This window comes from Meriones unguiculatus, chromosome 1 (assembly GCF_030254825.1).
Source record: "Meriones unguiculatus strain TT.TT164.6M chromosome 1, Bangor_MerUng_6.1, whole genome shotgun sequence".
In the NCBI taxonomy this organism is placed as follows: Eukaryota; Metazoa; Chordata; class Mammalia; order Rodentia; family Muridae; genus Meriones; species Meriones unguiculatus.
Genome location: NC_083349.1, coordinates 19392446 through 19463172, shown reverse-complemented (window position 1 = coordinate 19463172; position 70727 = coordinate 19392446). Strand labels below are relative to the sequence as shown.

At 49.7% G+C, this 70727-nt stretch overlaps 2 protein-coding genes across 2 annotated transcripts; both read left to right on the top strand.

The window, feature by feature from the left end:
* Positions 1-35537: 35537 nt before the first annotated feature.
* Ctsd (cathepsin D) lies at positions 35538-47085 on the top strand. Its single transcript, XM_021633448.2, has 9 exons — positions 35538-35708; positions 37786-37945; positions 39712-39835; positions 40497-40615; positions 42244-42467; positions 45500-45622; positions 45842-45986; positions 46078-46176; positions 46266-47085. The coding sequence occupies exons 1-9, from the start codon at positions 35641-35643 to the stop codon at positions 46431-46433; spliced, it is 1230 nt and encodes a 409-aa protein (XP_021489123.1). The 5' UTR covers positions 35538-35640; the 3' UTR covers positions 46434-47085.
* A 3177-nt stretch (positions 47086-50262) lies between these two features.
* Ifitm10 (interferon induced transmembrane protein 10) lies at positions 50263-64688 on the top strand. Its single transcript, XM_021634686.2, has 3 exons — positions 50263-50818; positions 51677-52129; positions 64084-64688. Exons 2-3 carry the CDS (start codon positions 51887-51889, stop codon positions 64231-64233), a joined length of 393 nt encoding a protein of 130 aa, XP_021490361.1. The 5' UTR covers positions 50263-50818; positions 51677-51886; the 3' UTR covers positions 64234-64688.
* Positions 64689-70727: the final 6039 nt, after the last annotated feature.

Below are 70727 nucleotides of genomic sequence, written 5' to 3'. Positions count from 1 at the left end.
CCCCAGAGCTCCCTGTGCAGCATGTAGACAGTTCCACTGAAGAGTTTCCAGCAGTTGTCACTGTTTACAGAATCTCGGGAGGGACCTTCCGAGCCTTACGTTTCACGGTCTTCCAGAACCTTGGAAATTGCCTTTACTTTTTGGATCTTAAGGAAACTCTCATGGAGAAAATGTTTTAATTAGGACAAAACAGCACAAATGGAGCCTTGAGGGTTAGAGCCATGTTAGGGTTGCCAGCAGCTAGCTTTGCTTTGCTTCCTGGTTGGCAAACCAGGAAGAGGTGAACAAAGAGGTGAAAAAGTTGTACACCCCACTGCCACGATCACACACCCACTTCCTCCACCGTGATAGACTGAACACCGTGGTCTCTGAGTCAAAATAACCCAGCCATGGTCAAGTTGCTCATTTTTTGGTATTTGGTCACAGCAACAAAAAAGCAGCTGTTAAAATGTCTCTGTGTCTGTACTGTCCATGTTGCTAGTGTCTCTGCCTGTACTGTCTGTGCTGGCAGTGTCTCTGGATGTACTGTCCATAGTGGTGTCTCTGCCTGTTCTGTCCATGCTGCTGGTAAACTTACTTAAATCTACTGTATGATGTTTTGGGATCTTTGCTTCTTTCTTAAATTTCGAAAGTCCACAACCTCTTCTTGTCAGAAATCCATCACTCTGTAAGTGACTTGCATCTATTTCCTCGAAACAGTTGGATTGTCTGTTGCTACTTCTTTTCTTTTTTTTTATTAAAAGGAAATTTTAATTTTAAGTTTCATCATTTATCTTGTAGCGGTCTGGACCCCTGCAGTGGTACACATGTGTCAGAGGACAGCTTGGAGGAGTGAGTTTTCTCCTTCCACATGTGAACTCAGATGGTCAAGCTTAGTGGCAGATACCTTTACCTGCTGAGTCATCTCTCTGGTGCAAAACGATATTTTGTTTACAGTACACAGTCACCTAATGTGAATTGTCTTTAGAAATATAATGCAAAAACAAACAGAAGGAATAATAAAACAAATATATTTTAGAAAAAAATAATGGCTTGCTCAAGACTTTGTTTTAAAAGGGGAAATTTGGAGGTGTGGCAAGCATTTTAAAACAAAATATATTTATATTTTTTTTTAACATGTTGAAAGAAGAATAACACACTCCCTGTGTGAATCAGTGTCATTAAGTGAGCAACCTGGGCCCCGGCCACACAGAGCACACTGACAAATACTGATGTAAGCCACTCCCCGACAGCTCCTCTTCAGCACACTGTTGGATGTTTTCAGTGTATCCTCCGTGTTCTCTCTTGTTCCTCCTCCCCCTTCTTCTTAATCTTCCTTCTCTTCTCATTCCCCTTTCCACCGTGTCCAGCATGGCTTGGTCCTAGAAACCTGACTAGGACAGCAAGGACATGGAAAAAAAAAAAAAAAAAAAAGACAGACACACACACACACATGCACACAGAGAGAAAAGCTGGGATCGGGCAGGCCGTCCTTACCCTGATGGAGCAGCATCAACCTGGAAACTCAGCAGGTTTATTTTACACACCAGGAGAAAAGATCAGCCAGTCTCATAGGGGAGCTGTCTCAGGTTGCAGTTATCTGGGAGGAGGAGGAAGCCGCAGTTGCTAGTTATGCATACATTGGTCAATCCTTGCACACTGGTCAGTCCTCTGAAAGCACTGGAACTTGGACCAGAGGAAGGCTTTGATGATTCTGAGCCTGGCCTGTATAAGAAAGGCTTTGTTATGCCTCTGAGCCTCAACTGGAGGAAGGCATGGGTTTTGGGGTCTTGGGGTCCTGGTCAATATTACAATTGCTCAGGACTTCATCCACTTCTTATTCACCCATTCAAGGCTTCCTCAGCTCCACATGCCACCACGACCACCTCCTCTTCTCCTCCCTTCCACTTCCTTTTTGTCTTCTTCCCCTCCTCTTCTTCTTCCTCCTCCTCCTCTCTTCAAGGCCAAGCATGGGAGACTGGGTCCAGGATATGCTAGGCAAGTGCTCTATTGAGCAGCACACTCACACAGCTTTCCATCTTTTCTTGACAGTTAGAGCAAACATTTTCAAAGTCAAAGTAAAATGCGCAACATTCTCATCTTCCACTTGCATTCTCAATGGCCTAGGACCTGTCTTAAGTCTAAAAAGAGACTGAACTTTTAAACTGTACTGAAACTGCACTTGTGGAATCTGTTCCGGACTTTCTATTACTGTTGACTGGCCTTCACTGATGGCATAGGGAGTTGAGTGCCACAGCTTTCTACTAGATATGCTTCATTTGAAAAGCAGGTGGCAGGACCCCATCGAAACATCTTGGCTCCTTTAGATTCCACACATGTTTTGGAATCCTGCTGGCATCTTGCTGGGCATCTTGTATTAAATAAACTTCTAGAGGAATTCAAAGATGGTTGGTAGTAGAACAGCTCTGAGTATCCCAACAGCTGAGCCCAGAGGCCAGGCTCTGCTCATTAAGTATCTTTGTTCTCTTCATTGACTCTCCCTCTTCGTCCATGGGGACCAAAGCTCTGTTGCTCAAGACCAGGAACATGTCCCAGTGAAGACCCCAGTGTAGTCCTAAGCCTTTCTCAGGGTGAGCTTTTAAACCCCCAAGCCATATCCCAGGTTGACATATTTCAGTTAACAAAACAGTTAGTCAGAAGCAGAACTACAAAAGCCACAAAAGCAAGGTTAGTACATTTAGAGACTTTCCCAGAACTATAAACTTCAATGGATTAAGTCTTCATTTTAATTTTGGCAGGTGCTGTCTAATATGCTGAGTTTTATGGTCTGAATCATATTTCCATCATGGAGTCAGTTGCACTAAGGTCTGGGGGCCTGTTACACACATATGTATATATAGTTCATATTTGCAAAAGGCCAGGGGAAAGGCATCAAATCCCCTGGAGCTAGAGTTGTAGATGATTGTGTGCTGTCAGACATGGGTACTGGGAACCAAACCCAGTAAGAAATGATCTTAACCACCGAGCCATCTCTCCAGCCTTTCTTTTAATTTTCATTTCATTTATATATTTTATATATGGGATCAGGCATGCAATGGGCACGTGGAGGTCAGAGAACAACTTACAGAACATGGTTCTTCCTTTTCCCACATGGGTCTTGGGGCTTGAACTAAGGTTGTCAGGCTTGGCTGCAGGCTCCTTTACCTGCTGAGTCATCTCAGTGCCTGACCAAGCACTTTTTCCCTGATCCTAGTTGCTCCACAAGCACAACAAGGCAGAAAGCATGGGGTAGGGTCGGGGGTCATGCATTCCACTGCTTCCTCTGCTGGCTTCAGGTAGGCTCAGATAAGCCGAAAAGAAGCCTAGTTTTATGGAGCCTGGGAATCCCTCAAAAGAACTGAAGCTCCTCCCCACCCCCAAAGCAGTTGGAAATCCTCAGCTCAGGAGCTGAATTGGATACAGAGTATGAGTTGGGGAGGAGAAAAATGAAATTACATTGTGAGGCTTAAAAGATAAGCGTTAACAGGGCCCATGCTACATCTTCTGGGCCGTTGGAGATAAGGATATTGCGGTGTTCACAGCAGAATTTCATCTTCTGCTTTTCAGCAGCAGCCAGAAGGTCAGAGCGATTGTTCTGCACCTACTGCTGCTCAAACTTCTTTGCTTACATGGTCAGTGTACCAGAGCGGAGCCAGGGACAGGGCAGACAGAGATGTCAGACCAATGAGGCATGGCCTGTTCCCAGTGGACAGGCCACTGTGTTTCCTTCCTTTCTTCCTTCCTTCCTTCCTTCCTTCCTTCCTTCCTTCCTTCCTTCCTTCCTTCCTTTGTTCTTTCTGTCCTTCCTTCCTTCTTTTCTTCCTTCCTTCTTCCTTTCTTTGTTTTGTTGAGGCAGGGGTTTATGTAGCCCATGAGGGACTAGAATTTGCTGTACAGCTGAGGATGATTTTGAACTCCCAATCCTTCTGACTCCACCTCCTGAGTGCTCAGGACTGCATGTGTGTACCACTATGCCTAGCCATTTTTCTTTTTTTGGGGGGGGGCATAGGGGTGGTTGGAGGGATAGGATTTCAAGTCTTCCAGGGTAACCTTGAATTATTTTTTAAACTTAATTTTATTATTATTGTATGTGCGTACATGCATTTGAATGTGTATGTGGAGGTCAGAGGACAGATCTCTGGAGTGAGTGTTCTCTTTCCAGCCTCACGTGGGTTCTAGGGATAGAACTCAGGATGCCACTCAAGGCAGGCACTTTGACCCACTGAGCGATCTTGCCTGATCCCTGGCCTTGAACTCTTGATCCTCCTGTCTCTGTCTCGTAAGTGCTGGGGCTGCATGAATGTTTCCCCATGCCCTACTTACTGCTTTCTAATTTCAGATAGCATAGTACGGAAGGCACAAAGCTTTTGAGTGTTTGTTATGTTAACACACCTTCATCTGCCTTGTTGTCAGGCTGACATGGGTTTCACAGCTAAGCAGTGCAGTGTGCTCCTAACTGGGAGAGAGTATGAACAATCCCTTCTTCCAAGAAAGGTTGTAGAAGCTTCCAGAGGAAACATAGGGGCTTGGGGGATTTCATATTTAGAACTTTAAAAAAATGGTTTCTTTTATTAATTTTGTGTACATATGTGTAGGTCTGTGTGTGGATGTTTGCATGAGAGTACAAGGGCCCACAGAGGCCAGAAGAGGGCACTGGAACCCCCTGGAGGCAGAATGACAGGCTACAGTTGTACACCTGACATGGCTAGGAACCAAACTTGAGCCATCTCTTCAACTTCTTTAGTAGCCTTTTGATTATAGATTCAACTTCTTTAATGGGCACAGGGACATCCAGAGTTGCCTCTGTGCTCCTGCTCAGATTCGGACTGTAGTCTCCCCTCCTAAGCAAAGGTCCTCTGGGGCCCTGGGCATACCACAGTGCTGGGCCAACTCCTTTGTGGGGTTCAGACTCAACATGCTCTTTGATGTCAGAGGCTGGGAGTACGGCTTAGTTGGATATGTTGATCTATGATTCCAGTCCTTAGAAATCTGAAGAAGGAGAATCTGGAAATTGAGGCCAGTCTGTGTTACACAAATTCCATTGACATAGAAAGAACATGGCTCAATAGAGGCAGGGAATGTGGGGAGGGGCATTTGACGGATAGTATAGACACCTCTAAATTTTCCTAGAGGAAAATCTCTAAAATATATGAAATCGATCCTAATGAGGAATTGTAATAATGGGAGTGGTGGGAGTCTCAACAGGCCATCTCGTGTCACCAAAGGAATCTTCCAGTTCTAGGTTGCATTCAATTGAGCTGTTTGCTAAGGGGATTCCATGGAAATCCCCAAAAAACCCAGGCTGATGCCATGACATGGATTGCTCTTTGCAAACTGACTGCAGGGCCCTATTGCAGAAGGTAACATCCACACAACTCATAAAACATGGAAAAATAGAGCTGGTGCCCACATAGAGCCTTCACCCCTACATTCTAGTGTCTTTGGTGCAGGAAGGTACTCTTCAGGCTACCAAAAAAGAAATGTAAACACCAATCTAGCTACAAACCCCTTGATCTACAATCTATCCTGCCTACAAGATATGCTAGGGCAATGGTGGTGTAGAATTTGTGGGAAGTCCACTCCGTGAGACAGAATCCATACCTGAACAGTTTGGGTGATCGAGAACCAGAGATTAGATGGCCTCAGAATAAAACCAAATACTACTTGTCTAAAAGATAAGATAACAATAATGATGATGATGATGATGATGATGATAACAATAATACCAAAATGACTTCTAATGATGTTCTCCTATACTCACAGATGGGTGCCTTAATCAGCCATTATCAGAGAGGTTTGCTCTTGCAGCAGATGGGAACAAATATAGAGACCCAAAGCCAGACATTATGCAGAGATAGGCCTTGGAGCTTTAAATCAGATATGTCCATCAAATCTCTCTCCTCAGAGCTCAGGGAATCCCTTGGAAGAACAGGCAGAAAGAGTGTTAGAGCTGGAGGGGATGGAGGACATGAGGAGAACAAGACCTTTTAAATTAACTGAGCAAGGCCCTTCTAAACTCACAGAGACTGGAAGGTTTGCACCACGTCCTCTGTGTATATATTACAGCTTCCAGCTTAGTCTTTTTATCGAACTCCTAAGTGTGTGAATGAGTGGGTCTCTGGTTTTTTGGCCTACTCTTCTTTCTTATTTTTCTCTTATACAGTGCAACCTAACTGCAGTTTTCCCTTCCTCCGTTCACCTCAGTCCACCCACCACCACCTCCCTTTTCCCCACATCCACTCTTCACAAAAGAGCAGCCCTCCCAGGGCTATCAACCAAACACAGAGTAACAGGATACAGGAAGACTAGGCACAAACCCTAGTATCAATCAAGGCAGGGTGAGGCAACCCAATAAGAGGAAAAGGATTCCAAGAGCAGGTGAAAGAGTCAGAGAACCCCCATTCTCATTGTTAGGAGTCCCACCAAGCTAACCACCATAATGTGTTTGCAGAGAAAGGACCCATGCGGGCTCCATGATTGCTGCTTCAGTCTCTGTGAGCCCCTGCTTAGTTAATTCTGTGGGCCGTGTTCTCCCAGTGTCATCTGAGTCCCCACAGTTCTTCCTCCCCTCCTTCTGTGGTGTTTTCCTGGGCTCTAAGGGGAGGAATCTGATGGAGATCTCTAATTTGGACTTCCTCTCTGCCTAATGTTTATTTTCGGTGTGGGTCTCTGCATCTGCTCCCATCAGCTGTCTGAAGAAACCTCTCTGATGTCTTGTTCCTGCTCTTGAGGCCCTTTTCCTTCTGTTGGGTTGCCTGGTCCAACTTTGATGTGATGGTTTTTGCATTATCTTATTATGATTTATTTTGTCATAGTTGGTTGTTATCTCCTAGAAGATTTTTTTTGATGAAAAATGGAAAGGGAGTGGACCTGGGGGAGATGAGATAGGGAGGGACTGGGAGGAATAGAGGGAGGGGGAAATGAACTCAAGATATATTGTATGAGAAAATAGTCTATTTTCAACAAACAAAAAATAAAATAATGACTTAAATAATTATATTCCTATTCAACTTTTGCAGTGTTCCAGGACACCTCCTAGTCTTCACTCCTGGACAAGCCTTGCTTAGAGGCAGAATTTGGCACTTGGAACATATTGTGTTCAGATTTAGAACTTCTCGCCCTCAGCTCCCTCATACTTGTGATAGCCTCATCCCACACCTCTCTCCCAGGACACTTGAGTCATGTAAGCAGAGCCCTCCACCAAGAGGGCTCCTGCCTGGATTCCTCTGTTCCCGTTCCCTTAAAGAGTTTAATTTTTTTTCCAAGCTGTGGCATTGTGGTATGCATTTGTGTGAGCAGTATTGAGGAGACTGAGGCAGGAGGACCGCTGTGGATTTGAAGCCAACCTGGGCTGCAGGGTACTCTCTTAAAACAAAACATATCATCAGATATGTCCCTAAAGCATCCCCTCCAGAATCTTCACTGAGCTCCCTGTGAGTCTGTTCTGTGAAAGCTGTTTGCAGTGTCTGGAACCGGAGCTGGTCAGGCATCCTGATGCAGCCCCCGGCCCCGCCCTTGTACAGCCAGCTCTTCCCTGTGTCGCCTTGCACCCAGACTGCAAGCAAGGCTGCAAAGTAAGTATCACAAGAACACACACACTCACAGCTGTCACCTCAGAGGAAGTAAGAGACAGTTTCGTTTCAAAACAAATATGAATGACCATGGCCAGGGAACACAGATGTGGGTGGCTACAAACACCAACTCGGTAATGGTTTGATGATGTTTTAATAGTAACAGAACAAAGAAAGTCACCACTGAACACATTTTCAAATCCCTTGGTTGAAACATCGGGTAGGCGGGGTACAGAAGAGGGGGGAGGTCTCTCCTATAGGCCTTAGATGCTATCTGTTGGCACGTTTCATCTTTGGGTCAGCAGAAGCTAGGGGTCCTTTAAGTCAGTGCAGTCCAAAATAATAGTCACAAGGATGTTAGGTCACACACAAGATGGGTGATAAATGACTTTTTACCGGCCCAAGTTATTAAGTTAATTTGCCTCTGGACCTGCAACATTCCAGCTCCCCACAGTCACAGAGGCTCTTATCAGTCAATCAGCTTGTAGAATCTTTAACAAAGGTGTGGCTCTTTCCCCTGGGAACTTCCGTTCATACAGGTCTCCTGAACCCCTATTTGTTTGTGTCATACAGGTCTCAATCTGAGAAGAATGCTCAGTGTTAGAAAACAAAAAAAAAAAAAAAAAAAAAAGAAAAAGAAAAAGAAAAGAAAAGAAAAGAAAAAGTACCCAAAGACGTAAAGCAAAGGCATTCCATATTATCAGAGGTCATGGACTAAGTCATCTTAGAAATGAGATGCAATTCAAAATGAAGCAATAGTAAAAACAGAAAATACATCACATTTCCTGAGTTCTTCAGAGTTTAAGAAATGCATCTGATAAAACTGTACTTAGAGGAAAGCCAGCCACCGTCATGAGGAAGGAGGAGAGGATAAAAGTAGTACATAGTCACCCGTTCCTGGAATTCAAATGTATTTAAAAAAAAAATAACACAGGGTGGGCTAGAGACGTGGCTTAGCCAGTAAAGTGCCTGGTGTACAAGCATGAGGATCTGAGGTCAGGTTCTTAGAACCCTCATGAAGGCTTCTGCTTGTAAGCCCAGCACTGGGCAGCAGTGAAGACAAGGGATCCCTGAAGCTCATTGGCTAGGCATTTTAACCAAATCAGCGAGCTTCATATTACTGACAGACTCTGTCTCAAAAAATGAAGGTTGGAGGGAGTTGAAGATGGCTCAAAGGTTAGACGGGCATACCGCTTTGCAGAGGACCCGAGTTGGGTTCCCAATACCCTCATCAGTGGCTCACAGCCACTTTAAGTCCAGCTCCAAGAATCCAACTCTGTGACACCTGTACACACACGCACACACACACACACACACACACACACACGTTCTTGTTTCTTTTCCTGTGTCTCTGTGGTAGGGCTAGAACCCAAGGCCTTGTGCATGGTCAGGCAAGGCCTCTACCACTGAGACACACTCCAGCGCCACGACAAACGTTAATGAAATCCAAAGGTTTATTAGAATGCTCACAGACATAAAAACAAGTTCCGTGGGAAGACCAAGAATGACAAATTGTGAAAAGACAGAGCAGGGCATTTTGGCAGCAACCCACGTCGCCCTCAGAAACAAGGGCTTCTGAGCCAACAAACATGAGAAGGTGGCAAATTGCTCCCCAGCAAATACGCTGCGACTGTCTTGGAAACGAATGGCTCTCAGGGAAGTTAACGCCCCATCTGACTCAGGCAGCCAAAGAAAACCTGACTGCTCTTGTAGCCAGGACACCCAGTGACTTCTCACAAAAAGCCAAGGGACAGAAGTCTCAACCAGGACGTGGATTTGAATTGTCCACATCATTGTAGGAGATCACCATCAGTATTCGTGATGGTTAATATTGGTGTCAACCCAGGAGACAAGCTTCTGGGCTTGTCTATAAGGGAGTTTCTAGACTGGGTTAACTGATAGACTTTGAATGGGGGTGGCACTATCTTATGGGTCAGGGGGTCTCAGACTGACCAAGAAGAAGAAGAAGAAGAAGAAGAAGAAGAAGAAGAAGAAGAAGAAGAAGAAGAAGAAGAAGAAAGCAAGCTGAATATCAGCATCCATCTCTTTCTGCTCCTTGACTGGGAGCAATGTGACAAGCCGCCTCCTGCTCCTACCATGCCACCCAAATGCCATGGACCGTGCCCTCAAACTGTAAGCCAAATAAACCCTTTCTTTCTCAAGTTTGTTTGCTTAGGTTCTTTATTATAGCAAGGAGACAAATGGTTAATAGAGATGGAACCATCCAATATAGAAGAGGCTCACACTCTCCAAACCGATCTATAACCGCATCTAATTATAATCCTAATCAGGGCAGGATTTCTAACACTTACATCAAAGAGTAGTGTGGTCAAGAATGACCTCAGGCTTAGTGAACCTTCTATGTTCCTGCTACACATGGAGTCAGGCAAGGGACAAAGATGGAAGACAGGACACATAAAGAGGGATTTGTCCCACCAGGAAGTAAGTGTGGCTGGGAAACAATTCACCCGTTGCTGGGTTTTGTCTTCATGCAGAACACATACCACACCTGGATGATGTCTCAATACCCACCTGTCTGTCCACTTTTAGTTATCTCCTCAGTCAACAGAGGCTCATCGGATTGTTCATGGGAGTCCCAGGAGCTGGAAGGTGCTCACCCCAATCTAATCTAGAACAAGGCTCCACCCTAAGCCCACCCACATCCCTGACCTCACCTTAGCACTCAAGGGACAGCAATGCTGAGTGATTCTTCTGCTTATGGGCCAAACCCTAGTTAGTCAGGAAATTTTGTTAGATTTCATAATGGGACTAGTTGGCATATTTGTAAGAGTCTGCTTTCAAAGTGAGATTTCTTTCTCATGTGTTTTGACTCTGGTTTGGAGAGCATAGCAGACAATTTTCTTATCTCTGGGACAAAATGCCTGATCAAAGCAACTTAAAGGAGGAAGGTTTTCTTTGGCTTACAGTTTGAGGACTCACAGTCCATCATGGTGGGAAGGCATGGTGGCGGGAGCATGAGGCAGCTGGTCCCATTGAATCCACAGTCAGGAAGTGGAGAGATAGATGTTGGTACTCAGCTCCCTGTCCCTGTTTTATTCAGCTCCAGACTGAAGTCCACATTCAAGGTCGGTTTCCCCACGTTAATTAACCTAACCTAGAAACCCCCTCACAGACAGGCCTATAGTTTTCCTTCCATGGTGATTTTCAATCCAGCAGTGTTGAAAATTAAGATTAGCTGTCACATCCACAAATATGAACTTCCCCTTGTGTGTAGGCCCCTGCATGATTCCTCAGTTTCCCTCCACTTCTTTTCCGCATCCTGACCAAACGTTCAGCTGCCTGACCACCCTGAAATCTGGCCTGCCAGTTTGTCTCAATGGATTTGAGCCTAAGAGGGGCCTGATACAGGCCTTGTGACTTCCTCTCAACAGTGACACAGCAACTGGCATGTAGACACATCCTTTCTCTCACTGCCCCCTAAGAAAACACAGTGACTACTCTTCAGTGTTCACTCTGGACCTAATCATGTCTTCCTTCTCAGTGCCAGGAAGGCCTGAGGCCTTCCCTGGTAGCAGCAACCATGGCTGCCAGGGTGGTTCTGCTACAGGTCTGGAAGACAAAGCAAGGTTTTTGAGTCTGTCCACTCTATTGTTTTTAATTTTCTTCACCAATGCCACAGACTGTACTTCAAAATTATTTACAGAATTTTTTTATTACCAGTGTTACTGGTAATGTATTTGTTTTGAGACCAGGTCTCATTTTGTATGCTCACTTGGAACTCACAGAAACCCTCCTGCCTCCTTTTGGAGACTGGAAATGTAGATACGAGCCACCATACCAAGCTGACATTTGTTTTAAAGATTAATTTTGATGTTTTTGTGTATATGTGCATGTGTGTGCATGTGTGTTTGTATACATGTATATATGAAAGCAATGCCCACAGATGCCAATAGAGGGCAACAGATCCTTCTGGAGTGTTGTGAGTCAACTTATAAGGGTCTGGGAACTGAACTCAGGTCCTCTGGAAGAGCAGTTCATACCATTAAATGATGATATCTCTCCAGCCCCAAAGCCAACACAGTTTTAAAGAGTTGTCCTCACATGCAGCAATGTCATCTGATTTGCTCTTGTGTTGTTATGTGCTATCTTTTGCCCAGGGCCCTCGTTAGGTCCTCTTTGTAATTTTTTCCTTGTAGATTCTTGGGATTTCAGGGTAAACAGTCCTATCACCTGACAATAAAAAGACTTTCCCCCACTTATTTTATATCCTCACACATTTTCTTTCTTTCTTCCTTACGATGTATTGGCTTTTTATTTTTTTACGCTGCTCCCAGACTAGCTGCTGTTCTACTAGTACTAAAAAGGAGAATACTGACAGTGGGAATTCTTGTCCTGGCTTCCTTCCTTCTTTCTTCCTTTCTTCCTTCCTTTCTTTCTTTCTTTCTTTCTTTCTTTCTTTCTTTCTTTCCTTCCTTCCTTCCTTCCTTCTTTCCTTCTCTTTCATTTTTTTTTTATTTTTTAAGACACAGTCTTACAGCCAGGTGGTGGTGGTGCACGCCTTTAATCCCAGCACTAGGGAGGCAGAAGCATCTGGATCTCTGTGGGTTTGAGACCAGCCTGGTCTACAGAGTGAATTTCAGGACATCCAGGGCTACACAGTGAAGCCCTGTCTCAAAAAAAAACAACAACAACAACAACAAAGCAAAACAAAACAAAACAAGACACAGTCTTACACCATAGTGTAAGCTGACCTGGAACTCAACAATGAATATTTAATGCCACTGGTTGTCTCAACAACAAAAAAATAAAAATAAATAAATAAATAAAATTAAACAAATTTATTTATTTATTTATGGCACACTTGTGCCTCAGCTTGTGTGTGGATGGAGGTCAGAGGCCAGATAACCACCAGGAGTCTGTTCTCTCCTCCCACCATGTGGGTTCCTGGTATCCCACTCAGGTAGTCAGGCTGGCAGCCAGTGCCTTTAGCTGTTGAGCCATCTCTCTTGCCACCCAATAGACTTTGAGGCAGTTAATTGCTATCAAATTAAGACAGCTTCCTTCATGTGGCTGGATAGACGGCTCAGCAGTTAAGAGTACTGGCTGCTCTTCCAGAGGACCTGATTTCAGTTCCCAGCACCACATAGTGCTTCACAACAGACTGCAGCTCCAACCCCATGTGGAGATGAGGGATTTAAACACATGATCCTGTAGGGGACTTTTTACACTAAAGCAGTAAGTCTGTGGGAAGATTTTCATCTGATGCATTTGAACATGTGGTGCCCAGCTCGTGACTGTTTCAGAAGGTTGTGGCTGGCCATGGGCTCTATGGCAGGCTTGTGGGGTAGCCTAGTCTCGGTTCCAGTTCCAGGCGGAGCCTCTGCTTCTCATCTGTCTCCCACATGTGATCAGCCACAGCTTTCACGCCAAAGCTCTAGCTGCAGCCCATGCCCAACTCTTTGATGAGACTGTGAACGACAGTACATACATCCTTCTCTAAGCTGCCTCTGCCAGCTTGGCGAGAACAGCAGTTAATAAGCTATGGCTGTCATGGAGCCATCCACCCCCATCCTCCCACCATACGACAAACCCTTCTGAAACTGTGAGCCACACACAAAATCCCTTCCTCCCTTGAGTTGATTCTTTCAAGTATTTTATCAAATGCGTATTTTGGCTTGGTTTTGTGACAGGGTCTCCCTGTGTAGCCAAGGCATACTCCCCTTGCTTCTGCCTCTGCCTCCTGAGGGCTGGAATTAAAGGCATACTCCACCACTCATGGTCATTTGTTTTATTATTTTCTCTCATTTCAGAAGAGTATAAGGTGTGTGTTGGGGGGGGGGTGTCCCCCAGTCAGTGAAGGATATCCTGCAAATGTGAGGATCTCAGTCTGCTCTCCAGAGCCCAGGTGTAGAGAGGGAGGCCTGAGCATGGTGGATGTACTTGTGACCCCAGTGTGAGAACATGGAAACATGAGGACCTTGCCAGCTTACCCTGCTTGCTGAGCTCCAGGTGAGGAGCTCAAAACAAAAGGTGGACAGTGTCTCAGGAATAACACCTGAGGCTGACACATGGCCTACACATACACTCATTCACATACACACACACACACACACACACACACACACACACACTTGCATGTAAAATCCCACAAGCACACAACATGTACACACGACCCACACAGCCCAAGGAGCATGGAAATGTCTTCCTCTGTCAGGGGCTGGTTGTTTTCTTTGCTTTGTATTAGCACCATCATTGCTGGTAGTGGTTAATATTTTCTTTGCAATTATTTACCGGAAGCCTCCATCTATTAGGGGAATTGTCTTTCTGGGCTACTTATGTATTCCATTTTGGTCAATGATTAACTAGACCTCTTACATAGAAAGGTCCTCTACATACCAAGATGGTGACATGACAATAATGTAAGACAATACTGTCATCAAGCTGACGCCTGGTGACTCATGCACAGCAGGCCGTTGTACGTGCTGAGCACGCAGCCCCTTGTTCAGTCTTCAAGGTCACTGTGTGGTTCACACGTGCCCTACAGAAAGGTGTTCGGGGCATGGGCTCTGCTGCCATACCCCTGCAGCATTCCTTCCAGTCTGTCATTATTAAGTACCACCTTGTGGCTACGTCAATCTTTCCCCTGGATTCAGAGGCCACCATCCTGCCTCTTCTTGAGGCATCCTCTGTCCCCAAGGAATGGGTTTACCCCACGGCTTTGGATGCCCCAACTGCCAAAGGTTCAAGTGTAACCTAGACTTCTTTACCCAGTTCAGCTCAGGATTGTCATGCGGCTGAAACAGTTACAAAACTGGCGATGATCACCAGCAGATAAACAGTACTTTCATCAAGACCCTGTGCTTTTATCTGCTTGCCTGTCGACTGAGCTCAGACCCGGGGTAAACACTTGACCCTTTCCCTCAAACCTCAGGAATGGTCAATCAGCATATTCTGGTAGTTCTTATTCAAAACTAGAGTAGAGGGTCAGCAAGATGGCTCTGTGAATAAAGGCGCTTGCCATCACAACTGATGACCTGAGTTTAATTCCTGGAACCCACATGATGGGAGGAGAAAGCTTCTTTCCACAGGTTGTCCTTTGACCTCTACACATGTTCTCCCCCTCCCTCACTCCCCCCCCCCCATATACTCAGGCACAACAAAAGTGACTTTTTTCTTTGGGAAACTGGAGACTATGGAGCTGGAGAGATGGCTCAGCTAGTAAAGCACTTGTTTTGCAACTTGAAGGTCCCAGTTCAACCCACAGAACTCACATCAGAAAGTCATGTGTGAGGCCACAAACCTGTAACCCAAGTTTTGGGGAGTCAGAGATAGGCAGATCCCTAGGGCTCAGTGGCCAGTCACTCCAGCCTTGATGGTGAGCTCCATCTTCAGTGTGAGACCTTGTCTCAAAACTACACTGTGGTTGGCTTCTGAGAAACAGTACCCAAGGCTGTCCTCTGGTCCTCTTCACACGTGTACCCGAGTGAACACACATGCCCACCTACGACCTCTCCAGCCAAAGCTATCACTTCTCTGGCTTCCTTCCAGAGCTGCAGACTCCAGCACTGCAATCAAGGCAGATGAGTCTGTGCTTGTGCCCTTTCTCAAGGAACTGCCCATCTATAGCAAGGCTGCAAAGATAGGATCTCTGACACAGACTGTGTTTGCTCTGTGTCCCAGTGCAATTAGGGCCTCAAGCCCAGTCACGTTGCTGCTGGAAACAGTGGCCCTCAGCTTGCTCCTGTTCTGGGATTCTCCCTCTGATTCACAAGGACTGCCCAAGGTTTGGCATGTGTGTCTCCCTTATTCATCTTCTCTGAGGTCAAGTGTCCTGGGGTGGACCCTGGAGAAGTGAGCTCAGATCTGGGTAGTCTGTGCTCACACATGGAGTGGGTCCTTTGCATATAAAATCTTTCTTGAACACCTAGGGAGGAGTGGGTAAACTCTGCTCACACTCCAGAAGCATGTTTACCGGCTAGAACCATTGTTTTTCCTGTTTAACCCACTAAAATTGAATTCCCTGTCCTTAATTCTCAAAGATTCAGAGACTGAAGCAACCAAAGCCCGAGTTTCCCTAGTCATTCCTTCTTTTCAAAAATCTTAATTTTTTTTTTTTCTGTATATGGGTGTTTTGCCTGCTTGTATGTCTGTTCACCATGTGTATGCTTGATATCTGCAAAGGCCTGAAAAGTTACAGATGTGAGCCATCTGATATGGGTGCTGGGCATTGAACTCTAACCTCTGTAAGAGCAACAAGTGCTTTTAACCATGGAGCAGCTTCTTTAGCTCCAACATAACAAAGCTTCCATGAGAGCTACAAAGAGAAACATCATCACTCTAAGGCTAAACAGATAGTTCATGCTCCTGGATAGAAAGCTAATATTCTGAATATTTCTATTCTTCTCACTTTGATCTGTAGATTTAATGTTATCCCAATTAATAACAATCTCAGCAGGGAAGTCAGGAATGGTGATGGACACCAGCAACCTCATCTGAGCATCTGAGAGGCTGAAGACGGTAAATTCAAGTCTAGTCCAGGCTGCACAGCAAGACCCCTTCCAAAAAGCAAAGACAATTAAAAACAAATAAACAAACAAAAACTCAGCAAGGTATTGCCAGACTAAAGACAAATAGAGTGTAAAAGGTATGTGAAAAAGGCAAAAGACCCCCAAACAGCCAGCACTGTATGGAAGAGAAACACACTCCACTGACTGACACTACCTGTCCTTAAGATTCAGGAACTGGAGAGGTGGCTCAGTGACCAACAGCATTTGCTTAGACCTGAGTTTGGTTCTCAGTACCTACACTGGGGTGCTGACAACCTTCTGTAACATCCGCTTCAGAGGACTTGACACTCTCTTCTGGCCACTCTAGGCACTGCACACACATGGCATAAAACACACACAGACATATACAAGTGTGTGTGCCCACACACACATAAATAAAAATACAATAAAACAAAAACACTACAAAGCTATTGTGTGGTACAGGCAAAAGGATAGACAAACATCCCAAGAGACTTTCTGTAACCCAGGGGGAGGCTCACATGATAGAATCCACTGGACTCTGATGAGGGAAGAAAAGGTAGTAGATTTGTCACAAATGGTGCCGAACACCTGGACTTCCACAGGCAAAGCACAATAAGGAAAGAAGAATTCTAGGCACTGACTTAAAAACTCACTTCAAAGTGTATCCCAGGGCTGGGCTGCGGCTCAGTGGGAGAGTACAGGCAATGTCCTGAGTTTGATATCAGCACCACAATAAACAGAAAGGCAGATAAACAGATAATAGATAGATGAACAAATAAATGAATCACCCATGTCCAACAAACCCACAAAATCCCCCAAGATAACCAGCTCAGAAGAACCGGTTAGCTGACCTTGGCTTTGGCAATGACCTACACAAGATGCCAAAGATACTGACTATGAAGGAAGGGTTGAAAAGCTGGGCTTCAGTAAAATTTAAAACTTCAAGAGGCTGGAGATGGCTCAGCAGTTAAGAGAACTGGCTGCTCTTACAGAGGACCCAGGTTCCATTACTACCACCCATATCACAACTGTCTGTAAATCCAGTTCTAGGGGATCTGATGTGCATCTGGCCTTGGTAGATGTGGTGCATACACATACATGCAGGCAAACACTCGCACACATATACAATAAGTAATTCTTTAAAGAAATGTTTTACGTTTCCTGGCAGAAAGCTTTTGTAAAGCATTTATGTGATAATGTACTTGACTCCTAAAGTACATAAACAACCCTTAAAATCTGCAAAGGGAGGGTGGCTTTGTGAGTAGAGGCACTTGCTGCTGAGTCTGATGACATGAGTTTGATCTCAAGACCCACACGATGGAAGGAGAAAACAGAATCTCCAAAATTATCCTTTGGCCTCCACACTCATGCTGTGGTTCTCTCTGCCTCTCTCCCTCCCTTTAATAAATAAATGTAATATTTTTTTTCAAATTACAAATTGGTGAGGCTTAGCACATAACCCAGCCAAGAGGGATTGCCCAGTACGTACAAACACTAACACAGCATAAAGATGTCTTATAATATAGGCAAATATATAGAAGGATGTCTCACCAACAAAGATATGCAGATGGCAAATAGGTATATGAAATGATGCTCACTGTCATATGACAACTAAAGCAACGATGGGACACCACTGCATACCTATTAGAATAGCTAATGTTCAAACAGTGACATCACCAAGGGCTGACAAGAATGTCATACAGCAGAAAGCATCCTTCACCACTGATGAGCATGTAGTATGGTAAGGCCACTTTAGAAGACAGTTTAGCAGTTTCCTCTAAATCTTAACCTCCATAACCACCATAGGATCCATCTAGCAACTTCACAGATGTCCACAAAAAAGCCTGCACACACATAGTGAAAGCACCTGTACTGGTTAATTTCAACTTGAGAGAACCTGGAATCTCCTGGGAAGAGTCTTATCTGAGCAATTGCCTAGACCAGATTGGCCTGTAGACTTGTCTGTGGTAGATTGACTTGATTGCTAATTGATGTGGGAAGATCCAGCCTACTGTGGGCAGCACCATTTCTTAGGCAGGGATCCTAAACTAGGAGTGAGCGCATGCAAGCAGACATGCATGCGTGCATGCACTCCTCTCTGCTTCTGACTGTGGATATGATGCTACCAGCTGTCTCAAGCTCATGAGGCTGTAACTTCTCTGCTTTGTTGGACTGCAACTTGGAACTGTGAACTAAAATAAATCCTTTTCCCCCACTAAGTTGCTTTTGAGGGGGGTGTTTTGTCACAGCAGTGGAAATGAGATAGCCACTTTATTCATTATTATCATATTTTCAAAGCAAGCAGAACGTCTTTTATTAGGTGAATAGATAAATAGCCTATGATGAAACCATATGATAGAAATAAGGTGTCAAGTCATAAAAGGAAAGGATGGAAATGCATGTGGTTGAATGAAAGAAGACAGTCTAACATGATTCCATGTTAGCTCCCAGACGTGTGCGTAAGGCAAAAGTTAAGGAGGTAACACCATCAGTGGGTGGAATGGGGTGATGGAATAGGATGGAGGTGAACAGGGGGATCCTGGAATGTCTGAGGTGAGAGAACTCTTCAGCTCTGTCTCTCGATGGCAGGAGTACACAGCAGTGCATCAGAAAGGATTAACACTCCATCACTCCATCACCCTGGGCAAGGCACAGTACCACAGATTCTCCTAGTGGTCCCCACCCTCAAGAACAGAATTTACTTCATCATTCTCATAATCATTAATTTGGGGCTCTGGGGAATTCTGGGACCTCATGCATGTTAGTCAAGCACTGTACATTATGAACCAGCCCAAGGCAAGCAGGAGTCCGGATGGGAGAGGCATCTGGGGTCTGGCCCAATCTCACAAGCTTTTTCTAAGTGCAGTTTCTGCACACAGAATATCCTGTAGCCCTGGCTGACCTTGACCTTGAACAAATGACTCTCCTTTCACTGCTTCCCAGTGCTGGGATGACACCATACCCAGCTTTCCTTTTTATGAAAAGATTCTTATCTGTGTGTGGGTATTCATGTTTGTGCTCAGAGCAGAGCTTCCGGGGTCCTCTATCACTCCCACCTACCTCTCTAAGGCAGGGTCTCTCCATGAGCCCGAGGTTTTCTCAGCTATTGTGGAGGCTAACAGGCTCAGCACTCTTCCTGTCTCCACCCTCCTTAGAACTGCGGTGCACAAGATGTTGGCTTGTCGAATGCTGGGACCTGGATGGTATTCTTTCTGATTGCCTGGAAAGTACTGGTAATTGCTGAGCCACCCTCCCCCTTTTTCTTGGAGATCTATTACAATACCAGTCTTGCAACCACAAGGGCTTGAGTTCTACAAACAAACAGGACCTTGGAAGTAGACCCCATGATCCAGGCATGAGCACAGGCAGCTGAGGCCCTGACTCCACAGTCCAGCCTGGTCTTCTGACCACTGTGTAGCAACAAGTGGGTGGCTTGGCACTTTGATGTCTGGTTGCATTTGTTACACAGCAACGGGACACTGATGTAACACAGAGATTAGCAGACAGGAGCCAGAGACCTCCAGCAGGAAGTCAGGAAGTGTTCTGAACTCAAAGCAAATAAAACTACAACATGAGAAGCTTCCCTTAACTGAGCACATGTTGGAGAAGAAGAAAGGCCTCGAGTAGCCAGATACCTTCTTTAATGGGACCCAGGAATTTAAATGTGCTTAAAAGAAAGGGTCTCGTGTAGTCCAGGTTGGCGTCAAATCCTCTTTGTAGCTGCGAATGCCCTTGGACTCCTGATCCTTCTGGTCTCTACTTCCCATGGGCTGGGATTACAAGGGCGCTCCCTCACACTGGCCTGTGTGGTCCTAGAGATGGAACCCAGGACTTTGTGCATTTTAGGTGAGCCCTCTACCAAACTCAGGTCCTCACGTTTGCGGGTTCACACACCAACACGTCTCCCCAGTCCTGAAGGAAGATTCATAAGATCAGTGTCAACTTTCTTCATAGACATAAAGCTGCTGCAGTATCTGTCCTCAGTGGCTTGGATGGTTTATCTGTTATCTTAGTCAGGAGCATGGAGTGAGTGGTTCCTTGTAGTCCTTTTCTGTTCTTTAGCTATAATTGAAGGGACACTAGCCCACTGGAGCATGTGGCTCTGGCAGGTCTTGCCCTTCTCCCCATTTCCCTCTGCCTTGCTAAAAACAACTCTTAAATTACATTTCTAAAGCTAGCCAACAAGGTCTATTTCCTTATTTGGCTACTTCCTCCTCCTAAGCTGACTACCAAGGTCCAACTATCAAAGTATTGAAGTTCAGCAACCAAAAGCCCCCTTTGTCTCACCTGTCATGCCCAATTAAACACCTTATCCAACATTTGTACCTTTATAAACTGTCATTTGCCTATAGGCCACATCTGTCTTCTCTCTATCCAGAGGCAGTCCTTTGTGCCCCCTGTGGGACAATTACTCCTCCTCCCATTCCCTTGTTTCCTTCCTCTCTTCTTCACCCTCTAGTTCCTGTCTCTTATTCCCTACCTTCTTTCCCTCTGGGGAAAATTTCATCTCCTTTGTGCTGAGAGCTTGGTCCTGGGGTTCCTGGGGCGACAGTTCTCCTAACAATTATAAAGAACAGAATCATGTTCATCCAAAATAAAAAAATAAAAATAAACCCAGAACCCATGTAAAAACAACAGATTTAATGGTGTGTGTTTGTAATCACCCCTGCCTGCGAGGTGGAGACAGGTGGATCCCCAGGACACTGTAGCCAGCCAGCCTACCCTCCTTGAGCAGTTACAGGCCAAATGAGAGTTCCTCTCTCAAAGGAGGTGGATGACTCTGAGAAATGACACCTAAGGATGCTCTCTAGTCTCCTCATATACCACGAACATGCACACATAGACTATTCCTGCAAGGAAAACCCCAGATGGCTCTGCAGGTACACTCCCCCCTCCCCAATATCTGAAACATGGCAGCAACTGCCAAGGAATTGTTCCTCACAAAGTGAGAAGGAGGGTCTTCCCATCTTTTTCAGAAGGTGGCACTGCCCTGACTCCACAGCCAGGCAGAGACTCTGTATACCATTGTTATAGTCTGAGGCATAAGTGCAAATCTCTCCAGTCCGGTCAGCAGGTCAAGCAAAGCCCAGAGCACAGGTGGGGTGACACTCACCTGTACTTTATCTCCAGACCCCCTACCTCAGGAATGGTACTGTGCACAGTGATCTGGGTCTTCCCGTGTCAATTAACCAAAACAATCCTTCACAGACACGTGGAGGACCACCCAATATTGATAGTCCCCCACTGATACTGCCTTTCCTGTTAACTCAGGGTCCTGTCAAGCTCACAGTTAAAACTAACCATGTTAATTACCTTGAATTTGGGGGGGGGAGCCTTTACAGAACAAAATGGAACTGAAGAAAAGTAAATTTAGAAAATTATTTTTAGAATAAAAAAAAACTGGGGTTGGACACTCACACCTCTGATGCTAGCACTCAAGAAGCTGAGGCAGTAGTATTCCCATGAGTGCAAGGCCAGCCTTGGGTACATAGTGAGTTCCAAGCTAGCCTGGGTTACAGAGGGGGAAAAAACAATAACAATAACAACAACCATCTTCTTTGAAACACACAATCAGAAGAATGAAAAGAAAAGCCACAGGCTAGAAGATACATATAAAATATTAGATTTGAGAAAGGGCTTAGATCTTTCCCTTCTATAGTAAGACAAACAATCCAACAAATGAATAAGGGAACATTCAAATAAACACGTCCCGTGACTTGGTAGCCCATTAGGGAAATTAGAGCCTGAGGGATGCACCACATCGGTCACACACACTGGTCAGAACAGCTAGACCTGAACTTGTCAGATTAATGGTAGGGAGGATGAGGAAGGTGGTGTAGAATATTTTTAAAAAGTGACCCAAGCTTTTACCCTGTGCCCCTTCATCCCCACTCCTCCTTGTGCAAAGGTAAAACCATAAACCCCAGAGGAGACTTGAATATGAAAATTCCTGCAGCTTCCCTTGTAACAGCTCCAACCTGGAATGCAACAAAGGAGCTCAGACAGTTAAATGAGTAAACCAACTGTGGCCTATGCATGTCGAAAAACCATTGGTAGTTAGAACTAATGAGGGATTGAAGGTGGCGGACAGAAGAGTGGCCCCCAAGGAGGTTCATGCCCCAGCCTCCGGGAACCTGTGTGTGTTTAACTCCCCCACAGCCAGGAATTAGAGCTGTACCAGGAATTCAGGTCGCTAAGCAGCCGACCTCACCATGGGAGATTATCAAGGATAACAGAATGAGGAATGTAATCACGAGGGTCATGCAAAAGCTGAAGTCCAGGCCTGGGAGGTGTATCTGACCCTGTGACATCAGTGCTCCAATGGCCGATGCCCGCTCTGCAGGTGGACTGGGCCCAGAGCCAAAGGATGCAGAGGTCTGGGAGGCAGACGAAAAGAGCTGGGAGTTTCCTCCTGTAATCCGGTTGACACCAGATCTGGGTTCAGTGACCCCTTAGGAATTCTGACCTCCACAATGCATCCTTATTGCTTTAATCCATTAAGTCACAGCAAGTTGTTACTGCAGCTGTGGAAAACAAGCACAGTGAACTACCAGGCAGTGTGGATCCATCGTCTCAAAATAATCATGCTGAGTGCAGGAAGCCAGACAAGGACAGACACATGATGTCTGGCTCCATCTATATAAAACTTAAACTCATCTGCAGGGACTAGCTAATCAGAGTCTGCTGGGGAACTTTGGGGGTGGGGAGGAAGCAGCGTGAAGCATGGGGGATCATGCAAGGGGACACGGTCCAGGTGCCTACCCTCCCAACGTGTTCAGCTTACTGCATACAATTAGACTTCAAAAAGAGATGGTGACAAATACTCGATATACACAGGGGACGGGAACAAAAGATGTCTGATATCTTGATGAGAGTGTGAGAGAGTTGGTTGGGGGACACTGCTGTATCCTCAGACAGCAAGATGGGCAGAGAGATATGCACCTTCCAGGTAGGTCCCTGGGGGAGCTACCGCCCTGTAATCAAGGCAGGCTAGGGCTGTGTTGGCTTTGGGACTCTTCTCTTGTTTCCAGGAGCCCTGGAAGTTTCCAGAAGTCCCATAGAGAGGAGGCTGCATAAACTAGACACCACAATCACTGCGCTGCAGTGACTGGATCTGTTTGTGGGAATCAAGACAGAGCTCAAACCATGAAGTGAGAGAGCTGAGTTCGATGCCCATTGCAGACTCCTTAACCTCTGGCTCCGGGGATCATGTGAGCATCTTTAGGGCCGATTCCAGCCCAGGACAAGCCAGAAAACTGAGAAGGAGGAGGGGCAGAGATAGAAGGTGTGGGTGAACACCCATATGGGTGAGTAGCAGGGGGGCTGTGAAGGTCTCCGTGGGCCTCAGGGCATGGGCGTTTCCTCCTGGCCCAACACTGGAATGTGGCTTAGCATTGTCTGTGAGCTAGAGTCTCTCAGGTTCGGGATCTATGGGGTCTTCCTCCCCAGGCATAGCAAGGGGAGCAATGGTAGGGCCTAAGAGCTCTACTCTAGTGTCCACAGGAGTAAGGCAGTGTGTTGTGGGTGCTGGCTAGAACCCTTTGCCCATCAGGGATTCTGACACCTGACTCGTAGATACAGCATCTAAAGGGGAGAGCCCAGCCATACTCTGATGGGGACAAGGACTTCCTCAAAATTGCATAGGTGGCAAAAAAAAGTCCAGGCAAAAAGATGCTATGCCCTTGAGCAACTTCCTCCTGTGGGTGGCCTGAGTGTCCTCATCTGGGGCACAGGGACAAGGCCCTGCCTGGCCCTTGGGCCAGGGTAGAGAGGCTGAGACTGGATGGTCTGGTGGCCATGGTGTGGTCTATGGATGTGAAAAGCAGCCACCATGTATAGGTGACTCTTGCCCCTCATTTGAACTCACCTTGGTGTCTCCTCTGGGATCAGCAATGTCACCTCCCATCCTAGGCTTCTTGCATCCTACTCAAGTCCACATATGAAATTGGCAGGCCAGACCCCGTAACTGTTACTTTGCATGTTGCTGTGACAAAACATCTGACAATTTGTTTGTTTGTTTGGTTTGGTTTTGGTTTCTCTTTAAGGCAGCTTTCACTATGTAGCCCAGGCTGGCCTGAAACTTACAGGGATGTGCCTGCCTCTGCCTCCCAAGAGCGAAGATTAATGTGTCGCTACCCGCAGCCCTGGCTCACTGTTTGAGGGTACAATTTACCATAGTGGGGAAGGCATGTCGGCAGGAGCCTGAGGCAGCTGATCACATGTAAACCTATGGACAGGAAACAAAGCAAGATAAGCACCGTGGCTCAGTTTGTTTTCTTCTTTTTATCCAGTCTGGGACCCTAGACCATGGGATGGTGCCACTCATATTTGTAGAGGGACTTCCCATCCCAATTACCTAATCAGAAAACCCCTCATGGACATTTGCAGAAGTGTGACATCTGTGTGATTCTAGATTCTGTCACATCAACAAGTCAATATCAATGATCACAGACACATAGCCAAAGGGGCCGGCATGACTGTACCTCTCTGCACTTCCTGGACTATCCTAGTTTTAGTTGAAAGTGGATATCCATGGTGGTCTCTTCAGGGGAAGGACCTGACAAGCCAGGCCGCTAAGGCAGGAAGAGCCTGGGCCAAAGGCCAGAGAGCAGAGCATATGGGCAGGAATCACTTCTGAAAAGGCTCTTGACAGTGGAGAAATTCAGTGCTGTGCATGTGGGGTGGTCATCTGTGGGGAAGAGAAGGAAGAGGCTGCCTTCCTAAGGATCAGGGTTGGGGTCGAGGAGGAAAGCCAGCATCACACGACTGTCTCAATGTAAGGGCAGCAAGATTAGCTTCCAGAAAGGGAAGGAAGTTACTGGCTGGCATGCAATCTGCAGGAAGGGCCCTGGTCTTGTGCTCAGAGGTCAGCACCCTGGGACAACAGTCACATGGTGATGGACACTCAGGGAGGAAGTGGCCTTTCTTTGTCCCCAGGCATGCTGGGAGCCTAGAGCCAGGGGCTCATCACTATCCCTACTAAGCTCTGTCTCAGCCAGGTCTCCCACAGCACATCCTCCCCTGTGCAGCTACAGAGGTAGCCATCTGTCTGCTGTGCTCAGTCTGTACAAAGCCCTGTAGACACAAGAGTGGAGCTGTCAGATGCCTGCCTATTCCTCTTCTTGCTGTCCCTTGGCCTTGTGCTCAAGAGCCTGGCTTTCTTTCTGTGTCCAAGAGCCTGCTTGGATAACCACACAGCAGAGCACTGGAATGAGGGAATAACCAAGGAGAGGCCCCAGCTCTGTTGCAGACACTCCATCCTGGGAAGGGGTAGGCACTGACTGCAGCTATACTGGTACAGGCTGCCTCCCGCTGGACTCCAGGTCATCCGAAGAACAGCCTTGATGTGATGGGGCCATGGAGGACTCCATCGTCCTCTTTCCGCTCAGTGACTCTTGCAGCTGAAGCTGTCTCACAGACAGGTCCCACACCTGCAAGTCAGATGCAGAAGCATGAGGGATAGAGGGATACAGTGTCTAGTCTGGGACCACCAGGGGACCCTGTTTCCAGCACTACCCACAACCTGCCCAGACTGGAAACAGAGCCAATCCCTTCTCTGAAGCACCTACAGCTTAACTTGCCATTGGGACTCAGAACATGGTGCCTCCCAGGATGATATTTTGGTATTCTCGAGTATTATGAACTCAGGGAGTTTGGGGACCTCTTGTGACCTCTGCCTTCTTGCCTCCCACCTTCTCTCTCTTAGACGCAGGGCATAGAAAGCAGAGGCCCTGCTCAGGCCCAGGCATGAAACCTAGCTATTGCCCAAGCTTTACACCCTTCTTGTGACAACTAACCACAGAGTTCTTATCCTGAGACCTTGATTCCAGAATGTTTTGTCCCAGATGCCCCTGGAGGGAAGGTGTCACTAGCCAAGGCTTCTAACTCCCTAGGTAGACAAGGATGACCTTGAATTTCTGATCCTACTGTCTATACTTCCGGAGTGCTGGGATTATAGGTGTGTACCACACCCAGCTTAAGTGGTATTAGGGACGTGCCCAGGGCTTTGTACATACTAGGCAAGTAGCAATGGAGCTACATTTCCAGCCTTTGGGCTCTTGATTTCTGAAGACTCTGGGCTAAGTCTAGCTAAAGTTGAATAAATGTCTGAGAGCTGTGGTATCACTGTGACAGAAGCGACATGTTCAACTACAGGCCCTTTACTGTGCCGTGATTGTGTTCCTTGGTCTTAGCTGTGTATGGAGCTCACCCGCTGAGCTCTAATCCCTGAGCACTCATTCTTCCTGGCACTCAGGCAAAGCCAGAGTACTGGCTCTGATCCTGCCTCTGCAGCCCAACCTGATCTTACATTTCTCCCATGCTCTGCCTATCCTCTCTGGCCCTGGGTGACAAAGTCCCTCAGCTTTGTGCACACAATCACACTGGGACAGATGGGGTAGGTCAACCACCCTGCACTCATCAGAGCCACAGAACCGACAGAGCATCACACATGTAGAGATGGAGGGTCTGAAGAGGTGATGGGTCCACCCACATGGGTAATCTCTCATCTGTGTTACTAATGATGCAGGGACTTGCAAGGGACATTCTTGTGTCATTGCCAGCTTTGTTCTCCACAGTGAGACTTGGAGGCTCTCAAGTTTATCTCTGAGGCAGACTGGCTCATCTTTCCAGCCACCTTCACCAAGGCCATCTGGGCTGGAAGAGCTGGGATGCTGTTCAAGAATTGAAGGGACACATGTCCCACCCACCACTCCCTTTCCTCCTGAGTCATTGCTCCAAGGGAAGGAGTGTTGTAACCCCAGACCCGTTTGTCCAGCTGCCCGGGAGGGGCAGGAGCCACAGGAAGCTGCTTCCCAAAGTCAGAAAGGTACTGACCGCCACCACCAGCCTACCTTGAGAAACAGGCCTTGTGGCTGTGGGTGGAGGGCAGACGTTAAAGTCTTTTCCCGAAGCCTCTGCAAAACAGGTTCCTGGGGTAGGACTGAAGGATGAACCCCTGCTCTGGCCTCCAGGAGCCAACTCTCCTCTCCCATGTCCACCATGACATAGTCATCCTAGGGTTAGTGTGGCCCTACCACAGGTGGACCACTGGACCACAGACAGGGGCCGTAAAGGAGGGAGGATGGGCCACCTCCATCCTGTCATTCTGCAGCAGGGACACACCGGCCTGGGTCTTTTCAGTATGTGGAAGTCAGGATCTCCTAAGAAGGTCTGACCCAGTACAGCTGCTGATGGTGGCCATTTCGGCAGTGATGTTGTTGGTGACCATATCGACAATGATGTTGATGTTGGGGGTTGAGAACTTGGGGCAGAAAACATCTCTTAACGGTGAGAAAAACCATACCTTTGTCCTGAAAGCAAAGATGGCAGCTCTAGAGCTCTTAGGTAATGCTCCAAGATACCTGATACACTCAACGTGGCCCGGAACTGAACACAGGAAAGCCCTGCTAAATCACCATGATTATCATTAGGGCTATTCTGAATACACAATGCAGAATATCACCAGCCCACCCCAAGAACCTGTCTCTTCTGTTCCTCCTGTTGGCTCATATCACCTAACTCAGCCCCTAATGGCCCATGATACCTAACCTCACATCAGCTTCCCCACTGGCCCTCTTCCCATCTTATCATCAGGGTTCAGGCCTTCAAGTCTTCCTCTTCTTCCAACCCCCTTTTTAAACCAATCATATCCTCATCCAAACTTCACCAGTCTTTCCCCAACCTCACTTGCTGGTTCTGGGGACTCCAGTGGCAAATCCAACTCCCAGATACCACATGCTCTTCACTCCAAACTCAGCCTTCTCCATTTCCACAAACCATAGTGTGGTAAATAGACTAGGACCCCATTCTGAAATGTCCATTTTTGGACCCCTGGCATCTGGGAAGAAAGATAGGGCTTCAGAGTGCAAAAGATGGGTCCTCCCAGAGAAAGCAAGATGGCCACAAGGGATGTGATGGGAAAGTGGGGAATAGACTGGTCTTTGGAGTGCAGAGTGGGGGTCTTGGCCTAGGATTTGAGGAACAGACTCCTCAAGAGCCACCCTGGAACCATCCCAGCGTGCTCGTGAGACACCATGTAATGCAAAGCCATTGAGTTTGGACTTCTGGACTCTGGAGTTGCAAGAGAATAAGCATATATTGTTTTAACTCCCACAGTTTTGTAGTCCCTTACGACAGTGGCCAAACACAGGCAGGAAGCAGGGTGACATCTCTGTGTCCCAGCGTCTACTGCCTTTGTCTCATTCCTCCTCCTCACTGTTTCTCATCCTGCCTACTTTCTTTCCCCACCTCTTACAGTCCTGGGGATGGAACCCAGGGTTTCCTGCACTCCAGGCATGCGCTCCTCTGTGGTTACACCCAAGCCTCTCCTCCTCTTCTTGATGTTGCAGTTTAGTTCAAGCCTGTTCTCTTCCACCTCAAGATTAGCCCTGTAGCTTCTGGGCCTTTCAGCCACCTGATTCTGGCCGTGTCCTACTTCCCTTCCCACCATGGGACTGTGTGGCGCTACTACATGGCTTTCAACTGTGCAGATACTCCTAGGACTCCTTTCTCAAGCCTGTCCTGATCATAGTCCTCTAGAAGCCAAACTCAGGGGATAAGAGGAGGAAAAGAGGCTTATATTAAACAACTGGCTGTAGCTGAGGAGCAGTTGCAGCTCCAAGAAGGGGGCAGGACTCCTTCCTGCTGGGGAAGCATTTTTCTCTAAGGTTCTTATCTGATTAGACATGGCCCGCCCACAGCGGGTGTTTTTCTCATAAACTGCTGAGGAAGATGTTAATCCCTTTAGAAAAAACCTTCACAGGACCATCTAGATGGCTGTCTTCAAGCATCTAGGTACACACACACACACACACACACACACACAAAATTGCCATCATAGCCAGAGTGGACAAGAAGACACTGAGCACATGCAAGTGCTCCGTCTACCCACAGGTGATGGGCTTGTCCAGGCAGCAAGAAGAGCAGAGTAAATTTGCATCCCGACTTCCCCAGCCCAGTTTCATGCTCACTTGTACCATTCATGACCTATAGCTGGCCCTGCCATCTTTAGGTTCTTCTCAAGCCTTCCCCCATCTGGCAGGCTCCCAGACACTTCTGCTCTTCAGGGTCTGTGTCTGCTGTCTGCCCATCTTGACTTCCATCCCCTCTCTTGGGCAGATTCTTCTTTTTTCTTGTTTTTTTCCTGACCTCATTCCAAGGTGGTCCATTTGGAGACAGAAGTCACCTATCTAGCCATTTTGCAGTGGCCTATAAGGCATGTGTGTCTGTGGGCTCCTGGGGTACCTCTATGACCAACAGATGCCCAGCTCTCCCAAACAGTGAAGATGGAGGAAGGCCATAGTCCAGGGCTTGACCCTTGGGATCCATAGGACTTATGGGCTACTAGGACCCTGGACTTCCCTTCTCCAATTCCCCTCCTATGTCTGCTCTCACCTTCCTACCCTGCCATTATTGAGTCCTAAGCCACAGGCCCAACTCTAGATTGCCAACATGTCAAAGAAAGAGCAACAGCAGTAAGAAGGGATTTTTAATTTCCAAAGCCATGTCGGAAAGATGGGAGGCCCACTGTCAGGCACTGGTGAGAGCTTTGGGCTTAAACAGGAGGAAATGGGCAGGGTGGGAGGTGGGCTGAGTGAGTGTTTCTGGTCCAACTGTGGACTTGCTGACCAGTATCTCACTTCTGGTTCTGTAAGGTGATTTGAAGATGACTCCTCTTGTTGGGGATGGGGGTGATCTCCTTGTGGGGTGACTTGCCTACAGGGCTCTGCTGCTCCTGGAAACCGAGGTGGCCCCATGTTTAGGACAATCACTAGAGACCCTCAGGATCCTTGGGAGTCTTGAACAGAACATTATGAAGGCAGATTCTCAGTTACTTTTCTTTGTATTAAGGGCAGCTCCCTGAATGACCTATGCCAGCTGCCCTAACCCTGCCCTTCCCACCACCAGCTAAGGTTCCTCCTTTCAGCTGACCCGTGGCTCATTCTCTCAGATGGCCTTAGACAGCCCCTGAAAAACTTGTAGGGAAAAATTGCTGGGTGCCGGAAAACCACACCCCCTTCCTCCTAGGGCCCTAGGGTAGCTGGGCCTTGAGGTCTCAGATCAGTGACTCAGCCAGGAGGAGGAGGGACAAAGAGGATGACTCAGCACCTCATCATAAGGTTGGAGGTTGAGGTGAAACCATTTCCCACTTAGCATTGGGGCCAACCGCAACTTTCTAGCTCCATCCTTGCCTTCCGTCCCCTCTCCTGCACAGTCCCCTTCCCCTGTACTAAGAGAGCTTATGGGCATTTCAGTGCTCTTTGGGGTCAAGGAGGTCTGGGCATGGCTTCCTTCCTGTGTTATTTAATGACAGCTAATGGAACAGGGGTCTCAGAGCCTACAAACAAGGATGGCAAGGCCTGGAGGCTGACTCCAAGGAAGACTTTTACACACACACACACACACACACATGGATGCACACACGAGTCTCTTCTTATCCTGATGCCACCAGTTTATACCCAGTCTTCTGTTGCGAGTGGAATGGAGGCTGCACAGGAGCCAGGGCCCGGGAGCCAGAGAGAGAAGGGGAGGGGAAGCTGGAGCTAGGGAGTCTGGGGGTCACCTTGAAGAGGGAGCATGTAGAAGGAAAGCTGAGAGCTGACCCAAGCCCAGCCAAAGCTCAGCTCTGCCTGACCCTGAATCATGGCGGCAAGGACCAGAGGTTCTGCCACAGAACTTGGGCCAGATGACATGAGACAGAAGCAGAGGCAAACTCCGGCAGGCCTGTAAGTCCAGGGACCCTCCAACCAGAGGCCTTCACAGACATTTCCAGCCTGATGGAGTTGGGGAAATGAGAAAATGGGGCCTGGGAGCTGACAGAGAGGAACCACCGACGACAGCGGCTCAGACAGCACAGGAGCCCTCCTCTACTCCTATTTACCTGTATCTAAGAACTCAAGCTCCAGAAGCCCAAAGGCATGTCGCACTTCCATCCCCAATGTTAGCAGTGTCACTGCCACAAAAGAGCTTGGATATGTGTTTGCCTCCCTCTCACTCTTCTCCTGGCTCACTAATTACCTCTTTTGCCTTTGCAGTGAGTGGTGTGCATCGCTGGGTCCTTACGTCATGACTCCACAGCTTGATTCTTGTCAAGTCCTATCCTACTTTGCAGACATATACCACACACTTTTATCAAACAGCTCCCTGAAAGACATCTGGGTTCCCTCAGGTTGGGGCGGTGGTGAATAAAGTCCCCAGCTTGCAGCATGCGTGAATTTTTGCACAAACTTAAGTCTTACTTCTGTTCTGTTTCTTGAGACAGGGTCTAGTGGCCAAGGCTGGTCTCCAACTCCTCTTCACAACTCCTCTTCTGCCTCCTCACAGTCACAGCTTTCATGCCTCACGTTAATCTTGAACTTTTTTTTTTCTGAGTAACTACCCAGGAGAACAATTGCTGAATTGTATGATAAGGGAAGCTTTGGTTTTGAAAGAGAATACCACACTGCTTTCCAAAGCAGCTACAGCCTTCTGCACCCTCACCACAATGAGTGGGACTGCCCACTACCTCCCCGCCCTGCCCTAAACCAATGTCGTCACCCTTTAGGATTTGGGCTACCTAGTAGGTGTGCAGCGGTGTCTCATTGTTGTTTCAATCTGTAATTCCCTGGTGACGGCAGGTGCCAGGCATCTGTTTTGAATAATTCCCTTTGAGATTCTATCTTTGGTCATGTGATTGTTCAGACCATTTTGGCCATTTATGTTTGTTGTTTTTTATTTGTTTGTTTGTTTGTTTAAAGAAAGTGTCTCACACTATAGCTCAGACTAACCTGGAACTCACAGCAGTCCTCTTCCTACACCTTGCTGTTTAAACAAATCTACCGATTCCCAAGCCACGAAGAAAGCCGTCTTTGTGTTTCTTTCCCACTAAGTCCCCAGTGTCTCTGGGATTTGTTGGTTGTTCTGATGTGAGAGCAGGATCATTAACAGTTTATTCAAGATTACCTTTTCTCCACTGCCCTTCCTATCACCTGGACAGATAAAGGTGACACTCTTCCTTCGCTTCCACCCACTCCTCTGTCAACATCATCCTGTCTTGATTACTGAACACAGTACGCACCCCCTCTTCACTGAAATGACTGCTGTCCAGGCCAGATTGCTAAAGCCAGTGTCTTAAGGTGGCTCCTGCCTTCCACCCCCTGCATAAACCGAGGTGCCTAGCCTCATGGCCACGCCTCTCATAAGACACTTTCTTCAGGGCTCCCAGGCACTCCTCTCTCTTGGTCTGTCTCCAGATGGCCACTGTTTGGTTTCCTTTGTTGCGTCCCCCTCATGTTGTCCCCATAATGTTGGGAAGCCTCGGGGCTCAATCTCTAGCCTGTTTGTGTGCATAGGCTTTGCACACCTGGCCCTTTGTTTCACCCAATCTTGTTGGGGGGAAAAACCCTGACTGAGGATGATGTGCTACTTCTATGGCAGGTGGCCCTGTCTCCTGGATTCACAACTCCAACAGGACTTTAGGCATACCGTGCAGGCACACACTGGACTTGACCATGCAAAGCTGAGCCTCCGTCTTCCTGCTTAGGCCCCTTCCTCCCACGGGGCACCTCTTGCCCCATCAGATACCACGAATCCAGCTGTTTCAGATCGCCCCCTGCAATGTCACTGCTGAGCTCCACTTCAATACTGCCTTGCGGAGCCAACAAAGAAACCCTCCTGCAAAGCAGAGGATGCCTTCCTCTCCCCGCCTCACAGGCCAGGCCTCACTGCTTCCTTTCCCCTGGACAACCGCTGCATCTTCCAGGTGCCCTCCTCCCTCTCCTGAGCACTCCATCTCCCTGTCCACTCCTCTGCCTGTCTCCCCTCCTCCCCCCAATAGGCCAAGACTTGAGCTGCCTTCTGGCATCTTAATTGTCCAGTGTCCCTGGCTCTTGTCCACCTTCTTAGAGACGCTCACATGAGGCCTCTGTGATAGCATCCCCCCCCCCCATGACTTCCTGCATCCCATTTTGCACCAGTTTTTGAGGTCTGCATGAACTGCCTGGTTCCTGTTTTGTCTGACCTCACCTGAAGTATAGACTTCAGGAAAGCAGGACTTTCTGCATTGTTCCTGTTTGACACCCAGAGAAGAACCTGCCATGAAGTTGGTATTTAGTAGTCATGGGAACCCAAAATGAATGCATCAATACTGGGAAGGCAAGAGGAGCCTGGCCCATGAGGCATTGTGTGGCCCCTGGGAGACTCTAAAGTGGAAGTACAGCAGGATGGCTTCCAATAACCTGGGCCTGGGCTATCTCACCTCAGGGCCAAGGCTGGGGATGGTCTCTAAGCAAAGAATGTCTCCATGAGGAGGAAGTGCTACATAGAGGGTGCTAAGGGTGCTGGACAAGCCTGCTCCTGTCCTTCTCTCATTACTGAACTCGTCAAATGGACAGGAGAGTCTTGGAGTAGGGAGATCTCCAATCTGAGGGACTAGCCATTAGGGAGGACCCAGGTCTGATCTTCTTTCTGGAGGCAACTCCATGTGCTGTAGGAGCACAGCCTAGATATCCAGGCTGGGTTCTCCCTCATTCCCCTCAGGCAATGCACCAGATAAGGCCTACGTCCTTACTCAGTTCAGCTGCTCTGGCCTCGAGCACTGGGAACCCCAAGGAACCTCTCCGATCTGTTGTAAATCAAAGGGTCCCTCTAAATCCACCAGAGTCAACGTTTAGCACAGGTGGCAAGAGCTGAAAAGCGGGCCCCGCTAAATGCATCCCAGGACCAAAGATGGATGACTGACAACACAACAGCAGAGCCTGAACACATTGACCCCTTTCCTGCCTTGAGAGTACCGAAGGCAAGCCTGGTGCAAACAGGGCTTCAGTCGGTCTAGCAGGTGCACAGGGCCCGGGGGCCTGGGACAGGCAGAGGGGGAGGGTGTACTCCAGGATGGTGGGAGAACTCAGGCTCATCCCTGAGCTCTGTCAGTTGAGAAAAGATGAGAAGACACACACCTCACCCTCCACCTCTGAGCCTCCCAGGGCCTATGGGATAGCAACTGTAGGACTGTGTGCATCTAGGTACGCACCCACACAGACTGTAGGACTCCTACCATGTACCAGGTATGGGGAAACCCAGGGACAGAGACAGCTAGTGTTTCTTGCAGAGAATGAACTATGGGTGTCTCTGGGTGGTCCCTGTCAACCTTTTACCCTGTGGCTTGCACCAGCCACACACATGCACAGCTGGATTCTATGTCCTGCATCTAGTCATGCTGACACACACTGTCCATTCCCTTCAGTAGCTGGGTCATCTCATAGATGTCTGTATTGGTACCTAAGTTCCCTGCAAGCGTTATTTGTGACGGGGCTGGAAGATCCAGCATTGTGTCCCAGAGGACCAATTTTACCTTGCCCACCCATGGTCCAGTAGTAATCTCCAGCTAGCAGCCCTAGGAAGCGAATGACAACTCCAAGGCCAGGCCAGGGCAACTCTAGCTCTCCCATCGGAGGTTACGTAATTGTGTGGTGCTAACTGGAGGCAATGCCCAGGCTGTGGTTACCCACTTGTGGCCATGACACTAGTCCTGAGCGAAGGGCCTTGGAAGAGGTCAAGTGTCCAACTTGGTGATGCAACAGGTGAGAATTGCAGTTCCAAACCTTGGAACTAGGGCAGCGCATGTGTTCACCTGTAGAGTGGACCTAGAGGTGTCTACCTCCTCAGTTCAAGACCGAGAACGCACAAAAGAGCTTCCTGGATCGGATCCTTGCAAGGGTTGGAATTGTTCCTGTCCTTGTTTGGACATTACCTCTCAGAGAGCATATTCCCCTTAAATCCCTCTACAGGTTGTGAGTGCCCCATGATGTAGAGATGGACCCTGCCTCTCTCCAACAGCACCTAATTCAGTTGCTGACACTAAGCAGGACATTAGGAAGCGAACTAGTAAAGACTCGGGGTAATCGCAACTCTGTCCTCTTCTCATTGTGCACCTCTTTCCCCCACCTTCTCTGCAAGCTCACAGAGACCCTGGTTCCTTATATCGTTAGATGCATGGTCCCTGGACCAGGCCTGCAATAAACACTGCTACAGTACGGATCTGCATGCTAGGTGTTCCAGCCTGAGAAAAAAAGGGCATCGCTTTGGGGAGGTGAGTAGGCAGTAGACCTTTGAAGAGGATGGAGTATACGGGTCCAAGGGTCCAGAGCGGCTCCTGGGAAACTCTCAAGGAGGAACAGAGCTGAGAGGGGAAAGTCTTAGGGATTAAGCTGGTACTCAGGACTCAGGAGAGGGTCAAGGCCCAGACAGCGATCACACCCTGGTAGTGGGAACCCCAGTTCTGTTGGCGCTAAAGGCGAGGTTCGCCCCAGCGGATGCTTCAAGGCCTGGAACTCAGCGCTCTTCCTTCCCCACGTGACCCGCATCCACATCCAGGCATTCTCTGATCCGGGGAAAGTCAGCCGGGCGCGTTCCCGAGCGCCGTGCGCAAGCCTGGAGCAACGCACGCCTGCGCCTGGGCAGTGTTGGAGGCGGTCCCGGGTCGCCCCGCCCAGCTCCCGCTTCCCACGTGACCCATTGGGGTGCAAACAAGCCGGTCAGCTGACTGCTTGGGACTGCGGCGTCATCCAGGCTATAAGCGCGCGACCTCTGACATTAAGCTTCGCTCCCGCCGGGCCGCCGCAACCATGCAGACCCCCGGCATCTTGCTGCTCGCCCTCGGCCTCCTGGCCGCATCCACCTCCGCGGTTATCAGGTGAGGACCCGGTCTGGGTCCGGTGATGCGGGTGCGTCTCTGGGAGTCCCGCATACTCCGGCGGGTACTGGAATGCACCTGCACTCAGTGCGGCCTTCCTCAGGGTCTTGCGGACTATGGGACGAGAAACTCAAAACGTAGGAGTCTTCTGGGTCCCTCTCCATTCCTGTGTTCGGACGGGAGGGTAGAGTGGCTACAGGTGAGGCTGACTTCAGCCTCCCCAGAGAGGGGGTCTTCTGAGGAGCATTGCTACTCCATGGGTGGAATGTTGTTGGCTACCATTTCAGCTGTGGAAGTCGGAAGACCCACTAGGTCTGTGTCCCTCAGAACCTGGCCAGGCCTTTCCTTTTAAGGGACCCTGTTTGACAGCTGTTTATTGGTGCAGTCTCAGAAGTTTACTCAAAAGATGTTTCCTCTGTGGGTGTTGAATTGCTCCATTCTCCCTCCTGAGTCGCACAAGCCCCAGAGATAGGCGGTATGGAGTGACCCAATTCAGAATCAACCTTGGGGCTGATGTCTACCTTACTGGGGACCGGGCCCTTCTCAGGCCTGTAGACTCAGCCTTTGTGCTAGATGGGGCCTTTGTGGTGGCCTGTGCCTCTTCCCACTCTGTGCTGGTGTTCTATTTGTGGCCGGTGGATGAAGCCATTAGGGTGCTGGAGCAGAGCTGGCTCTGCCGGCCGGGCACCAGGCCTGGGTGGGAAGGAGTACAGCCTGTAGGCTGCAAGCCGGGGGTGGCTAGCCTCAGTGGAGCCATTGTAGGGAGTGGCCTAGGCTTGAGCCTGCCCTGGTCTTGCCCGCCCTACCCTGAGGCTTCCCTTCTCTGAGGAGAGGTGGTGTTGCAGTGGTGAAGGAAACTCTATGGTCCCTGGGACTAGGCACCAGAACCAAAGCCACTCTCTTAAGATCCTTGATACCTTGAGCTGTTGGCATGTTTCCTGACCTTTGCAGGGTGTGCACTCCCCCTCCCCACCCCCCAAAGCCAGAAGCCTGGCTCTTCAGTCCACCACTCTTAGGCAAGAATCCTATCTTTCCGGAGCGCACACAGAAAGGTCATATGGGAAAGGTCGGCTGTGACCTTGGAGACAAATCCCTGGGCACAGAAGTTTCATCAAGTGATTACAGACTCAGGCCAGCTTTCCTGGGGAGTGGAGAGGTGACCTGGAGGACTGGGCAGAAACTCCTCCCCTCTGCTAACTAATGGTAGAATCCCTGTTTAGTGTCCTGCATGAGGGCTGCAAGAAGCACGTGTGGGCCTTGAGTCTGTGGTAGTAGGTGTTCCTGGGTGAAAGTGCTGGGTCTTGTGAAGGGTGTCAGGGCTGGCTAGGGAGAGCCTGGGGAGTTGGTGTTGAAGGCTCCTAGATGACTAGGGGAAGAACCTCCAGGGAGGTCAGGATCATGCTATCACTGCAAGCTTTGTGGGGAGGGGACCACCTCTTCGTAGAGTCCAGGTGGGAACCGATGTATCTAAGAGCCAGGTTCAGTGGAGGTTCAGAGCCCCGGAGTCCCTTGTTTGGATGCACCTTGCTTTAGATGCACCTGTGCCTCCTCCTCCTCCTCCTCCTCCTGGGTTCCCCAGGGCACTGGGAACAATTGCCTGGCCACACCCTAAACAGAACCCACTAGCTGGTAACCTGGTAACCCGGAAAAGACTGGAGCAGGCTGACAGAGAGAGCTGGGAACCAGTCTGTGTGCTGTTTGCTTTGCCTCTGGAATGACTGTGAGCCGCCTGATTGGAGTGTGGTTGGGGAGGGAAAAGGGTGGGCACACTAACCCATACTTGGCCATGAGGAACAAGGCAGGCTGGAGCCCTCTGTGACTGAACTGAGGAGCCTGTGGTAGTGATAGGCCTGTGGCTTTGGAGGCGGGAATTTTTTATGTCATGGCCAGTTTGAGATACATGGGTTCATCTACAGGGACATACTTTGCCAGAGGCGCTGAGGTACATGCTGGCTGGCACTCATTCTGTACTGAGAGGGCTCCCCTGGCCTGGCCTGGAATGTCCTGGGGTAGGAGGTGGGGTGGGAGAACAGTAGGCAAAGCTGTGCGCTAACATAACTGTATCCCATCCTGACAGAATCCCCCTGCACAAGTTCACGTCCATCCGTCGGACCATGACGGAGATGGGCGGCTCTGTGGAAGACCTAATCCTGAAGGGTCCCATAACCAAGTACTCCATGCAGCCGTCTACTGAGACCAAGGGGCCAGTGTCGGAGATACTAAAAAACTACCTGGATGTGAGTGGGATTGTGCTTTGGGGGCTTCGTTTGAGAGGTGAATGTGAGAGGAGCTAGCTCCCTGGGATCAGTAGCCAGTTTTTCCTGGGGTGCCTTTTCAGTGGGGGTGGGCTTCCAGGTTCAGCCACCGCATTCCCTTCTTGGTAGCTTCTCATTCCTGCCATCCTAGAATCCTTGTTCCTCGTGCCTTGATGGGCCTGCTCAGGCTAACGGTTGTAGGTGTTGGATTGGGGGTCCTTGCTTGGTCCATGCAGAAGGCTCTTCCTGGGTCTTGAGGTTCTTCCTTTGTTTTATTTGTGGTACTAGGACTGAGCCTAGGATCTCTTGTAGAATGGGCAAGTTCTTGGTCGTTGAGCTCCATCCCCGGTCACACCCTCCCCAACGCCACGTTAAGTGTTGGACGCAGACTTCTCAGTTCATCTGCTGCTGGTGATGATTCTCATCCTTAGGACTGTCCCATGGTGTGTAGAGAGGCCTGGAATCAAACTCAAAGTCTGGTCGGAGCTTGCCCCAGGGCTGAGTTGTGGGAGCCTGGGGGAGCAGTAACTGTACCTATGTGGGCATAACTCTGTGTACATTTTCTAGGAGAGGCCTAGGATGATCCCCTGCCCACCACTACCTTGCCATCTTACCCAAGATCAGCCAGCCATCCTCCTTGCTTTTTTAGCACCACTGCCTCCCCTCCTTTTCTGGAGATTGAACTGATTAGTGCCTTGTGTATTTTAGGTACTTGCTCTACCACTGTGCTTTGTACCCATCCCCCCTCCTTTTTTTTTTTTTTTTTTTTACTTTTTATTTTGAGATAATCGCCCTAGCTGGCTTTGAACTTGCAGTCCTCCTGATCTCTGCCTTCTGAGTGGTTGGGATTAGAGGTCTACTCAGCGGCCCACTGTCCTTGAAGGGGAAACAGTCCCTGAGGAAGAACATTCTCGAAGCCACATAATGACCTGGTCCCAGCTCTGTGGAAGGTTCTGGGCTGGAGCCTGACATCTGTTAGGTCCCTTCCCCCCAAGTCTTATAAACCCAGGATGACTGTGCAGCCCTGGGCTAAATTGGCAGTCCCTTATGTCTTGTCTGACCCAAGCTATGGCAGTGACAGGAAGCATGAGACCCAGGCTTGTGACTGGCTGAGGAAGGTGAAAAGTCTGCCTATCTGGGGCCAGCTGGTTAGTTCCTACATGCATGCACGTGCACACAAGCATGCACAGTACAGTTTGCTGAGTCATAATGCCCTTTCCTCTCCCCAGTTACTTCTCTTGGGTTTTCTGATGCTCTCCAGAGTAAGTGGGATTGGACCCTGGGTCTTGTATCCACCAGTGGCACAGGCTCCTTTCTGGGCAGACCAGAGTATGGGTGACTCACAGCCACTAGTTAACAACTGGGCTTCCAGTTTGGAAACCCCTGTGCCTGCCTAGCCACTGGAGTTGGTGGTCCCAGCTGTCTGTGTGAATAAATGGGCAACCAAGGCCAGGCTTCTCTGCTGTGCAGCAGTGACCAAGTTGGGGCAAGTGCCATTGCCTCTCTCTCTCATTTGTTCCACAGGATGGTCTCCAGACTAAGGCCTGTGGAGCAGGTACAGGCAGGAGTTAAGATCTTCAGAGTCAGGTGTGACACTCTCAAACAGCAGAGGGGCCTTCCTGGCTAGCTTTATCTGTGCTTGAATTTGTAGAGGGCCAGGCCTGACCTTCTGCTGGTGCAGTTCTGAAAGCCAGAAGCCCTCTCAGGTACTTCCTCTCAAATCTTGATGGACATCATCCCTCTCCTAGGCCCAGTACTTCGGTGACATCGGCATTGGGACCCCTCCACAGTGTTTCACAGTCGTCTTTGATACCGGCTCCTCTAACCTGTGGGTCCCCTCGATTCATTGCAAGCTGCTGGACTTAGCCTGCTGTGAGTCTCCCTGATGTCCTCTCTTCTATCACCCATGCCAGGGATCTAGAGGAGAGACTAAAAGCACTGTTTAACATGTCTGGCTCTGGGGTGATCTGGCTTTGCCGTCAGCCATGCTCAGTGGCCTCTGGAACAGTCAGGGTGACAGAAGCCCTATCGTGGGGGTCCCTGAGCAGCTGGTATTGACTTCCCTCTCTCTAGAGAGTGGGGTTCGAGCCCCATGTCTTTAAAGTCCAGCATTTCTGGGATGTAGTTGAGGAGGCTGTGGGAAGCAGGTCGGGTTTGAGATTTGCAGGTGCTCAGACCCAGACCACCTCCCGGACAGTGTTCTCCCACCTGTCCAGCACACCCAACAGGCCCCGCTCTTCCACTGTGCCCTGAGGTACCCACTTACCAGGTCTTGTCAGCTACAGCCTTGTCATTGAGGCTGGGGAATGTTGCTGGTCAAGGATGGAGCAAGCTGAGGGCTGGGCCCCCTGTAAGGCCAAGACCAAGGCTTTGGGTATACAGCCCATGGTCCAGGCTTTCCTCGTTATGTGGGCATGGGTCATGGCCAAAGGCAAAGTTGGAGATATAGCCTGGGCAGCTGGCCCTGCAGCACCCCCGGAGGGGGCAGAGACTGGTGGTGGGCAGACAGACTAACAGTCCTGCTCTCCTGCAGGGATTCACCACAAGTACAACAGCGGCAAGTCCAGCACCTACGTGAAGAACGGCACAGCCTTCGACATCCACTACGGCTCAGGCAGTCTCTCGGGGTACCTGAGCCAGGACACCGTGTCGGTGAGTTCCTGGGGCCTGTCCTGGAGCTCAGAGGCAGTCATGACAATGGGTTCATCTTGTGAGCGCCCACAGCTGAGGAGAGAGGGCGTGGTGTTCCTAGCCCAACTCCAGCTGTCTGAGATGGATGCTGAATTTGGGTGGCCGTGGCAGTGCTGGGGGATAGGGAGCAGAGGCAGACTGGCTAGACTAGGATGCCGTTTGAACAAAGGCCCCGGAGCAGGAGATCCCAGCATGCCTGGTGGTAAGGAAGCCGATGGTGGTAAGGAAGCCGATGGGAAGGACTTGGGAGAGGGCAGCCTTATTGTATGCAAACTGGAGGGGCAGCCAGGAATTCCTAGGGTTGGCAGAGTGAGTGGGAGAGGCAGAGCTGGGGCCTGGAGTGTTGGGTAGTGGGGACTACCACCTTGAGTGGCTGCCGACACAGCCTGGCCTGGCCTGGCCTGGCCAGCGAACTGTGGGCAGATCTGCCACTGGTCTGCTAGTGTTAGGGACACTGGCTGGGGAGGACTGTGCTGCATGCCTTCGATTTGAGGTGCCAGCAGACTGTCTTTTTTTTTTTTTTTTTTTTTTTTCCTTTTTTTCTTTTTTGGTTTTTCCAGGCAGGGTTTCTCTGTGTAGCACTGGCTCTGGAACTGGCTCTGTAGACCAGGCTGGCCTCAAATTCACAGGAATCCATGTGCCTCTGCTGCTCAAGTGCTAGGACTAACGGTGTGCATCACCACCACCTGGCTGCCAGCACGGTATCTTAAGGCCTTGAGGAAGGTCTTGGCGAAGGGGCCAGGCCTGGAGGATAGAAAGGGTCCCTGAACGTTGTTGAGGCTGAGATGGGCTGGAAAACTCTGTCTGTGCTGGAATAATTGCTGTGAAGGAGCCAGGAGAGTGTGCCTGGGCTGGGCTCTTTTTCTGTAGGAAGATCTTGTAGTCTGAGCCTTCATCCCCAAGGAGAAGCCATTCACCACTCCTGAGTTAGCACCCCCAGAGGTCAAGCCTGCCAGGATGGGGCAGGAAGCTGCAAATTCATCAGCTGGGCCCAATTGGTTGGGGTTGGGGGTAGAGCTAGCATCCTGCTCACCTGGCCTTTGTCTGGGGAGTGATACCCTGTACCTGTGAGATCAGAGCCCTGTCCTTCCCCTGTCTTGTAGAGGCTCCCCTGTAATGCTTCTCAGGGGCCCCTCAGTGCACAGGACGTTAACCACATGCATTACATCCTTCTGACATGTCCTCAGCCGCAACTCTTTCCACTTCCCGCTCTGGTTGTGCAACCTTAGTGTGGTGGGGCGGGCTGATGGTGAGCAGAGGGAGTGTGGCTCCAAGGTGACAGTTGTGGGTTAACCAGCTGCTCAGGCTGCTGGCTTGTCCCCAAGTCCAAGGGCAAGAACTGTCCCTGGTGGGTGTAGATAGGGGTGTAGGTGGGCTGGAGCTGAGGCTGTAGTATCTTTCTCTGTGCTCTGCCCCTGCTTCTCATCACTGGTTAACACAAAGTCCCCATAAGTCCCTCAGAGAGGAACTTTGACATCATGTCCTTGTCTTCAGCTCTGTGGCTATATCAAGCCCTTCTGTTCACACTCTGCTATTTTGGCCCTCCTGAGAGGGAATATCAGCTATGACTTCTGTGTTCTGTCCTGCAGGTGCCATGTAAGACCGAGAAGACGAGCCTTGGTATCAAGGTGGAGAAACAGATCTTTGGGGAAGCCACCAAGCAGCCTGGAATCACGTTCATCGCAGCCAAGTTTGATGGCATCTTGGGCATGGCCTACCCTCGTATTTCTGTCAACAATGTGCTTCCAGTCTTTGACAACCTGATGCAACAGAAGCTGGTGGAAAAGAACATCTTCTCCTTCTACCTGAACAGGTGCAGCAGGAGAGGCATGACTTGCTCTCCTTTGGGCTCAGCTCCAGGGGGAAGGAAGTAGCTGGTTCTTAAGAGTCTTTGCTGCAGCCTTGGCCAAAGCATTAGACCTGAGGGTGTCTGGCAGGCAGGAGTTACTGTTAGTTGCCTGGGAGAGAAGGTCATGTGCCATTAGCCAGGACATGCTGGTTGTCTGGGTCAGAGTCTTAGCTCTTGGGACCTGTCCTGGGACCAGTAAGGGCAGATGTGGCCCATGCTTGAGCTGCTGGTTGCTCAGAGAGACATGAATATGAGCCCTGATCTTTGACACAGTTCAGGACAGGCTCCTGGGACCTTCTCTAAGGCAGAATCTGAAGTCACTCGGGGAGGACTGAGAGCCCTGGGTTATACATTGAGAATGGAGAGTGGCCTTGGGGGGTGGGAGACCTTCCTGTTAGGAGAGATCCTCTCCACAGTACAAGACACGTGTACAAACACACACACACACACACACACACACACACACACACACACACACACACCCTTTCATGGAGCATCCAGCATCCATCATTTTCTTGCCCCTTGCAGGCCTGAGTCTTGTTCAGGAACTTCAGAGAAAGTGGACAGCTGGGTATATGGGGCACATCACTTGCTGGGTTCAACTCATATGGGTAAGGTGTAGTCCTTTCCCAGGCCCATGGTGCATTGGGGAAACGTGGTCACAAATCCCACCTGTCTGTATAAGTCTCAAGGCTTAGTTCTAGGATCTCAAGATACCCATCCTCCTTTGCGGTAGTCTGTTTTCTTAGGAGAGCCCCCCCCCACACACACACACACACAGGCTCAGCAAGTAGGAAAGGATGTGGTAGCTACAGCCTAGGCCCTAGGGTGCTTACTCTACCAGCCAGGTTCCAGGCTGGTGACCCACAGATGTGGCTACTGAGCAGGCAGGTGTGAAACCAGCAGAGTGAGGGGCTGTGGTTCTGTGATAAGCATGTGGGTGGGACGTGAGTAAGGAGGGAAGAGGCAGGGCCACAAACCATGCCACCAAGATGCATTTTCATCTGGGATTTCAGAGGTGATGACAAGCCAAAGCCAGGCAGGGTAGAGACTGGGGCGTGAGAAAAGGAGCTCACGACTCCATAGACCAGGAGAAAGGTGTAGAGAGAGCCTGGTTATGAAGGCTTGGCAGAATGACAGCTCCTGTAATGAAGGCTTTCTTCCTTCAGCTTTGGGCAGTTGTGCCCCAGGATGATGCTTGGCCAGGTGTGACACTCATATTCCTCTGCCCCTCAGGTTGGAGGTGGCAAGCTCATACTTACGTTCAGCATTGCAGTTAGAGACAACACTTCCTGTGTTCTCTTTGAGGGTATTGTGGGCATCCCATGAGACTGGAGGTATCGGGGGCAAGGGAGGGTGTTGTTGAGAGAAGGGTTGGGAGGAGAAGCTGAGTGTGTGGGGACAGGGCATTCCTAGATAGCAAGTGTTACAGCCCTGGCTTAAGGCAGCTCAGCTTCTCGGGGCTGCAGCCCTGGCTTCCTCTTTGAAGCCTGCCTTGAGTTTTGCCAGGCAGAGAGCATCCCTGTCCATCAGCACTAGCCTGACTCTCAGCCTTGGCCTTGGCTACCAGTGGCTGAGCCTAAACACTATCAGTTAGCATCTTGTAGAGAAGGACCAGCTGTACCCAGCAGTTTATATGGAACGAGGCTGGAAGACCCTCCCTGGGGTAACAGACTCTACCTTCACCTCTTCTCTGGGTCTTCTTGAACCTATGAGGCCAAGGATGCTCAACAGGGCAGCAGATCTGGAAATAGGGATTTTGCTTAGGACCTGAGCCCTAGGCTGGCTGTACTCTAGGAATAACCCTGGCTAGGCAGGGCATCATGAATGCATCACGTCAGAAATATAGATGGACATGTTTGTGTCTTTCCACAGTGTTAGAATTTATTGAGTAGCTATAAATTGACATGCTAAATAAGTTTCATTTACTTAAATTTGCCAAGTAATCCCAGTTTTGCTTGATAGCCAACTGTTGGCATCACAGGTTCTTTTATTCCAGTCTTTTGTTTTTAATGTATCTGTGTGGGAATATGTGCACATGAGTACGGTTGCCAGTGGAGGCCAGAAGGGGGTGTTAGATTTCCAGGGGCTGGAGTTAGAGGTGTTTGTGAACATCCTGACTTGGGTGCTTGGGAAGTGCACTCAGGCCTCTGCAAGAACAGCAAGCTCTCTTAACCCCTGAGCCATCTCTCCAGCCACTTTTATTCAGATCTTAATTACAAAATACTAGCAGGTCACACATTGCCCTTCACACAGTACTGTCTATATGTTCAGGTTCCGGAATAGCTAAGAAGGGGCTGCAGTGGCTGCAGAGCCCAGAGAGGCTGTATAGAATGTGGAGGAAGAGAGCTGATACAGACACAGGGAAGAATGTAGGGAACTGCAGAAGTCTTCTGAGTCACAAACGCAGAGATGTCAGTTGCAGGTCCTTTTCAGGGTCACTTTGAAAGTCCACTGAGTTTAGAAGCAGAAGGATCTGTTTGAGCCCACAGCCTGGGGACAGAGCCAAGGGTTCTTTGCCATGACAGTATTCCTGGACCTGGCTGGTCAGTAGGCCTGCTGCATTTCAGCCTTGGGTTGCCCTTGTAGTCCCAGGGGTTGGGGCTGTCCCTTCTGGTGTAACTGATAGGCTGGACTGTGTTTGAGCTAGGATCTGATAGTCTCAGTCGACATTTATCGCTTTGTTTCTCCCGGTGGGCTGACAGATGGTGGGGATTTGCTTGTGTAAATAAGATACTGAGTCGTTCTTCCTGCTGCTTACACTCAGAATGGAATAACTCGAGCTAAGGATATTGCTTTACACGGTGGAGGAGCTCAAGATTAGGCACAGTGGCCATTCTATGCACGATAGTGACCCAGAGCAGGTCCAGCTGTCCTCGACAGCTCCCCAGGGAAGCCCTCCTTGGTTGCCTCACGTAACCCCCTTCCTTATGATCTCTGGCCCATTGATGAGCCTTCTGTACTAGTGGGGGGACTGACCACCTACTTCCTCCCAGGGACCCCAGCGGACAACCCGGAGGGGAGCTGATGCTCGGTGGCATTGACTCCAAGTTCTACAAGGGGGAGCTGTCCTACGTGAATGTCACTCGCAAGGCCTACTGGCAGGTGCACATGGACCAGTGAGTCATGGGTGTTGAGAGGGCTGGGAGTACTGTGTAGGGGTGGCATGTGGGAAGCCTGGGGCCCTACTCTGCCACTTGAGTTTTCTGGATCATTCAGGGTCTTATACCGGTTGTTTGGTCTGGAGAAAAAAGAGGCGGGTGTCTCCAGGGCAGAGTCTCGGCAAGCGATGCCCATTTGTGACGGGGTGAGGTGACTGGTACATTCTTGCCCCGTAGGTTGGAGGTGGGCAGCGGCCTGACCCTATGCAAGGGAGGCTGTGAGGCTATTGTGGACACGGGGACGTCCCTTGTGGTGGGGCCTGTGGATGAGGTGAAGGAGCTACAGAAGGCCATTGGAGCAGTGCCTCTAATCCAGGGCGAGGTAAGCCACAGGCCTGTGTGGGCTGGCCAGCAGTCAGAGAGGGTTCCCGAGGCCATACCTTCAATACTGTGTTCTCTCTTGTGTCTCTTAGTATATGATCCCTTGTGAGAAGGTATCCAGTCTGCCTACCATCACCCTGAAGCTAGGAGGCAAAAACTATGATCTGCCCCCAGACAAGTATATACTCAAGGTGAGTGGGTGTGGGCAGTGGCAGTAAATCCGGGACACCTTGGGTGAGGTTGATGCATGTGATGACATGTGACCATTCTGGCCTTGCAGGTGTCTCAAGGTGGAAAGACAATCTGCCTGAGTGGCTTCATGGGGATGGACATACCCCCTCCCAGTGGGCCGCTCTGGATCCTGGGTGATGTCTTCATTGGCTGCTACTACACTGTGTTTGACAGAGACAACAACAGGGTTGGCTTTGCCAAAGCTGCCACTCTCTAGGTTGCTCCTTGCCCGTCATTGGGGAAATGGATCAGAGTCCAGTAGAGGAAGCCAGCCAGCCCCATCTCTCCACCTGCCCCACTCACACACATTCACACTCACCTAGCATTGCTGGGCCCTTGGGAGGCCTGGCTTGAGCTGGTCCAGCTGTTCTGTTCTGTGGTTCCTATCCCTGGGTTCAGATTGCCGCCCTCTGCCTGTCTGAAGGAGGCCAAGGCCCACCCAGTACATAAGGCTGCCGTGAAAGGCTTCTACTGGTTTGGTAGCTGCTGAGATTGCTTGTCTTACCCTGCTGCCCTTTGCTGCATGGGCGGCACTCCGGAGCAGGCCAGTTGCTCTTGTGATCCCTCCCAGAACCAGCCCTGACCCAAGCTCCTCACCCAGCCTGGGGATGGCACCAAGCTTCACTGCCACACTATCTCTGACCTGGTAGAGACCTGAAGACTAGCAGGAAGGAGCAAGAGGACAGAAGCTAAACTATGAACCTGAAGGTTTACCTGGGGCCTGACCCCACCTATCTGGGAAGGAATGCCTCAGCCTGGGGCAGAGGCAGGATGGCTGACTGGTTTTAGCTGGCCTCTGCTGCCCTCATTCTGGGCTAGGCGGCTGGGAGCCAAAGTTGGTATACAAATACAGTTGTTTTGGGCCTCTTTCTCTGTGTCGGTGTGCTCTCTACTGCTTCTGAGTTGGGGCATGGGGATGGAGCTAGCAAGACTGGTGAGACCCAGTGCTTCCGAGGGAGGATTCAGGGACAGTGGCTGGGGGCAGGGTGGGGCTAGAGCTCAGGTTTGCTTTTCAGTGCCAGGCCAGCCCACAGGGGACTCCTGAGGCTCTGGCTTGCTGTCTGGCCTTGTGGGCAAGATGAGTCTGGGCTAGAACTGGCAGGTTCTTGGACCTCAGGCAGCAGTCAGCAATCGGATGTGGCCTTGGCTGGAGGCATAGGGCAGGCCTAGAATTCTGGGATAGGGCTTGTACTGAATCATTTTCAGAGGTGGCTAGGCCAGCACCTGCTGTCCTTTGCCAGGGAAGCAGCCTGTCCCCAGAGGAAATGGAATGAGCCTCAGTGGGAATCTTGGACTTCATACATTGCTTTTACAGCAGTCAGTCCTTTAAGCCTGGGTCAGAAAAGCCACCTGCTGGTGGTGGAGACCCTGGGCAGCCCCCCTGCCTAGGCCTCTGTGATGGGCCCTAAAAGTGGCTTTTTGCTTTTTGAGTCAAGCCAGTGCGGGAGCCTGCCTGGGGAGTTTGGGTTCAGAGGTCCTAACTCCCTGGTCATGGGCTGCAGTTGCTTTACAAGCATCAGTGTGAGGGTGAGGAAAAAAGGGAGTGAACAGGTTCAAATAGAAGAGTGGAGGCAACCAGCAGAGTTTTAAATAGGGAGTAGGTGTCGGTGAGTCCTTACTGGTAGGGCGGGGCTTCCTTTTGGAATCAGCTCTGGAATCCTAGTGCCCCTTCCTCGCACCAGCAGGTGCAGGATCTAGGGCAGGGTGACCTTTGTCATCTTGCGGTTGTGTTGGCACCTTTACCTGCTAAACAGTGGTTGTCATTGTCTTAGTAGGAGGGGCCTGGAAGGGGAGGGGGCGGCTATGTTCCAGAGCTGAGCCCTGTCAGGCTGCTTCTACAGAATGTTCACCAAGAGTTGCCAGAAGGCCAGTAAACATGTGCCCAGTGTTCTCTGTCTGAAATCCGAGCAGGGAGTCCCGCAGAGCCTGGCAGAGCTTCTGGAGGCAAGTATTATCAAAGGCTTTTGCACCAAAGCTGGAGACACAGCTCCTCCCTCCCCTGCGGGCCTGAGGCTGAGCTTCACTGCCAGGCCTGCATGCTGCTGCTGCTAGTGCAGCTACCACCCACCACCCAGGGATGCCCTGGGGAGGACCCTGGAATCTAGTTCAGGATTCATGTCCATTCTCTTCTAGCTGAATGACCCTATCAGGCTCCAGTCCCTGGACCCTTTCTGCAGGTAGGGGTAGAGGGGCTGGCTGTAAAACCCTGTACCCTACCTAGCTTTCTCATGGTGGGTGTTTCTTCCCTCAAACCCCTGATCTGGGCATCGGTGAGGTAGGATTATACCCAAGGCTAGCCTTTCCCTCACCAGCTAAAAGTGAAAGGGCTGGGACACTGACTCCAGAGCCCTGAAGCTGACTTGGGAAGAGTCAGCCTCCACCTTGCCAGTGACCTTGAGCAGACCCTGCTCTGAGGGCCAGAGGACCCTTCTGCATCCTGAAGTTTGAGGCTCACAGGCCAGATATGCCAAGGCAGCACCTGACCTAGGTTGTGTGGCATGGAGAGTGTCAAGGGTGCAGAAGGTGGAAGTAGCTTGCATGGTACACAGCCACAAAAAGGCTGGGGAGGGACCTTCTTCCGTTCAGACCTCAGCAAGTCTGGTTGTCGGGCCCTTAGGATCCAAAGGAGTGGTGGAGTTGGGTGAGGGAGAACTGGCTTTCTGGCACAACCCATTTGCCCCCAGGCTCATTGGACCAACCAGGCTAGGCTCCATGAGGGAGTGCCCAGAAGAAAGCCAAGAAAAGGAGGGAGGGGTCCCTGTCTGCTTGGAAATTAATTCCACCCACTCAAGGAGGGTTTGGTTGTTTTTTGTTTTTTGTTTTTTTTTTAATCTATACTTAAGATCCACTTTGCACTGAAAATTCCTGACATGCAGAAATGAGCTGTTCCAGGGGTCAGCAGGGGTGGGAGGTGGAGTTTGGGCTGGAAAGGGAGGATTTTGGCATGGGGCAGGGCTTATCCACGAGACAGGGCCTTGGAGGATTCAGGGTTCAGAAAGCCAAAGTTTCAGGAGACCAGAAAGATGAAGGGTTCAGGCAACCCTGGAACACTCTAAAAAGGGTCCCAGAGAAGAGCTAGGGAGAAAGGGATCTGGAGAAGAGGGCAAAAATTGAGGCTCTTGTTCACAGATTGGGGAAATTCAGAGTAGGATGAAGAGGACCTACTGAGAATCCCCACACACATTCACATGATGAGGTAGGGGTTCTGAGGGAAGAAGGACTGTTAGGAGTTCTCCATGGGGAAGGAAGCCCTTGGGACTTACCTGGAGCTGAGGATTCAGTTCAGGGACAAATGTCCAAGAGAGATTGAGAATGGGGTGGCTTAGGGGACGGGAGGGGGGCGGGCACGGGGACTGCATGAGACTGAGCCTTAGAGGAGAGTGTTGCTTGGGTCCAAGTAACGTGTAGGGATAGAACAATATCAGAGCTCAGGATGGGCCCAGGATGGGGGTCAGAGAGGCTATGAGCTCCAAGGAGATCGTGTAGGGTTATCTGAAAGGGACCAGGATCCAGGGCTAGGAGGCCTGGCCCTGAGGGCAGAGGGGTGCTTGCTATGAAGGGACAGGCCAGCCTGTTACAGGTCAGGTACTTCAAGCTTGGTTTATGATGAACAGGATTAGAAGGAATGAGCCAGGCTTGGAGGGGTCAGACTTGGGAAACAGGGACTCCAGCAGCGCACAGAGGGCATGCCCTTAAGATTATTGGTGAAGGGTTTGGACTTGGTAGGATCAGGAGAAAAAAATCCTGGACGTTGACCCTGGGGATTTAGGAGACAGGATTGAACAAAGATGAGTTTAGTATGTTCTCATTTGGGTAGGAACTGATCTGCAGCCTGGAGGCTTCAAGGGACCAGAGGCTCCAAACAGAAGCTTAATTGGGGATGGGGACGAGACCAGCTCAGACAGGGTCTTAGATAGTAGTGAGGATGAAGTTCCCCTTGGCAGGATCAAGGAAGAGGTGGGTGGGGCCTTAGGAAGCTGATGCCAGGACAGGGTCTCCTGGGAAAAGGGCAATGACTGCTGTGGGGACTGAGAGTGGCAGGTGGGACTCAACAGGGTAAGAGGAAGAGGTTCGAGGTAAAGGGGTTCTGAAGGCACAGTTCTTGGAACTAGTAAGGCTCCTTGGGAGAAATGCAGGGAGAGGGGAGCAGGCCTGGGAACAAGGTGGAATGCTCAGCAGACAGACTTGCCAGACCCAAGGACCCAGAGAATATGAGGACAGGTGGGCAGGGAAGCAGCTTAGTCGTCGGTGGATATGGAAGCCATGCAGCTCATGGGTTTCAAGGGTCCCAGCCTCTCGCAGCTTGCGACTCCCCGGGGTCCTGCCTTCCGGGCTAGCGGGTCCCCTCCCTCCCTAGGGAGGTGGCTGAGGTGTCTGCGACGCTGCCGCCGTGAGTCAGGCTCTGGCTGCAGCCGCGGCTGGCCTGGCGCTGCGGAGCGCGCGCGGGCAGCGGGGGAGGCAGCGGCGCCAGCACCACTCGCTCCCCGCCCCCAAGGTTGGGCCGCTGGGACGCTCAGCGGACAGACAGCGGCCCGGGACAGCGGAAGGACGCGCGCTCCGAGGCTCAGGGGTCTGACCCGCTTGCCGCCCAGTCGCCAGTAGGTGAGCGATCCCGGTGGCTGCTGCAGCCTTGGGTCAGACCAGGGACCACCCAGTCCGGCCACAGCCCCCTGCTATAGCCCCATGGGGAACGGGCGCGCCCGGTGGCGCAGGATTCCAGCGCCAAGCTGTCTCTTGGAAATGTCCATTTCGCAGAGTCTCATTGTGGGTCTTTTGGTGGCACGGGGGTAGGGGGGAGGTGAGTGGCTCCTTGTGACAATGTGCACTCTTAGGGTCCCTAGTTAGGCTCTCAGCCGGGTTTAGGAGGCGAAGAGCGCGAGTTTGTAGCCCTGCACCTGCGCGGATCTTCCCGAGATGTGTCTATGAGGCGGTGTGTGTGGCGCTGCGCGTCTGGGTGGGCAGTTGTTTACCTGGCGCGTCTGGGCGCGCGGGTGTGCTGAGACTAGAGAGCTCGGCGGGTGATGGTGTGTATGTGGTGCTTCTTGGTGTGTATGTGCTTCAGCGAGCACTGTTCATCCTACCAGTCAGTGACTAGAGCAGTGTCACTGTAGGTCTGAATGCCCAGAGTGCGTGGAGATGCAGGGGCGCTTTGCTTATCGCAACAGGGTGTCAGTCAGGATGCTGAGGGGGTGCTGTTGTGTGTGTCAGTAGGCGCAGATGGCAAAGCGATGAAAAGCCCTGATGTGCTTGCCAAGGCTACTGAGAATGGCTTTGGTATTGGCTGTGGCCGGCTGGGTGGGGGAGGCAGGTGGCAGGCAGGCTGGCAGCTGGCAACCTCGCAGGGATTTCCATCTCCCATAGGCCATTTATGGGTTTGCAGGGAAGATGCTGCAAGGCTCCAGGGTAGGTGTTACTGGGCACTCAGAGCCCAGCTACTCCTCACTCTGTCCCTCCCTCCAGGCCCAGGGCCCCAGCCAGTGCCCAGCCCTGCTGGGAGCCCCGGCCAGCACCACGGACGGCACCCAGGAAGCCCGAGTCCCCCTGGACGGGGCCTTCTGGATTCCCAGGCCACCAGCAGGTTCACCCAAGGGCTGCTTCGCCTGTGTGTCCAAGCCTCCCGCCCTGCAGGCCGCAGCGGCCCCAGCTCCTGAGCCCTCAGCCTCGCCCCCCATGGCACCCACTCTGTTTCCTATGGAGTCCAAAAGCAGCAAGACTGACAGCGTTCGGGCATCGGGTGTCCCCCAGGCCTGCAAGCACTTAGCTGAGAAGAAGACCATGACCAACCCTACAACAGTCATTGAGGTCTACCCAGACACCGCAGAAGTGAACGACTACTATCTGTGGTCCATCTTCAACTTCGTCTACCTCAACTTCTGCTGTCTGGGCTTCATTGCTCTGGCCTACTCCCTCAAAGTGAGCCTGGGCAGGGGGCGGCAGGGTTAAGGGGGCTAGCAGGATGGAATGTCACTTAGTGACGCCCAGGGCAGAGCATGCCAGCCCAGCCAGATCTCTTACGGATTCAACGAGGTAAGGCTGTTGGCCAGGTCTGGGCTGGCAGCAAAGGCCCATCCCTTCCCTTTCCTGAACTGAGAAAGCTTGACCCAGTTTGGGGAGTGGGGTAGGATTGTCTTCTCTGTACAACCAGCTTAGTTAAGTCATTGGGAGCGGGCGTTCAGAGCTCAAGGTCCCATCCTCTGGTCAGGGGACATGGAAGTCAATGTGGACAGTAGCCACACCTAAGTAAATGTGATGGAGACTGCATTGAGCTAGAGGGCTTGAGATCCTGTGCCTTCAGAAAGTAGAGGGGTGGTCTCAGCCCTCCCTCACAGAACCTCTTTGTTAGCCCCTCTATGGGGGCTCCATTGCCAGGCACTTATGCCCACCCAGCCAGGCATGTGATGGAAGGCCAGAGCCTGGTGACCAGATTGACCCAGGGGAGAAGTTGGAAAACTTCTCCTATCCCCACCCACTCTGTACCCACAGTGGCTACAACTTCCAGGGCTAACTCCCTTTTGTACTGGGAGTCGGTGGCTGGGAGCAGAGCAGGGTGGCCAGCCTTTGGACCCCTCATTCAGCCCTACCCCTACTCCTTCCCATGACAACTATGGGGCTGGGGGAAGCTGTGACGGATGGCTTCAGGGTGTCTCAGCCCTTGTATCCCAGGTCAGGGCTGAGCATCCTTGGACTGTTGGAGCACCACCAGCAGGGTGCGGGAATGGTGCCTGGGTGCCCTCCTCCCATCCTGCATCTCCGGAAGGAAGGGCTTGGCTCGCAATTACACAGATCATCACTTCCCGAGCCCAGACTTGAATGGCCCCAGCCAGATGCAGTCCAGAGATTGCAGCTGCCCAGCAAAGAGGGGGTGCCAGGGTCTGGGCGAGCAGCAGGGTGCTACAGGGATTTAAAAGTAAGGACAAAACTGACCTGGGAGGAAGGATTCCCAGGCAGCTCAGCCCCCACGATTCATCTTGTAGACGGGAGCCCCATCTTGCCCTGCATCACATGCCAGGCCAACAGGCTCTCTCCCCCTCTTCCTGACTCATGATCGGCATATCACACCATCATCATGCCTTCATCTCCAGGCCTGGGTTCCTCACCTTCAGCTGTATCACATGGGGGTTGTATCCATGAGTGGGCATTTCTCTGAGAGCATGTATGTATACATGTGCTCACATGCATGTAATTCACTGCCTGTGTGGAGAGTATGAGTGGGTGCATTTGCTCATGTTGCCTGGGTGGGTATGTTTATGTGGAGTGTGGGCACTTGAGTGTATATGTCTGAGTGTTATTGTATGCATGTAATTGTGCACGTACATGGGCATCGTGTGAGCAAATGCACATGTGAATGCAACTGTGTGTGAGTGTGCATGAACATAGAAATGTACATGCATGTGAAAATTGCCAGCATAATTGCATGCCCACATCCATTTAGACATGTATTGTGAGTGGACACAATGCTTGAGTATGACCCGTGCGTGCAATTATTAGTGAGTAAATATGTGTTTGCATGTAAGTGCACCACAGGTATTTGTGTGCATGACTGCTTGTGCTGAGAGGCAACATGAGAAGGAGACCTAAGGACTTGGGATGTTCTAAGGCCAGCTCAGCCCTGTTCTCTGGGGCAATGCCAGGCAGAGGGCACCATTGCCAGGTTGCTAGTGGAACATAGCCTCCCTTGGTGTCCTCTTTCCCTGCACTGTCTACAGCCTGAGGGTTTGGGCATGGCTGCCTGGGCTCTGGTCCGGGAGCTGTCCCTTCCTCCCCTGGCTCAGGATGTCTCTGGCTGACTGGGCAGGGTAGCCCATCTGGTGTGGGTTGTAGGTAGGTCAGGCATTTCTGGATGGTTATGAGTTTGTGCTGGGATGTGAGGTCCACCCTGTGGAGAGGAGAGGGGGCTTCCTCTCCCTCTCCCTCTTGTTTTGCTTCCTGAGATCTTCCCTGGGAACAGTGGACAGGCCTTGGGACTTCTTGGGAGGATGTGCAGGGTCAGCACAGAGCAGGCTAACTCTGACCCGATGCCTGGAAATCACTCCACCTGTGCATCTAGCTGCAGCCTCCTGACCACCTGCACCTGCCACTCCTGCAGCCCATCACAGGAATGCCCAAGGACAGTGGGTGGAACAGGGATCAGCAGGCGTTGGCTGGTTTTCCAGCCACCTTTCCTTGATGAGCCCTTTTCTTATCTGTTCACAAATAGAGACAATGCTGTTTAGGCCATCATGTGATCAGATGGGCTGGTGCGAGATAATGACATTCTAGCCTGCCCTGTCTGCCCATCTCCCATCAGGCCACCATCCACCCCTCCAACCACATGGGGCAGGTCAGCTCCATGCAGGCTTCTCTGTATCTAGGGAAGAGCACAATCCAATAGATGAAGTCTCCATGCAGCCTCCACACACTGCCCCATAACTGCACAGCCCCACTGCTAGCTGCACACTACCCAGGTTCCAATGTTGGCATTCCAGTCCCTTCACGGTCCCTTATGACCCTTTCATGGAGAAAAACTGAGCTGTGTGCACACACTGGTTCACAGGCATCCACTCTTTTGTATGAACCCTGTGCTTCTCCTGCTCTAAGACCTTGCTTCCCTGGTCACATATGCCTGCCCCACCCTCAGAACCACCCTTGCAGTGGCCAAAGCATGGTTACCACCATGAGGGAGGTCTAGGGATAGTATTTGGCTGGACAGAGGAAGTCACCAGAGGAGATATCTAGCCCACTGTCTCAGAAAAGAAAAACATCACACTGAGCTTGGGGCCAAGTAAGGTTCAGGACAAGGGCTTCTGTGAGGAGGTAGTATTTCCTATGGGCCCTGAAGGCAAAGTTTTACCTGGAGAAGTGAGCAGACATGAAGCACGGACATTCTCTGTGGTAAGCAGAGTGGGAGGGTGATTGAGAGGGAGTATGGTGTAGCCAGCATGTGGCAGCTGCTTGATCTGAGCTCAGGGGGCTTGAAGACCTCCCCTGACCGGAAAGCCTGAAAACATAGGTTAGGAGGGCACAATCTGGTTGTGTTTGGTATGTATGCATCTGCTCTCTCATCCTTCCCGAGTCTCAATGTTATCAGCCCATCCATTCAACCAGCCATCTATCCTCCCACCCATCCATCTACCCACCCACCTCTTCATTCACCCACCCAACTACTCATACACTCACCTGTCCACTAAGTCAGCTTTTCGCCCTCCCACTTATCCATCTTCCACCCATCTATCTGCCCATCCATCTACCCACACCACACCCACCCATTTATGCATTCATCTGCTCGTGTACCATCCATCTATCCACAGCATACGTATGCACACCTAGCTATTCATTTACCTGTTTGCCCAACCACCTGCCCACACAGTCACACATCCATCCACCCGCTCGCCCATCTATCCACACCACATCCATCACTCTAGGCACTCATCCACCATCTACCCACCCATCCAATTAGCATTCATCTGCCCATTCGCTCATTTAACCCATCTACCCACCCACCCCATTCATCCACCCTCCCTCTACCCATCCACACACTCATCCACCCGCCTGTCAACCCACCCATTGGTCCACCCATCAGCCCATCTACCATCCTTCTATCCATACCACACCCGTCCTACTATCCACTCAGCTGCATGTCTACCTACTCCCGCTTCCCAGTCACAACCCATTCTTCCACCTTTCCATGCATTCACTCATCCACCTGCTCACCTACCCCCCCATCCATGTGTGAGGTCATCTAGCCATCCCCTCACACTTATATAGTAGCATGACATTTCAGGCAATGACAGGTCACACGCACAGAAAACTTCATCACCTGGTAGTGTCCTAGTTGACTTGTGTACATACTATGTGATGTTAACAGATTAGGAGGCCATTTGGATTTTCTCAGATACCCCTCATTAAGTATATATCAATCCATCCTCCACTCTGTTCACTACATCCAGACAGCAGCACCCTTCTTCCCACCATTCCCCCACACCAACTAGCCATTCATGCATTTTGTCACTCAGTTTTCCTCATCTGCATTCTTCCCCTCTCAATTCATCCATCCTTCTGCCTTTTTTTTTTCTATTTTCCACCCATGTATCCATTTGTCCACATTAATTTTCTCTCCTCTTGTGTAGTTCCCCCTTTAGCTTCACAGGCTGAACTTATCATCCATCCATCATTCATCCACCCACCCACCCATTAGCCCATCCATCTACCCACCCACCCACCCATCCACAAATATTTTCTCTCCAATGTCTTCTTCCCTCTCTCCTGTCCCCCAACTTCTTCCCTATCTGTCTTTCTCGGCCAATAATTTTCTGATCCGTATGTGGCTTTGAACATGCTTGCCTGCTCTCACTTTGCCCTAGACTAACTCCACACCTCACATTTCAGCCATGACTTTGTTTGCCATCTCCTGGGCTCCTTCAACATTTCACCCTCTCCTAACTTTAGAGACGGACACACCTTAGATAAACCAGGTATGGTGGTGTGTATCTGAACTTCTAACATTTGGGAGTGAGAGGCAGGAGGATTTAGAGTTCAAGGCCAGCCTTGGTTACATAGTAAGATCCTGTTTTTTCAAAAGAGAAAAATGAAGAAAAGGGGAAAGAAAAAAGCCTACAAGCATCAACACAAATTCTACTAGTGTTTTATCCAGTAATCTAGCTGCTTGCCTTCCCCCTTTCCTTAGTTTGTCTCTCGTCCACATACTGCTCCCCGTAGTCTCCCACCTTCCCTCCTGCCACTCCTTTTATACCTGCCTTTTCTACCCTCCTGTCACCCACACGCCTACCTCGTACTGTCTTCCCCATCTTGCCTCTCCCTCCCACTCCCTCTCTTCTGTCCGTGGACCTGCCCCATGTCCACATGTTTATTCATCTTCCTTCATTCCTGTGTCTGTATCAGGTGTGTTTGTTCATGTTCATGTATGAGGTGTGTGTGTGGGTGTATGTGTGTGTGTGTGTGCATGTTGGTATGTATGCCAATCCAGATGTATGTAAGCAAGCATGAATGTGGAGGTCAGAAGTCAACCTCAAGTGTCATTCCTCTGGATCCATCCACTTCATAAATACACACACATACACACACACACACACACACACACATTACCACATCTTGTGCGGGGCTCAGAGGACCACTCGCAGGAGTTTATTCTCTCTGTTCACCATGTGGATCCCAGGGACTGAACTCAGGTTGTCTGGCTTTATTCCCTGAGCCTTCTCCTCAGAAGCCCACTGTGTCTTCCTGAATAAGGCCTCTCACCGGGACCAGGGGCTCACCAGTTAAGTTAGCCTGGCTAGCCATCAAACTTCAGAGATCCCTGTTTCTGCCTCCCCGGTGCTGAGGCTATAGGCATGTGCTGCTATGCCTGAGTTTTGGAAAACATAGGTTTAGGTTTACTGCTTTTGTTTCATGTCCATGCATGTTTTGCCTGCATGTATGGTTTTGTACCACATTTGTGCCTGGTACTTAAGGAGGTCAGAAAGAGACCGTTGGGTACTGTGGAACTGGAGTTACAGGTGGTTATGAACCACCCTTTAGGTCCTGGGACCTGAACCTGGGTCCTTCGCAAGAACAGCAAGTGCTCTGAGTCACTCCTCCGGCCCCTCTCAGGCTTTTTGTTATTGATGATAAACACAGGTTCCTCAGATCAGATGCAAGCCTTCATGATTGCTTGGCCAACAGTTTACACGATCTGAGCCATCTCCCAGTCCCCATCTTACTTTACCTTGAAGCTTATGTTTGCCTTCCTCTTTCTCATTTTCTCTTTTGCCCTACGATGTAGGCCACTCATTAAACTTTCTACCCCAACATGTAGTCATTGATTCATCAGAACACCCCAGCATTCTCCCACTGCTCTTCTCACTCCACATGCAGCAAATAACTGCCCAGCGTTTGGTGAGGGACCAGCCACACAGCCCCTCTGGAAGAGGACTCAGACCATCCTAAAACTCACTTATATGTCAGTGGTAATGTCAGCTGTGAAGATGGAGGAGAGTGGCTGGGACTGCTATTTCATACAAGGTGGGCCCAGGCAGAAGTCCATGTCACTGTACTGAGTGTAAGCCCAAGGCAGTCCAGGCCTTATATGTACGTGTCTGAGGAAGTGTGTGTCACAAGATGAGGAGCAGGCCTTGCAGAAGCCCAGGGACAAGGTTCCATAACCAGTGTGGCTGAAACAGGAGAGGGGACCAGACATACCTGAGACATAGCCTTGTTTTTCACAGTGAGGGTTTTGTCATCTACTGTGAGTGGGTCCACGTGGTGAAGTTTTCAGGTTGGGGCAGACTAAGGATGCAGAGAGATGAGGCTGGGAACCCAAATGGGAGGAGCTTCCCAGGGATACTGGGCTGCCCAGGGAGCTGTATGCAGAAGGCTATCCCCTAGTCACTTCTTTATAATACAGGGGGGATTTTTTTCTTCAGACAGCCAAGTCTGGAGGTGCCCAAGTCCTTACTTAAAATGGCCCAGTGTTTGTTTGGATCCTACATACATGCTCACATGTTCTTAGCATCATCTCTAGATGACATAAAACATAACCTGACTAACAACAGTGTAACAACAGTATAGTTGTTCTGCTATACTGTATCACTTAAGGAAGAACACCAAAGAAAAGACCACACATGTTCAGTGCAAATTCCACTTTGCTTCAAATATATTTTGATCTCAAGTTGAATCTACAAACAAGGAGCTCCCAGGTCTGAGATCTGGACGTATTCTGAAGGAAGGGTCAACAAATTGTCCTGATGGAGGTTCAGGCTGAGATAAAGTAGAGGAGGTTGGAGATGCTTGCAAGGACTGTTCTCACCCAATCAGTCTAAAATATGCAGGCGCTATTCACACAGGTGAGAGGCATCATGGGAGGAGCAGCCTTCATCCCTACTGTGGATCTGCCAGTTCACACCCTTGAACCCCCACCATTCCCATCCCAATAAACTCACCTACCCAGCTCCTGGTTCCTTTAGAAGACGTCAGCCTCACTTGTATCTACTTACTCACATGTTTAATTCCCATCTCTGGTCACGGGGCACATATTGTCCTTTCTTTTCCTTTCCTCTGCTCCCTGTTCACCTGTTAGTCTACTCCACTGCTCTTTTCTATCCTCTTACTCACTGTCGACCTCAACCTTTTCTCTCCTCTGAGTCACCCATTTACCTTCAGCGAGACAAGAGCCATAAACTATCAAGTCGTAGTGGAGCTCTTAGTATATTTTCAGGCCTGGCCCCAATCTCCCATGATTAAATTGAATATTTTAATTAACAATAACAAAACCTTGAGAAGTAAATACCATTGAAAAAACTGGAGAACTAGATGCAGTGCTACAAGGCACTCCCTGGAGATCACCACCAGGCTATCACAGCTCTTGTTTTTTTATTTGACTCTGGGCTTCCTCAGTCCCTCTGTCTATCCATCCTTTGTCTTCCTTCCCTGGATGGTCTCCTCGTCTCTTGTCTTCTTTCTTTTTCCTCCTCCTCCTCTTCTTTCTCCTTTCTCTCTCCCTCTCTCCCTTGCTCTTAACCCAAGCTGGCCTCAAACTTACTGCGCAGCCAAGGATGACCTCGAGCTCCTGACCTTCCTGTTTCTACATGCCCTTCCTAAGTGCTGGCATTACAGGTGTGTATCACCGCACTCACTGGCTCATTTGTGGTGCCGAGGATCAAACCCAGGGCTATACGCAACCCACCACCGTACCTGTATGCTTCCTCATACACTCCAAAACCCCTGCCCATGTGCCCTCCAGCCTCTCTCCCTTCTCCTCTCACATATCCTTTTGGCTATCCCTCTAGCTACCCACCATGTCACCTCTCTTTCCCATCTTTCATGTGTCCATGCCTGCTGGGTCAACTCTCTCCCCATCCAAGTTACCTGCTTTGGTTTGCACGTGTGAAGAGTTTCCACACGATTCGACTTCCCCACAGTTCTGGCGACTGGGACTTTACAAGGCCTCAGCGTAATCAGGCTCCCGTCAGGTCTGCCCTCTTCTGGGCTGTAGGTTAGTCACACGTCTGTGAGTCCACACATGGTCGAAGGGTTAAAGGTGTCTTGGGGCCTCTTCTCCATGACAGCTGCCTCACCCTCAAAGGCCCCACCTCCTGCCCTCTCTGGAGGTCAGAACCTTCATTGTCTGAATTGGTAGGGTACGTACCCACAGCACTTCCTGACCATTTGGTCACCATCAGCCTCCCTTTCCTTTCCCCTTTCCTGTTCCTTCAGCACCAGAGGCTGAGCTAGCATCCACTGGTTGTCCATTAAGGACCTGTCCTTCCTTCCTTCCTGTTGGGAATTCACCTATCAGACCATGACCATTCATCAAAAGGCTGCTCATTCATCACCCCATCCATCTGCCTGTCTTGTCTAATGTCCTTTTCCTCTTCCCATACTTGCTTTGAGTCACCCAACTTCCCACTAGTCTCTTCACTACCTGCCCTCTGTCCTGTTTTTCCACAGCAGACATTACCTGTCACTTCTTGGGCCCCACTGGGCACTCTATGTCTTTCCTGCTCTGGTTGCTTCTCCAGCCTTACCCTCCCCCTCAGCCTTCTCGGCTTTCCTGTCCCTTCCCTGACTGCCTTTCCAAGTCCTCTTCCTGCTCCCATGGGATTCCTTGGTCTTTGAGTCTGGATTCTTCATCTTGGTGGACTCAGCTCTCCCAGTGCCTCATGTGTCCTCGTAACCACCACACACGTGATCATGCCTTTCATACGCTCATCTCTGCCCCTCATCCCTGAACTTCACACTTGGCAGCATTGCTCCCGGTATCTAGCCATAAGACAGGAAAACAGCTTTTGCTAGTGCTGAGGCCTATACTGCCAAGCTCCTTGGACTGTGCCTCCCAGTTTTCTTTCTGCAACTCACTTTTAGTTTATCCTCCAGGCTACCTCATCTCAAGTCCTCCCCCACTGAACTCAGGGTTGTCAGTGCTGATGGATCCAGAAATCCATCTGCCAGTCCACTTTCACGGCCACAGCCCTCGTCCATGTTACTAGATCCATGTCCTCAGTTGATAAACTAGCCTCCCTTCTCCAGGCCAGACTCTGCCTCCTTCCTGTCTGATCTTAATCCTCAGCAAATAGCTCTGTTAGAGTCTATCCAGCTTTCCCTTTCTTCCGGCTGTGTCCTTCTGAAAAGCCTTCACAAAGCCCCACTGTCTTCTTGACAGACAGCCTCCCACCAGAATCACACCCCCTCAGGACCAAACTTGTCACTGGTCTTGTGACAAACATCCACTCAATGAAGTCTTTCTGGGATATCTCCTGAGACTGCAGACACCATCGATCCCTGGCACTTTCGGCCACCTCTTTAGCCTCCTTAGCCCGCTTACCTCTCCCACATCTTGTGACTCCTCACCTGGTCGGTGAGCCACGAGGACAGGGGCTTTGTTTTGGTCCTTGTTACATACCAGGGCACAGCTGAGCGCTACACAGCTGCTGTTGCATACCCAGGCTGCCAGGGCAGGCACCAAGTAAAGTGATTGACTGGCTGATGGACTGATGAGTTTAAGGATCTGTGCCTGTCTCCTCTTGCTACCTACCCCCACAACGAGCATCCACTCATATCCTCCTGTTATTTCCACTTGACACATGTTCTGTGTACCCAGCCCACTCATCCAGCATATGACAAAATTCATCTACCTGTCTCTCCTGTTCATCTAACACACATCAACACCCCAATGGCTCCATTTGCTCTAACTGCTTGTCTTTCTCACACCACACACACACACACACACACACACACACACACACACGTATGTTCACTTACCCATCCACACTGTTCACTTGATTGTGACTTCTGTATTTATAGCTACCTTCTAGCCTCAAGAATTGTAAAGAAATTAATACCTATTTTCTTAAAATAAAATAAAATAAAATAAAATAAAATAAAATAAAATAAAGAACAAGGGTGAGCCAAGGCTCTTCTGCATACTCTCTGCTAGCCAGCATTATTCTGGAATCATCTTTGTTTCTCTCATAGGAGCCTAAAGGCAAGATGCTGTGCCAGAAACATGAGGTTAACCATGAGGCCTTTGCCAACACTGTGAGGTGGACATCTCACTGTCTACACATCATGGGCAAGAGTTGAGATCAGCAACAGGGACCACTGACTGAGCTTACCGCACAGAGGCAAAGCTCACTCCCAGAGTTTCTCTAGCACATCTGCATCCTGGAGGAGGAGCTCGCAAGAGGAAGTAGAACACCTGGTTTGTTAAAGAGAACACCTGGCTAATGATCGCAGCCGGATAGCTGAACTAGATATAGCCTCTTGCTAGAGATCCACATGTCTATATGGCAGCAAGCATCAGTCAGGGAAAGGATTTTGCATTACAGTTGAAAACAAGCAGGCTAATACTTTATCAAATACTTCACTCAAATTGTGGGAGCTGAGTAAACGGGGATGTACTCCTTGGTGACAGAGATGTTGGTTCCCTCCCATGTCACCAGAGCTCAGGGTCTCACTCCCACTCTTGCTTTCCTGACTCCTCAGCTCTTCTTTCCCGTAGGAGCTCTCTATCCAATCCACACATAGTACAACCCACCCTCCCAAGTCACTCCCTGCCCTTTACTGGGTCCCTTCCCTTCCTCTCACCCTTCCCCACTCCCGTCCTTCCTCCTGCCTGCTCCCTCTGCTCCACTGCTTGTACCCATTCCACACCTCCTCCTCTCTCCTCGTTCTTTCCTCCTCAGGACAATCCCTCCTCCTAGCAGGCTTCTGTTTTCCTTCTGTTCCCACTCCATTCCTACCCATCCATCCTCTATCCCACCTCACTTCCTCCACGGGTATCCACTTTCCTAACTCTGTCATCTGCCAGTCCAGATGTCTTTTTGTCCACCTTCCTTCTTTCAACCAAACCCAGTCCCTGAGCAAAGCAATTCCCATCTTCCCCGTGCTCATCTTATACTCCCATCTCCTAGGCTCTGATTTCAGCTTGCATCATGTTCAGCTGGCATTCACAGGCTTATGCAGCAAAAGGGGACCGTCCTAAGGCATGCCTGCCCTGACCAGGTAGCCTCTTAGAAATGGCCCACTCTGTCCCCATCTCCGGAGGATGTCTTGTCCACTCAGCATTCTAGTTAAGGCCCACCCAGGCAGAACTGATCACAACACACAAGGCACACTTGTCACACCTCCCACACCCACCGCTGGTGTCATCATCCTTGTCACTATGCATCCATTGTCTCCAAGTTTACACTAGATCACTTCAGACTCTTTGAGCCGTTTTACAAAATAAAATGGAAATTCCCGAGCATCCTTCACAGGGTACCCGTGTTCCTTGTTCCCCATTTTCTTCTCTGACCAAACATTATTTACTTCACAAACTGTGAAAGACGAGTATCTCGTTGACTGTGTTCCCCAAACTGAAGGCAGGTACTTGAAGGAAAGAGGTCCTGAGACTGCTCAACTCTCATATCTCTGCTTCCTACTACCCCAACCTCCCTCCTCTACTGCCCTCTGTCTCCACTAATGACCGCTGCCACCCTCTTCCCCTCCTTCACTAGTTTCCATACCCTTCCTGTGTTGTCCTCTAACACCCTTCATCTGCTGGTCTCTGTCGTGCCTCCTCTCCTGATTTCTACCTCTCTTTCTCCTCATTGATGACCTCTGACCCTACTCCTCTGCTAACCTTCTTCCTCCCTCTGCTGGCCTCCATTTCCTCTCCTCTGCTGGCCTCAGCCCTGCCACCTCTCCTGACTTCTGCCTCTCTTCCTCCTCTATCCACACTGTCCCCATGCCTCTGCTGGCCTCCCTGATCTCTCCTCTGCTGGCCTCCTCCTCCTCCTGCTTCCTCTGACATCTCCCTCTTTTCTCCCCACTCCTGTACTGAATTATTGCTTGCCAGCCTCCACTCCTCTGCCTCTTCTGACCTCTACCTCTCTTCCTCCTCCTTCTGCCTCCAGGTTAGGGACAAGAAGCTCCTGAATGACCTGAATGGGGCTGTGGAGGATGCCAAGACAGCACGACTGTTTAACATCACCAGTTCCGCACTGGCAGCCTCCTGCATCATCCTCATCTTCATTTTCCTGCGGTACCCGCTCACTGACTACTGAGCCCAGCAGGCAACGGTCTTGGAGACACAGCAGAGACTGATGGCCACTGAGATTCAGGATGCTGAGAATGTGAGGCAGAATGGGCTTCCACCAAGGCCCAGAGCCATGCATGGCAGCAAGGCCACCAGAAGCTGAGTGCCCAATGGAGTGGAGCACTCCTCCCAGCCACCCTATCTGCTGCCTGCCCCTGTCCTGCTGGCACTGGGTCTCTGGGCTTCCTCCCACAATGCTGTCTGGTTGCCAGTGGCTGCCCTCCCTGACCCATGCACCCTGCCCAGGCTCCTGGACCCCTCAGACCTGACACCCAGCAAGAAGGGCTTACATGGGAGCTCCCCAGATGGGGGCTGCCAGCACCTGGGGTTCCCTTATTCCTGACCCTCAACTTCCTCCAAGCTGCAACCCCTGCTCCAAGCTCCTGTATCTGTGAACTTTCATTAAAACATGTGCCCAGCTCAGCTTCATTTTCTGTCCGTGTTCCAAGCAGAGCCTAGGCGTCACCTGGAGGTTTGGGGTGCTGCTTTGCAGTCCATGTACTCAGCGCCTGCACATAGCTAATTCTGTAGGAGGCTTGCTCAGAAACAAAGTGGTCTTGTGATGGCCAGCTGTGTTGGATGGTGGAGTGAGGGGTGCTAGTTGGGAGGACTCTACACTGGCAGAGTTAGGCAGCCTGTGTGGGGTGGGAGTGGAGCCCTGCCAGTCCCTGGGAATCTCACAGGATGTTGATCAGGTTCTCATCTTCTCAGGCCCTTGAAATGGGGAAAGAGACTCTCCATTGTCAGCTGAAGGTCGATGCTAATAGGTCAAGATCAGCAGCAGCTGCGCTGGTCTAGGATGTGGTGTTACTCCACGTGCTGGGGTGGGGGTAAGCTGGAGAATGGAAGGTAGGGACAGGAGAGTGGACAGAGCTCCCCTCCATGAGGACCTGTTTGGTCTTAGAAAAATGAGATAGTGTGGGGTTCAGGTAGGGGGCCATGACATGCTCAGTGGTGTGGAGGCATGGCTCCCTTTGTAATTTCTGATCATACTCTCGGCAGTATCAGGAGTGCCGGAGAGGACAAGGCAAGAATAGAGGCTGTTGCCAGCAGTGGGCACAGTGTAGATGGAGGTCAGTGGAGGGCTGGGCAGATACGGGAGCTTGAGCTCGTTCTGACCAGATAGCTGGAGAGTTAGGCAAGACTGTGGAGGAGAATGAGAGACGAGGGCAGCTCAGGGTCACTGGGAGTTTAACCCCTCCTGAGCTACATGGCAAGAAAATGAAAAACAAATGAACAACAGCATCAAAACCCAAAATTTAAAGCAAACAAAAACCATAACAAGACAAAGCAAAAGGCCCAAGGGTCGGGTGGAATAAGAGGGAAAGGAGAGCAGTAGCTGAGTAGCCACAGTTAGTTCTCTCTGCTCCCAGGCACACCGAGATGTAAACAAGCAGCCCACACCCCTCCCACACAGACAGCCATGCCCTCTTCTCCCTGAAATATTGAACCAAAATATAGCTCTGTGCTACAAGCACTTGAGCACAGAGACAAGAGAAAACTATTGCACCTTTATGCTGCAGAACAACAAAGACAAGAGGGAAAGAGACTTTAAAGCAGTCAGAGGTGGGGAGGGAATGCAAAAAAAAAAAAAAAAAAAAAGCCAAACATTATTTTCAAAGCTGCAGGGGAGGGGTGACTTTTCATAAAAAAGTAAAAAATAAAAAAATAAATTTAAAAAGATGGGATACGTAGCACCCTTAGAAAATAATGTATTTCTTGGGGCTCTCCCTTAGGAGGTAGGCTGCTGGGCCGCAGTGTTCCCAGAACACCTTCTTTGGTAGGAAATGCCAGTTTGGAAGTGCTTACAGCTCTGCTTTGTTCAGTGGCTGCGTCCCTGTAGCTGCACGCCTACCCTGCTGCCTGGCATCTGTCTCTGCCAAGCTCACAGTGGTGTCTAACAGCAGCTTCAGCCTGCACCATGCTGGATGTTTGTCCCCTTCGGTAGGACACTGAAGAGTCTTGGCCACTTCCTTGACAGCCAATGCTTGGTGGTTGTGGCAGGCAGCTCCCCACATCCTCCTGACACCCCTCATGCCACTACTGCTTCTCTCTATGATATTAACAGAAGGCATCTGTGGCTGGAGAGGCGGCTCAGCAGTTAGGAATGCATGCTGCTATCCCAGAGGACCCAGGTTCGGTTCCAAGCGCACACATGGCATCTCTCAAACATCCGTAACTTCAGTTGCAGGGTATCTGATGCTCTTGTATGTACATGGTGCATATACATTTACACAACAAAGACACGTAACATAAATAAAGCAATAAATATTTTTAATAAATTAAAAATAAAACCTGAAGACATTGGGATGAAAAGCCAGCTTATAGGACCATCAAAGTATCCAATGAGTGACTTGCGGGGTACTGGTGGGGGATCTCACAAGCATTACTTTTCCAGACTTTTTAAATCACAGGTTTTACTCTATGTAGCTTCTGCCCAACGTGCATGTGTTTATACATACATGTTTATAGCATGTTGTTCGTAAATTCCACAAATGGGAAACAACCCAAAACAGCCATCAATATGTTTCCATATTCATAAAAAATATGAACATGAACACATCTTGGTTTGAGTTTCCAGTAACCTTCCTTTAATGAAATCATCCTAAGTCATTCAGAAATGATTCCAGCATGGAGGAGGTGATGGTTTCTATTTTTAGAAAGAAAACTATATTTTAAAGGATATTTAACTTATTGTTGTGTCTAGATACTGGCTCTGTGAAAAGAAACAGGTGGGGGTAGGTTTGGTAATTTTTATTATGAACTGAAACATCTACAAAGAACCCCTGCAGGCAGGGCACAGAAAAGGAAGGGCAGGCGGAGAGGCTGCCAGGGACCCAGGTGTAAGGGCCAATGGCAGGGAGGCTGGCTGTGAAGGGACATGTTAAAGTTTATGGGACTCAAGGACGAACACAAACACCTGGAAGGCTGGGGATGAGGGGGAGACAATGTCTGTTGTTTTCTCTGCTGATGCCTACTTTTGCGTACTGTCATGGTGGACACTGGACCAGCCCTGGGACTCTTGCCCTCCCCCAGAAAGACCAGAAAGGGAGAGGTGGGGGATAGGTTTTCAGTGTTAGGTGCTCTGCAGCCTGTCTTTTTTAATGGCTGTAATGTTTATACCTGCTGTGACATCCTCTCTGTGGGCCAGTCCCTTCCCGTGGTGACTTTTTCTATCACTGACAGTTTTAATTCGTCTGCCCTGTCCTCTGTGGTCCCCTTGTCCACACCTAGGTACACAGTTCAGCAGAGTGGAAACAAACCCGCCTACTTTTCTGGACAGAGTCACCCTTTCTTTGTCCCTTCCAACCTGAGTCTCTTAAGGGTCTTAAAGTGTCCTCCAGGCCTGCACAAGCCACGGTCTCTTGGAGCTGCCTCCTGTTCTTCAGAGATCTCCTGGCTTCTGCTTCTCATTTGGCTTTTAGGATCCACCTGTCAAATAGAAAAAAAAAAAAAATCAACAAAAATAAAAGCTTAGTGAGAATTTAGTATAGTTGGTAGATACACTGGGAGAAAATTTACATTCTTAGAACATTGATTTTTCCAAATGCCCGAGTGTGCAGTAGGCTGCCTGTACTTAGGCCTCTTTTAATTTCTGCCCAGAATGCTTTCTAGCTTTCTATACAGTCTTAGAGAGATTGTCAGGTTGATTTCTAGACACAGGACGTTTATGTGGTTGTAAATGTCACAGCCTGAAATACTCTCTTCTCTGAGTGTATATCGCTGTTGTCACAGGATGTAACTGATCTCCAACGCACATGTGCAGAGTCAGCATCATTCTTGGAACATTTATTTTGTATTGATTTCTTTGTGGCTGTGGAGCCTTATCTGCAAATGCTCCCGAAATATCTAATCTCATCAGCATATACTGTTTTTCCTGACTGTCTGCCTTTCCTAAGGCCTCGTTTACAATGTGTCTTGGCAGTCGGGAAAGCAGGCTTTCTTTGCATAATCCTCACAGGAAGAAAAAGTCCTTCAGGGCCATGTGACTTCCTGTGATATTTATTCTAGCTATTTGTAGTTCTCTTGGATTTGCATAAGGGAGCTCACGATTATTCATGATATGCTAATGAGGGCTTTCTTGCTAGACTGCAAAGATGATAGGTCAGATTTTTGCATTTCACAAACACTCGTTTTAAAAAGTAATAAGCTTGGGGCTGGGAAGGCAGCTCAGCGGGTAAGGTGCCCGTCCTGTAAGCATAAGGGCCGGCACACATCTGTAACCAAGTGCTAGGGAGGGAAACAAAGGCAGATCCCCGGGGCTCAGGCCAGCCAAGCAGAATTGGTGAACTCCAGCTTCATCAAAACCCTGTCTCTAAAGATAAAGCAGTGAGCAATTGAGGGAAACATCTGACGTCAACCCCTGGCCTCCCCATGTACACTTACACGTGTGCACACATCTACACATACCTACAAACATACACCCCCCCACACAAATAAGACGAAAGAAAAATAAAATGATGAAGCGACACTTCTCCTGGGCACGTATCACAGAGACATCTGCACGGCGGTGTTCTCTGTAACACTGTTCAGTGAGGGCTGAGTCACATTGGCGGTCAGGGTGTCCACCAATGGGGAAACGGATAAGGGGATGCAGCGCATATCCACAATGGCATTCTTTCCGGCCAGGCTGGAAAGCTGAAGAAGCTGGATTCTGAAGTCAGCAGAGGACCAGCAGCAGCAATGACATGGAATGACCGATCTTGGTTCTCAACCTGACTGCATCTGGGACCAACCGAAACCCAAGCTGCTGGGGGAAGTCCCATCCTGAATCTGGGACGCATTCTGATGGCAGCTCATATGAAAGAACCTGGAAGAAGGAAGCTTTTGCTTTTTGCCCGCTTGCCCCCGACTCTCGCCGACAAGCCCATCCATCCTGCTGCTGCAGCATTTCTTCGGAGACATTAGAACCGACATGTCTAGGCTTCCAGCATAGACTGATGATTAGCGGCTCTTCCGGACGCCCCTAGGCCTTCAGATTGGGACGGCTGAGAGATCCAGCCAGTGGGTTCTCTGTCTCTCCAGTGTGAGATAGCCATTGGTGGACTACCCACATCACACCCTGGAAGCCAATATAGTAAATCTCATATCATATCATATCATATCATATCATATCATATCATATTGACTTGGCTAGCTTCAGCTAGTCTGCACTATATGAACACAATTTTGATCATAAATTGCTTTGTTCTTGCTTTTAACATTTATCATGTATTTTGTGTGTGTGTGTATGTATGTATGTGTGTGTGCACACGCACCATGCGTAGGTCAGAAGACAGCCCCATGGTAGTCAGATTTTTTCCCTTCTACCATGTAGGTTCCAGGGATCAAACTCAGGTCATCCAATTTGCCACCAGATGCCTTTACCTGCTGAGTCCTCTCTCTTGTCCAAGCCTTTGTTTTATGTTGTTGAATATTAATATTTACTATTGAGTTATTTTTTAGTTACACAGCGGTTATTCCTAAACCGCTACACAGAGACTAGGATTTATTTAATTAACTTGGAGCACAATGCTGGGCAAGAGTTTCCTACCATTCAGATTTCACCCATTATACTTGCTTTTACTCGTATCTTAGGTCCGGTTCAACCCTCTCCAAGACCTCTCCTGCGGATCCTCCACTCCTCCCTCCTGTTTCCTCTTTCTCCCTTCCGGACCAGGATGTCCTACCCTAACCTCTCCATTGCTCAGCGTTGGGGCTGGTTGTTTAATTGACAACATAGAGAACAAATGGTGGCATGTTTATACAAATTTGAGACAGGTGATGCTCAGAATAAGCATCACAATTCAATGGCCGGATTGAAACCAGGTAGTGGGGGATAGAAAACAGTATTTGAATGAACAAGGGTAAATTGTATACATTCCAAAAGAACATTATATCAACAGTTTATATATATATACATACATGTATATATATAAACTGTTGATATAATTATATACATAATATAATATATAGAAAACTGTTGATATAATTGTATATATATACATACACATATACATATATATGTATGTCTGTATATATATATATATATACAATTTTAAAACATTTACAGTATTTATTTTTATTTCATGTGTCTGAGTATCTTGTTTGCATGTATGTATGTCTATGTACCGTGTGCATGTGGTGGGCATCAGATCCCTTAGAACTGGAGCTAGCAAACAAATCCAGGTTCTTTGCAAGAGTAACAAGTACTCTTAACCATGAGCCAGCTCGTCAGCAATTTTTAAAATTAAAGAAATTTTAATATTATTGTGTGTATGGTGTGAGCGTGCCCACGTGTGTCACAGAATGCACGTGAAGGTCGTAGATTTTAGAGTTTTTGTTTGTTTTCTTTCTATCCTGGAAGCTAAGATTGAACTTAGAGCACCAGGCTTGTGCAACAAGCACTTTTACCCACCTCAGCAGCCCGATTATGCTAAACTTGTACAGAATGGAACAGCTCTGTGACAGTGTTTCTGCATC

What these genes read in the sequence shown, in the direction of transcription:
- Ifitm10 (XM_021634686.2), top strand. Translation starts at nt 51,887, where the DNA reads ATGGCACCCACTCTGTTTCCTATGGAGTCCAAAAGCAGCAAGACTGAC. An exon ending in CTCTGGCCTACTCCCTCAAA is followed by an intron (nt 52,130 to 64,083) that starts GTGAGCCTGGGC and finishes TTCTGCCTCCAG; the next exon opens with GTTAGGGACAAGAAGCTCCT.
- Ctsd (XM_021633448.2), top strand. Translation starts at nt 35,641, where the DNA reads ATGCAGACCCCCGGCATCTTGCTGCTCGCCCTCGGCCTCCTGGCCGCA. An exon ending in TCCACCTCCGCGGTTATCAG is followed by an intron (nt 35,709 to 37,785) that starts GTGAGGACCCGG and finishes CCATCCTGACAG; the next exon opens with AATCCCCCTGCACAAGTTCA. An exon ending in TGGCAGGTGCACATGGACCA is followed by an intron (nt 45,623 to 45,841) that starts GTGAGTCATGGG and finishes CTTGCCCCGTAG; the next exon opens with GTTGGAGGTGGGCAGCGGCC.